The 71,886-nt window shown below is 43.5% G+C and overlaps 2 protein-coding genes and 2 pseudogenes across 13 annotated transcripts in view; 2 read left to right on the top strand and 2 right to left on the bottom strand.

Moving 5' to 3' along the window:
* Positions 1–15,287: 15,287 nt before the first annotated feature.
* Positions 15,288–18,894, bottom strand: LOC112631042 (annotated as a pseudogene).
* Positions 18,895–31,797: 12,903 nt separating this feature from the next.
* LOC112631041 lies at positions 31,798–48,546 on the bottom strand (annotated as a pseudogene). The gene is made up of 3 exons (XR_003121063.1): positions 48,403–48,546; positions 46,858–47,074; positions 31,798–33,128 (listed from the first exon to the last, which is right to left on the bottom strand). The product of XR_003121063.1 is annotated as a pulmonary surfactant-associated protein A-like (transcript).
* Positions 48,547–49,333: 787 nt separating this feature from the next.
* On the top strand, positions 49,334–53,785 carry SFTPA1 (surfactant protein A1). 10 transcript variants are annotated; one of them, XM_025397682.1, is made up of 6 exons: positions 49,334–49,377; positions 49,712–49,741; positions 50,201–50,395; positions 50,671–50,790; positions 51,544–51,621; positions 52,093–53,785. In XM_025397682.1, exons 3-6 carry the CDS (start codon positions 50,224–50,226, stop codon positions 52,467–52,469), a joined length of 747 nt encoding a protein of 248 aa, XP_025253467.1. In that variant the 5' UTR covers positions 49,334–49,377; positions 49,712–49,741; positions 50,201–50,223; the 3' UTR covers positions 52,470–53,785. The 10 variants fall into 10 exon arrangements, with proteins under 10 accessions (XP_025253467.1, XP_025253470.1, XP_025253468.1 ...); XM_025397685.1 differs by having other exon boundaries at positions 49,335–49,377; positions 50,201–50,308; positions 50,731–50,790; XM_025397683.1 differs by having other exon boundaries at positions 49,340–49,377; positions 49,712–49,781; positions 50,201–50,308; positions 50,731–50,790.
* A 16,420-nt stretch (positions 53,786–70,205) lies between these two features.
* The window catches only part of LOC112631935 (mannose-binding protein A-like), a 3,292-nt gene continuing 1,611 nt past the window's right edge, over positions 70,206–71,886 (top strand). Inside the window, exons 1-2 of one of the 2 annotated variants that reach the window (XM_025397508.1) lie at positions 70,206–70,664; positions 70,992–71,445. In XM_025397508.1, the coding sequence (XP_025253293.1) occupies positions 71,250–71,445 (196 nt within the window). In that variant the 5' untranslated portion in view covers positions 70,206–70,664; positions 70,992–71,249. The remainder of the gene's footprint in view (positions 70,665–70,991; positions 71,446–71,886) is intronic. The other variant, XM_025397507.1, reaches the window with a different exon arrangement.

The raw sequence follows: 71,886 nt of genomic DNA, 5'->3' as shown, positions 1-71,886 counted from the left end.
CGCTGTCTTTGTCGCCCATTGATTACTTTGTAGCAATGTGGATTCGCACGTAAGGGCTACCACCGGCCGCCAGGGGGTGCCGAGCACTCGCCTGCGGGCTGCAGTGGGGCCCTATGCGTGTTTGATGTAGAAACAGCTACAGTTTACCAGCACATGGCACCAGCAACCCTAAAGAATGTCGTTAAGAAGCACAAGCTTGTCACTCTTAGCCCTAAGAATTGCTCCAGTCCCTGCTGAGTTCCGAGTGCCCATGCCAGGCCACTCAGCCGCGTCCACAGCCTCCTGCTCCTGCTCAGGCCCCACAGCCCCCGCCGGTCCGCTCTCCTTCAGTGCGCTTCTCACTCTCCTCGGGCTTCATCCCCCATGCTGGGCCACCTCCCTCTGCGGGGACATCCTCTTCACACTGCCAGGCCCTGGGTGCCCACGCAAAGCCACCTTAGAGTCCACAGTCTCACTGCACTCTGAGTCCCACTCCCTGTGGCAGGACTCCCTCCTCACCCAGTGTGACTGAAACAAGGAAGATGAGGCTTTCCCAAGTGGGCAAAGTAAGACTGAGGGGCGCAGAGTGGGAGCCATGCGCCGCCCTAAGGACAGCCCACAGGCGTCTCTGCAGATTCGAGGCCTCTGCTCAAGGGACCCTTTGCTTCCCCTTTCTCCAGCTGCACTGCGTGCTAGCATTGGGAAGAAGCTGCCTGTCGCTGCTGGAGCTTTCCCGTCATTTTGAGTCATCGCAGCACTCCATAAGGCATACAGAGAGTAAATCCCCATTCCATGCCTCAGTCAACTGAGGCTGACAGGCATTGTGTGGATTGCCAAAATTACCCAGAAATCCTCTTTCCAGCTCAGTCCTCTGCTAGAACCTTCCCAGAGTCAGAGGGATGTGCTTATTCTACCTGTACCTGGAGACAAAGAGATGCATAAATTGATTTACTAATTATGGATATATTTCAAAATCACTTCTACTGTCAGAATCTAAGGGGCAGCTCAGCCACATTAAGGGAATGGAAGTTGACACTTCTCTTCCTTGATGCAGCCAGCAAACTAAGCAAATATGTGTGTATGTATTATATATATATATATATATACACACACACACATATATTGTGTGCTGTATATTTACACACATATCTATATTACATTGGCACATCTAATAAATGTCACTGCATTCTTTAAAAGAATAACACAGTAAATCTTTCTATTACCTAGAAATGACATATTTTAATTTTCATCAACACAGCTCTCTCACCTCTCTACCCTGAGCATTTTGAGTCTTCCAAACCCCAGAGAAACACATCATGCCTGGGATACAGAGAGAGACTCCATCTCAAAAAAAAAAAGACTGGTGAAACTGGGCATCCTTGTCATGCTCAAATTATTAGCGGAAAAGCTTTCTAATTTTCTCCATTCAATATGATGGTGGCTGTGGATTTTTTGTATATGACCTTTACTGTGTTGAGGTACTTGATTTGTACACCTAATTTGTTGAGCATTTTTATGATGAAGGGATGTTAAATTTTGTCAAATTTTTTTTTGCATCTATTGAGATGATCATATGTTTTCTTCTTCGTTCCACTGATGTAATGTATCACACTTATTGATTTATATATGTTGAACCATCCTTGCATCCCTGAGATGAATCCCATTTGATCATGGTGATTATATTTTGGATGTGCTGCTGGATTCTGTTTGCTAGTATTTGTTGAGGATTTTTGTTTCTCTGTTCATCAGAGATGTTAGCCTGTACTGTTCTTGTTGTTGTTGTGTTTATGTCTGGTTTTGCTGTCAGGATATCAGGATAATGCTAGCCCCATAAAATGTGATTGGAAGAATTTCCCCCTCTTCAATTTTTTGGAATAGCTTGAAAAGAATTGGTCTTTTTCGTTCTTTAAAACTTTGGCAGAATTTAGCAGTGAAGGCATCCAATCATGGACTTTTCTTTGATGGTAAACTTTTTATTTTTGATTCAATATTGTTACTAGTGATCGGTATGTTCAGGCTTTCTATTTCTTCCTGGTTCAGTCTTGGTAGGTTGCATGTGTCCAGGAATTCATCCATTTCCCCTAGATTTTCCCATTTGTTGACATAAGTTGTTAATAATAATGTTTAATGATTGTTTGTGGCATCAATTGTAAGTCTCCTTTTTTTGTTTCTAATTTTTACTTATCTCAGTCTTCTCTCTTATTTTTTTAGTTAGTCTAGCTAATGGTTTGTCAATTTTGTTTTGTTCACAATACCAATGTTTCAGCCAGGTATAATGGCTCATGCCTGTAATCCTAGCACTGAGGCCAAGGCAGGAGGATCAGTTGAGGCCAGGAGTTTGAGACCATCCTGGGCAACAAAAATATACTACATCTTTTAAAAAGGAAAGAAAAAAATACCTTAACTGGGTGTGGTGGCACATGCTTGTATTCCCAGCTGCTCAGAAGAATGAGGATCTCTGGAGCTCACGAGCTGGAGGCTGCAGTGAGCCACGACAGAGGCACTGCACTCCATCCTGGGTGACAGAGCAAGATGCTTTCCCTAGAAAAATACAAAAACAAACAAACAAACAAACCAAAACCTCACCAACTTTTTATTTTATTGGTCTCTAGTCTGTTTTTTGTTTATTTCTGCTCTGATTTTTAAAGTTTCTTTTGACTAATTTTGGGTTTGGCTCCAAAGAAATAGGCTCAGAAATTCTCTCTCTCTCTTACTTTGCACAAATAAGATCATACTGCAGATACTTTTCTACAACTAGTGTTACATACCTCAGACATCCAGACATCTATTCAAATTCTGCAATTGGTAATTTCCCTTACATCCCTCAGGCATCTTTTCAGATGAACACATATAGACCTAATTATAACTATACTCTTTTCTTGGGGGTTACTTGTTTTTAATTTTGGTAATGTATTCTTCACTATCTTTTTAACTTTTTGGAAAAACTTGTGCACCATAATAAACAAAAAGGATAAGAGAGAAGTTTACATCACAGTGAGTTGTCATAAATTAAAACCGATAAAACTACCAACCAGTCAAAAAGAAAACTTTGCCAGCACCACAGAGTGGTGTGGTCTTGTGTGGTCAGTTTCTATGCCCTCTCTCCTCCCTATAGGAACTCATTATTCTAACCACTGTTGCCATTGATTAGTTTCCCTGTTCTTGAAATTTATATAAAGGACATACTCATACACTAGGGAATTTTGGGGTCTGGCTACTTTGGATTGCCATTGTATGTGTGAGATTGATCTATGTTGTTGCACATAGCAACAGTGTGTTCATTGCTGACCAATCTTCTACTGATTGAATATATGACAACTGATTCCTTACTGTCGTGTTGACAGACAGTGATTATTTCCAGTTTCAACTTAGTATGTGTAATGCTGGTGTGAACATTCTTGTACATAAATCTGTCAGGTTATGAGGTTTTCATATGTTAAAATATTAAAGTATTAAAGTATATTCTGGATGGGGTTCCAAAATGGCTGAATAGGAACAGCTCCAGTCTGCAGCTCCCAGCGTAACTGACACAGAATATGGGTGATTTCTGCATTTCCAACTGAGTACCTGGTTCATCTCATTGGGACTGGTTGGAAAGTGAGTGCAGTCCATGGAGGGCGAGCCAAAGCAGAGCGGGGCATTGCCTCACCCGGGAAGTGCAAGGGGTTGGGGGATTTCCCTTTCTTAGCCAAGGGAAGCTGTGACAGACTGTACTGGGAAAATCGAGAAACTGCCTCCTAAACACTGTGCTTTTCCAATGGTCTTAGCAAATGACACACCAGGAGATTATATCCCACGCCTGGCTCAGCGGGTCCCACGCCCATGGAGCCTTGCTCACTGCTAGTCCCAGATTGAACTGCGAGGAGGCAGGCCTGGCTGCAGGAGGGTGTCTGCCATTGCTGAGGCTTGAGTAGGTAAAGAAAGCAGCCAGGAAGCTTGAACTGGGTGGAGCCCACCGCAGTTCAAGGAGGACCACCTGCCTCTGTCTGGGTGCAGGACACAGCTGAACAAAAGGCAGCAGAAACTTCTGCAAACTTAAACGTCCCTGTCTGACAGCTCTGAAGAGAGCAGTGGTTCTCCCAGCATGGTATTTGAGCTCTGAGAATGGACAGACCACTTCCTCAAGTGGGTCCCTGACCACCATGTAGCCTAACTTGGAGACACCTCCAAGTAGGGGCCAACCAACACCTCATACAGCCAGGTGCCCCTCTGAGATGAAGCTTCCAGAGGAAAGATCAGGCAGCAATATTTGCCATTCTGCAATATTTGCTGTTCTGCAGCCGCCACTGGTGAAACCCAGGCAAACAGGGTCTGGAGTGGACCTCCAGCAAATTCCAACAGACCTGCAGCTGAGGGACCTGACTGTTAGAAGGAAAACTAACAAACAGAAAGGAATAGCATCAACATCAACAAAAAGAACATCCACACCAAAACGCCATCTGTAGGTCACCATCATCAAAGACCAAAGGCAGATAAAACCACAAAGATGGGGAGAAACCAGAGCAGAAAAGCTGAAAATTCTAAAAATCAGAGCACCCCTTCTCCTCCAAAGGATCTCAGCTCCTCGCCAGCAATGGAACAAAGCATGACAAAGAATGACTTTAACAAGTTGACAGAAGTAGGCTTCAGAAAGTCGGTAATAGCAAACTTCTCTGAGCTAAAGGAGGATGTTCGAACCCATCACAAGGAAGCTAAAATCTTGAAAAAAGAGTAGACGAATGGCTAACTAGAATAAACAGTATAGAGAAGACCTTAAATGACCTGATGGAGCTGAAAACGATGGCATGAGAACTACATGACTCATGCACAAGCTTCAGTAGTTGATTTGATCAAGTGGAAGAACGGGTATCAGTGATTGAAGATCAAATTAATGAAATGAAGTGAGAAGACAAGATTAGAGAAAAAAGAGTGAAAAGAAACGAACAAAGCCTCCAAGAAATATGGGACTATGTGAAAAGACCAAATATACATTTGATTAGTATACCAGAAAGTGACAAGGAGAATGGAACCAAGTTAGAAAACACTCTTCAGGATATTATCCACGAGAACTTCCCTAACCTAACAAGGCAGGCCAACAGTCAAATTCAGGAAATACAGAGAACACCACAAAGATATTCCTTGAGAAGAGCAACCCCAAGACACATAATTGTCGGATTCACCAAGGTTGAAATGAAGGAAAAAATGTTAAGGGCAGCCAGAGAGAAAGGTCGGTTTACCATAAAGGGAAGCCCATCAGACTAACAGTGGATTGCTCAGCAGAAACCCTACAAGCCAGAAGAGAGTGGGGGCCAATATTCAACATTCTTAAAGAAAAGAATTTCCAACCCAGAATTTCATATCCAGCCAAACTTCATAAGTGAAGGAGAAATAAAATCCTTTACAGACAAGTAAATGCTGAGAGATTTTGTCACCACCAGGCTGCCTTACAAGAGCTCCTGAAGGAAGCACTAAAAATGGAAAAGAACAACCAGTACCAGCCACTGCAAAAACATGCCAAATTGTAAAGACCATTGATGCTAGGAAGAAACTGCATCAACTAACAGGCAAAATAGCCAGCTAACATCATAATGACAGGATCAAATTCACAAATAACAATATTAATCTTAAATGTAAATAGGTTAACTGCCCCAATTAAAAGACACAGACTGTCAATTTGGGTAAAGAGTTAAGACACATCTGTGTGCTGTATTCAGGAGACCCATCTCATGTGCAGAGATGCACAAGACTCAAAACAAAGGGATGGAGGAAGATCTACCAAACCAATGGAAAGCAAAAAAAAAAAAAAAAGCAAGGGTTGCAAACCTAGTCTCTGATAAAACAGACTTTAAACCAACAAAGATCAAAAGAGACAAAGAAGGCCATTACATAATGGTAAAGGGATCAATTCAACAAGAAGAGCTAACTATCCTAAATATATATGCACCCAATAAAGGAGCACCCAGATTCATAAAGGAAGCGCTGAAAGACCTAAAAAGAGACTTAGACTCCCAAAAATGATAATGGGAGCCTTTAACACTCCACTGTCAATGTTAAACAGATCAATGAGACAGAAGGTTAACAAGGATATCCAGGACTTGAACTCAGCTCTACACCAAGTAGACCTAATAGACATCTACAGAACTCTCCACCCCAAATCAACAGCGTATACATTGTTCTCAGCACCACATCACACTTATTCCAAAATTGATCACATAGTTGGAAGTAAAGCACTCCTCAGCAAATGTAAAAGAACAGAAATCACAACAAACTGTCTCTCAGACCACAGTGCAATCAAATTAGAACTCAGGATTAATAAACTCACTCAAAACCGCACAACTACATGGAAACTGAACAACCGTTTCCATGAGGGCAGAAATAAAGATGTTCTTGGAAACCAATGAGAACAAAGACACAATGAACCACAATCTCTGGGACACATTTAAAGCAGTGTGTGGAGGGAAATTTATAGCACTAAATGCCCATAAGAGAAAGCAGGAAAGATCTAAAATTGACACCCTAACATCACAATTAAAAGAACTGGAGAAGCAAAAGCAAACAAATTCAAAAGCTAGCAGAAGGCAAGAAATAGCTAAGATCAGAGCAGAACTGAAGGAGATAGAGACACAAAAACCCTTCAAAAAAATCAATGAATCCAGGAGCTGTTTTTTGAAAAGATCAACAAAATAGATAGACCGCTAGCAAGACTAGTAAAGAAGAAAAGAGAGAAGAATCAAATAGATGCAATAAAAAAATGATAAAGGAGATATCACCACCGATCCCACAGAAATACAAACTACCATCTGAAAATACTATAAACACCTCTACGCAAATAAGCTAGAAAATCTAGAAGAAATGGATAAATTCCTGGACACACACACCCTTTCCAAGACTAAACCAGGAAGAAGTTGAATCCCTGAATAGACCAGTAACAAGTTCTGAAATTGAGGCAATAATTAATAGCCTACCAACCAAAAAAAGTCCAAGACCAGACAGATTCACAGCCGAATTCTACCAGAAGTACAAAGAGGAGCTGGTACCGTTCCTTCTGAAACTATCCAATCAATAGAAAAAGAGGGAATCCTCCCTAACTCATTTTATGAGGCCAGCATCATCCTGATACCAAAGCCTGGCAGAGACACAACAAAAAAAGAGAATTTTAGACCAATATCCGTGATGAACATCAATGTGAAAATCCTCAATAAAATACTGGCAAACCGAATCCAGCAGCACATAAAAAAGCTTATCCATCATGATCAAATCGACTTCATCCCTGGGATGCAAGACTGGCTTAACATACACAAATCAATAAACATAATCCATCACATAAACAGAACTAATGACAAAAACCACATGATTGTCTCAATAGATGCAGAAAAGGCCTTTGACAAAATTCAACAGCCTTCAAGTTAAAAACTCTCAATAAACTAGGTATTGATGGAATGTGTCTCAAAATAATAAGCTGTTTATGACAAACCCACAGCCAATATCATACTGAATGGGCAAAAACTGGAAGCATTCCCTTTGAAAACTGGCACAAGACAGGGATGCCCTCTCTCACCACTCCTATTCAACATAGTGTTGGAAGTTCTGGCCAGGGCAATCAGGCAAGAGAAAGAAATAAAGGGTATTCAATTAGGAAAAGAGGAAGTCAAATCGTCCCTGTTTGCACATGACATGATTGTATATTTAGAAAACCCCATCGTCTCAGCCCAAAATCTCCTTAAGCTGCTAAGCACCTTCAGCGAAGTCTCGGGATACAAAATCGATGTGCAAAAATCATAACCATTCTTAGACATCAATAACAGACAAACAGAGAGCCAAATCATGAGTGAATTCCCATTCACAATTACTACAAAGAGAATAAAATACCTAGAAATCCAACTAACAAGGGATGTGAAGGACCTCTTCAAGGAGAACTACAAACCACTACTCAATGAAATAAAAGAGGACACAAACAAATGGAAGAATATTCCATGCTCATGGATAGGAAGAATTTATATTGTGAAAATGTCCATACTACCCAAGGTAATTTATAGATTCAATGCCATCCCCATCAAGTTACCAATGACTTTCTTCACGGAATTGGAGAAAACTACTTTAAGTTCATATGGAATCAAAAAAGAGCCCACATTGCCAAGACAATCCTAAGCAAAAAGAACAAAGCTGGAGGCATCAGGCTACCTGACTTCAAACTACACAAGAAGGCTACAGTAACCAAAACAGCATGGTACTGGTACCAAAACAGGGATATAGACCAATGGAGCAGAACAATGACCTCAGAAATAACACCACACATCTACAACCATCTGATCTTTGACAAACCTGACAAAAACAAGCAATGGAGAAAGGATTCCCTATTTAATACATGGTGCTGGGAAAACTGGCTAGCCATATGTAGAAAGCTGAAACTGGATCCCTTCCTTACACCATATACAAACATTAACTCAAGATGGATTAAAGACTTAATGTAAGATTTAACACTATAACAACCCTAGAAGAAATCCTAGGCAATACCATTCAGGACATAGGCATGGACAAAGACTTCATGACTAAAACACCAAAAGCAATGGCAACAAAAACCAAAATAGACAAATGGGATCTAATTAAACTAAAAAGCTTCTGCATGGCAAAAGAAACTATCATCAGAGCAAACAGGCAACCTCCAGAATGGGAGAAAATTTTTGCAATCTACCCATCTGACAAAGGGCTGGTATCCAGAATCAACAAAGAACTTAAACAAGTTTACAAGAAAAAAAAAATGAAACAACCCCATCAAAAAGTGGGCAAAGGATACGAACAGACACTTTTCAAAAGAAGACATTTATGCAGCCAACAGACACATAAAAAATGCCTATCATCAGTGGTCATCAGAGAAATGAAAATCAAAACCACAATGAGATACCATCTCACACCAGTTTGAATGGCGATCATTAAAAAGTCAGGAAACAATAGGTACTGGAGAGGATGTGGAGAAATAGGAATGCTTTTACACTGTTGGTGGGAGTGTAAACTAGTTCAACCATTGTGGAAGACAGTGTGGCGATTCCTCAGGGATCTAGAACTAGAAATACCATTTGACCCAGCAATCCCATTACTGGGTGTATACCCAAAAGATTATAAATCATGCTACTATAAAGACTTGTGCACACGTATGTTTATTGCGGCGCTATTCACAATAGCAAAGACTTGGAACCAACCCAAATGTCCACCAATGATAGACTACATTAAGAAAATGTGGCACATATACACCACGGAATACTATGCAGCCATAAATAAGGATGAGTTCATGTCCTTTGTAGTGACATGGATGAAGCTGGAAACCATCATTCTGAGCAAACTATTGCAAGGACAGAAAACTGAACACCGCCTGTTCTCACTCATAGGGGGGAACTGAACAATGAGAACACATGGACACAGGGCGGGGAACATCACACACTAGGGCCTGTCGTGGGGTGGGTTGATGGGGGAGGGATAGCGTTAGGAGAAATACCTAATGTAAATGATGAGTTAATCGGTGCAGCAAACCAACACGGCACATGTATACATATGTAACAAACCTGCATGTTGTGCACGTGTACTCTAGAACTTAAAGTATAATTTAAAAAAAAGAAAAAATAAAATAAAATAAAGTATATTCTGTCAAACCATTTTTCAAACTCCAACAATTTCTACTTCTATCAGCAGTATTTGACATTTCCAGTTGCTGTATACTCTCACCAACCCTTGTCCATATTTTAAACTGTAATCAGTCATTAATCTATACATCCAAGAAACTCAACAAATTTCAAGTAGGATAAACTCAAAGAAATCCACACCTAGATATATCATAATCAAACTTTTGTTCAAATCTTTTACTTTTGTTGAAAACAAAAGACAGTGAGTAAATCTTAAGAATTCTATATAAGGGAAAGAGCATCAGAGTGGCATACTTGTTTATCCAGTAGCACACAGCCTCCAGGGGCCAGACAGGATGAAAGCAACAAGAAAGGCTTGAGGTCAGAAGGCTCAGTGTTTCCCACCGATATAGCCACCTTCCATTAATATTGGTCTCAGGCCTGTAAGGCTGTTTCAAAATTGGAAAATCAATTAATGCAACCCATCACATCAACATGTGAAAGAAGGAAAATCACATGATCATATCAGTAGATACAGAGCAAGTATTTGACAAAACCCAAAACTCTCAGTAAACTATGAATAGGGTTTACTACTAATAAAAAAGTCTATTAAAAAACCTTCAGCTAATAGTTAATAGTGAGAAACCCAAAGTTTTACCACTAAGATTATGAAAAAGGCAAGTTTGTCCCTACTTACAAGTAGCTTTCAACATGTTACTGAAAGTCTTAGCTAATGCAATAAGACAAAAAATGGAAATAAGAGGTATATACATTGGGATGGAAGAAAAAACAATGTCTTTGTTCACACATAGCATAACGAGTTGTGTAAAAAATCTAAGACAACCAAGAAAAAACTAGAATTACTGAACAGTTATGGCAGGGTTACAGGATACAAATTTAATGCAAAAAAATCAATCACTTTTCTATATGCCAGCAATGAACAAGTAAAATTTGAAATTAAAAACACAATACCATTTACATTACTACCCCCAAAATAAAATACTAAGGCATACATCTAACAAAATATGTATAAGACCTACATAAGGAAAACCACAAAACTCTGATAAAAGGAATCAAAGAAGAACTCAATAAATGGAGAGCTATTCCGTGTTCAAAGATAGAAAGACTTAATATTGTTAAGATGCCGATTATTTCCAGATTGACTTATAGATTTAATAAAATTTCAAGTTAAATTACAGAAAATTATTTTTTAGGTGTCGATAAGCTGATTCTAAAGTGTATGTGGAGAGGCAAAAGACACAGAATAGCCAACACAATATTGAAGAAGAGTAAAGTTGGAGGACTGACACTACCTGACTTCAACACTTGCTACACAGGTACAGTAATCGAGATAGTGTATTGGTGACAAAAAGATCAATAGAATAGGATAAAAAGCCTAGAAATAGAACTGCATTGATATAGTAAACTGACCTTTGAGAAAGAAGCAAAGGCAACAGAAGAAAGAACAATAGTCTTTTCAACAAATATTGCTACAACAACTGCACATCTACATGCCAAAAAGAAAGAGTCAGTCTAGACACAGAACTTACACCTTTCACAAAAATGAACTCAAAATGAATCATAGACCTAAATGTAAAACACAAAACTGGAAAACTCCTAGAAGATAACAGAGAAGATGTAAATGACCTTGGATTTGGCAGTCACTTTTAAGAAGCAACCCTGAGGCATGATCTGTGAAAGAAAGAATAGATAAGCTGGACTTTATTACAATGAAAACATGTCTGCTTTGCAAAATATATTTCAAGAGAATGAGAAAACAAAACTGAGACTTGGAGAAAATATATTTGCAAAATACATATCTGACAAAGAAATGTTGTATACAAATAACTCTTACAACTCAACAATAAGAACATGACTTGATTAAAATATGGACCAAAGTCCTTGACAGACAACTTACCAAAGACGATATACAGATGGTATATAAGCATATGAAAAGATGCTCCATATCATATGTCATCAAGAAAATGCAAACCGAAATAATGAGATACCCCTACATACTTATTAGAATTGCCAAAATTTGGAACATTGACAATACCAAATGCTGCCAAGGATGTAGAGCAACAGAAACTCATTCATTGATCATGGGAATGTAATGTGGCACAGCCACTTTGGAAGATGATTTGGTAGTTTCTCATAAAACTAAACACATTCCTGACATATGATCCAGCAATCACACTCCTTGGTATTTATCCAAAGGAGCTGAAAGCTTATGCCCACCTAAAAACCTGCACACAAATTTTTATAGCAGCTTTATTCATACTTCCCAAAACTTGGAAGCAACCAAGATGTCCTTCAGTAGGTATATGGATAAATAAATAAACCATAGTACATCCAGACAAGAGGAGGTTATTCAGTGCTAAGGAGATATCAGCTATTCAGCCATAAAAATAAATGGAGGAAAACTTAAATGCCTATTATCAAGTGAAGGAAGCCAATCTGAACAGACTACACACTGTATGATTCCAACTGTGACAGTCAGGAAAAGGCAAAACTGTGAAGATAATAAAAAAGATCTGTGATTGCCAGGCATTACAGGAGAGTGAGCGGGGAAGAGGCAGAGCACAGAAGATTTTTAGTGCAGTGAAACTCTTCCATGTGATACTATAATGGTGGACACTGGTCATTATATGATGGTCAAACACATAGAAATGTACAACACCAAGAGTGAACACTAATGTAAACTATGGAAGCTGAGTGATAATGATGTGTTCATGCAAGTTCATCAGTTGTACCAAATGTACTAATCTGGTGGGGGATGTTGATAATGAGGGAGGTTATGCACATGTAGGGCAGAGGATATATGGGAAATCTCTGCACTTCTCACTTAATTTTGTCATGAACCTGTACTTGTTTTAAAAAGTAAAGTCTTTTAAAAATAAATAAATAAATAACAAATAAAATAATATGACTTGTATTTCTATTTAGTAGTGATGAACACATGAACAACAAAATAAAAATAAGATACCATTTACAATCACTTTAAAAATGAAGTATCTAGGCGTAACAACAAAACAGGGGCATGTATGCTGAAAACTAGAAAGTGCTGATGCAGGAAATCAAAGACTGAAATAAATGGAGAGACATAATGTATTCATGGATTGTAAACAAACACAGTAAATATGTTAATTTCCTCAAGTTGTTATACAAGTTCAATACAATTGCTATCAAAATCCAAACATGATTGTAGGTATTGACAAGATTATTCTAAAAAGTATATGGAAAGGCAAGAGAACTACAATAACTAAAGCAATCTTCAAAATGATTAATAAAGTAAGGAGAATTAATCCACCCAATTTTAAGATTTATTATAGAGCTACAGCAATCCAGAGTGTGTTGTATTGTACAACATGGTGACTACAAGAATAAGAATGTATTGTATTCCTGAAAATTGCTAAGAGACTAGATTGTAAGTATGCTCACCAGAAAAGACTGATGGGTATGTGGGTAATACCTGTAGCAGTTAACTCTGTTTAGCCATTCCACAATGTAGATATATTTCAAAACAACATGTCAAACAAGATAAATACATACAATTTTTGTCAATTAAAATAATGTTAAAAACCAAATAAAAATACATTACAGATATCATACAACCACAAAAATGTATCAAAATTATACAAAAGAATACAAAAAGACCAAAAACTGTCCCATGTTCAGTGAAAAAAACAAACTCTCCTCAACCTCCATATCCCCTGTGTGAAGGTACACTGGACAAAGATTGAGGAGTATAGATTAAACAAAGGAAGGGTGCTAAGAACTGTAACATATTTCCTTGTACTCTGAATAGAACACCAGTTTCCCTGAAATCAAGTTCTCCACCTCACTGAGAGACGGTTCCAGTAATCTTTTATTAGAGAGATGGGAAAAAAAAGACTGTGTGATATTGGCTGCAAGATGGACACTTATATCACTATGACAGAATGGAGAACCCAGAAACAGACCCACAAAAATATGTCCAACATTTTTAACAAAACAGCAAAAGCAACGCAATGGAGGGAAGACAACCTTTTCAACAAATGGTGCTAAAGTGATTGGACATCCATAGGAATAAAAAGAAAGGAAGGAAGGGAGGGAGGGAGGGAGGGAGGGAAGGAGGAAGGGAGGAAAGAAGGAAGGGGGCCCGGTGTGGTGGCTAGTGCCTGTAATGTTAGCACTTTGGGAAGCCGAGGTGGGTAAATCACTTGAGGACAGAAGTTTGAGGCTAGCCTGGCCAAGAAAACCCTGTCTCTACTACAAAATACAAAAATTAGCCGGGCATGGTGGTGCGTGCCTGTAATCCCAGCTACTTGGGAGGCTGAGGCATGAGAATGACTTCAACCCAGGAGGCAGAGGTTGCAATGAGCTAAGACTGCATCACTGCACTCCAACCTGGGTGTGGGCAACAGAGTGAGACTCTGCCAAAAAAAAGGAAGAGAAAGAAAAAGAAAGGAAGGAAGGAAGGAAGGAAGGAAGGAAGGAAGGAAGGAAGGAAGGAAGGAAGAAAGAAAGAAAGAAAGAAAGAAAGAAAGAAAGAAAGAAAGAAAGAAAGAAAGAAAGAAAGAAAGAGAGAAGGAGGGAGGGAGGGAGGGAGGGAGGAAGGAAGGAAGGAAGGAAGGAAGGAAGGAAGGAAGGAAGGAAGGAAGAAAGAAAGAAAGAAAGAAAGAAAGAAAGAAAGAAAGAAAGAAAGAGAGAAGGAGGGAGGGAGGGAGGGAGGGAGGAAGGAAGGAAGGAAGGAAGGAAGGAGGGAAGAAAGGAAAGAAAGAGAGAAAGAAAGAGGTGAAGGAGGGATAGAGGGAGAAACAGAGGGAGGAAGACAAGGAGAGAGGGGGACGTCAATCCAAGGTTCACATCTTATACAAAAATTAACTCAAAATGGATGATAGACTTGAATTAAAATGTAAAACTATAAAATTTTAGAAAAAAACAGAAGAAATGTTTGCAATCTTGGACTAGGCAAAAAGTCCATATACTTGATACAAAACACAATATATTAAAAGAAGATTGATAAACTGGACTTCACCAAAATGGAAAATTTTGCTCAGTGAAAGACCCTGTTAAGAGTATGAAGAGACAAGCTACAGACTGAAAGAAAATATTTACAGATCACATATCCAATGAAGGACTCATATCTAGTATGTATAATGAACCCTCAAAACTTAGCAGTCAAAAAACAAACAAACAATCTAATTAGAAAATGGGCAAAAAATCAGTTTTAATTTGTGGAGTATAACATAGTATAAAAATTTTGAATAGATCTTATGTGCAGCGATTGCATTGTTAGTATTTTATAATATTGTGTAGTTTTGGTTCTTGGTGCTGTCTTAATCCCCTCAGGCTGCTACAGCAAAATACTGCAAACTAAAGGGCTTATAAACAACAGATATGTATTTCTTACAGATCTGGAGGCTGGAAAGTCCAAGAGCAAAACACCAACAGATGTGATGTCTTGTGAGGGTCTGCTCTCTGGTTCATAGGTGGCACCTTCTGCCTGTCCTCATAGGGTGTAAGGGGGCTAACTAGCACTCTGAAGTCTCTTCTGGGGCACTAAGGACACTAATCCCAATCATTAACCTCTGCTCTCACGGCCTAATTACCTCCCCAAATTCCCATCTCCTAATACTGTCACCTTGAGAGTTAGGATTTCAACATATTAATTTGGAGGGACAGCAGAGATTTCAGCTGGGAGCCAAGGAGGAGGCTGAGGAACGTGCCTTTTCAGGTGGGAAACTCACAGATGGCCAGGAAGCAGGACATGCACGAGATGTCATTCCAGAGCCTGTCCTTCAGGAGAATCACACAGTCCTCCCCTGAGCCATGGTCGTGTGACTCATCCTTCTTCCAGTTGCTGTAGGTCAGTCTCCCGCCCATCACGTACACGAACTGGCCTTTGGTGGCCTCATCTGTGATCCCCAGAAACGCACTGTCTTTGGTCACGTCCTGGATGGCCTTATTCTCCTCGGCATTCTTGTGGGCAGCCACTGTGACCTGGAGCCCAGCACATAGATTCTTCACTTTGGAGAAAAGCATCCCCTCACCGTTGGTCACGAAGAGCTTCTTCCCAGACATTTTCCAGGAAGGAAGGAAGGAAGGAGAGGGAGAGGGAGAGGGAGAGGGAGAGAAAGAGAGAAAGAGAGAAAGAGAGAAAGAGAGAAAGAGAGAAAGAGAGAAAGAGAGAAAGAGAGAAAGAGAGAAAGAGGGCCGAGCGCGGCGGCTCAAGCCTGTAATCTCAGCACTTTGGGAGGCCGAGATGGGCGGATCACGAGGTCAGGAGATTGAGACCATCCTGGCTAACTCGGTGAAACCCCGTGTCTACTAAAAAATACAAAAAAACTAGCCGGGCGAGGTGGCTGGCGCCTGTAGTCCCAGCTACTCGGGAGGCTGAGGCAGGAGAATGGCGTAAACCCGGGAGGCGGAGCTCGCAGTGAACTGAGATCCAGCCACTGCACCACAGCTTGGGCGACAGAGAGGGACTCCGTCTCAAAAAAAAAAAAAAAAAAAAGAAAGAAAGAAGGAAGGAAGGAAGAAAGGAAAATCACAAAGGGTGAGTGAGGCTGGCTGGATTTGGAGCCCAGCCCAGGACAGTAGGCAAGTAGTCTGAGTTCTCTGGGAAGTCAGACCTCTGAAAAAATCACCCTATGCCCAGTAGCTCAGTCCAGAGCCTGGTCAGAAAGCAGACCTCAGCTGTAGAGCCTAGGAAGGGGCGTCCAGACCCCTGCAGACAGCCCAGACTCCCCTGGGATATCCCACCTTGAAAAAGCATCTGCTAAAACCTGCCTTGGCACAGGTGCACATAGGGAGACAGTCTTGGGCCCCACTGCAGGCTTGGGCACCAGGATAAGGAAGAGGCAGGGACAGACATCAGAGCACAGTAGATAACAAGGAAGGAGCACAGACTTTGGAGAGGACAGACCTCCATTCAAACCCTCCCCTGCCACTTCCCAGCTGTGTGACCTGAAATGAGTCACAAACACTTCCTGCACCTCGGTTTCCTCACCTGTCAATAAAGCAAGTTCAACAACCACAACTGAGGTTGCTGAGAGGATTGAATGGAACCATCTTATGGGAAAATGCCACCCAGCACAGGCCCTGGTGTAGGACAAGTGTTCATGAGTTAGTTCCCCTCCCACCTCCTCCAAACCTAGAGTGCACTGAAGAAAAGAGTGAGAGCCAAGAACACGTTATGGGCAGAGAGAAAGCTCACGCTTCCTCATGTGGTCCAGTTCTGATCTCAGGCTCTGCAGCTGTCTCTCTAAGTTGGCCAGCTTAGCCTCAGCAACTGCAAAGCAACAGGGAGAAGGTATTTATGGAGAAGACCTTAAGTTGGAGAGTGGAGCATTTTGAAAAAAACAAAGTGGCTTACTAAGAAGAACGCTTATTCCAGAAAAATAAGAAAGCAAAAGAAATAAAAGGGGGAAAATGACTACATTCCTGTTTCCCAGCTATACCTCTGCATCCCTTCACAACCCGGAACTTCAGGCCTGGACCTCTGTCTCCACATACAGCTTGCATATTGTCATATTGTAAGAATTCATAAGAAAATACTCAACTCATTACTCCTCTTTCTGAAAACTTTTCTTTTTTCTCTTTTTTTTTTTTTTTTTTTTTGAGGTGGAGTCCTGCTCTGTCACCCAGACTGGAGTGCAGTGGCTCAATCTCGGCTCAATGCAACCTCCGCCTCTCGGGTTCACGCCATTCTCCTGCCTCAGCCTCCCGAGTAGCTGGGACTACAGGCGCCCGCCACTACGCCCAGCTAATTTTTTGTATTTTTAGTAGAGACGGGGTTTCACCATGTTAGTCAGGATGGTCTCAATCTTCTGACCTCGTGATCCGCCCGCCTTGGCCTCCCAGAGTGCTGGGATTACAGGCGTGAGCCACCGCGCCCGGCCTAATTTTTTGTATTTTCAGTAGAGACGGAGTTTCACCGTGTTAGCCAGGGTGGTCTCAATCTCCTGACCTCATGATCCGCCAGCCTTGGCCTCCCAGAGTGTTGGGATTACAGGTGTGAGCCACTGCGTCTGGCCTGAAAACTTTTCTTTGTCATTCATTTTCATTTCTCATTCCAGATACACTGTTTAATATGTTTATTGTTTTGACAGACTGGTAGGCAAATATGAATAAGTAGGTTGTCATTGTTCTTTTGTTCTTACTGAGTTTGCTCCATTTTTCTCTGAACTAAGTTGCTGTGATGTTCCCCGTCACCCAGGGGTCCTAAGAGGCAGAACGTTTTCATGCCACTCTTGTGACAATGGACATAAACCCAACCCCTAAAGGGCCTATTTCCTCCCTGGCACCCCGGAGGTGCACACTGGACTGTTTCCACTGAAGAAAAGCCAGGGCCCATCTGCTAAGGGGCCTGACGAGGGAATGGCCCTACATGGCTTGAATGTCTGCATCTGGGCACCTATGGGAGTCCCCTCAGGCCCCAAGTAAAGCTGAGAGGGCTGGCGGTGCTGGGCCAGGAGGCAGAATTGAGCATCTTCCCATGAGACAGCAGGAGAAGCAAGAGAAGGGGAACTTCCAGCGGCCCTCCAGCTCCCCCGGACCTGGGACCCTCAGGCCACCCTGCTGAGGTATGCCCCTTACCTGAATTGTCCCAACGATCTCCTTTTTGGCCCCTTGGTCCTGGAATTCCAGGAGCCCCTGTGTTTCCTGGGAGCCCCAACTTCCCAGGAAGGCCCTGCAAACCTCTGAACCCTTGACAAAGTGACCCAGTGGCTGTCACTCATTTTTTTCCCAAAAATCTCAATACTGCATTCATGTTCACCCCCGGAACAGCAAGCGAGCTAATGGTGACCCAAAGAAAAAAGACCCCTGACTCCTGCATCCCAGGGGAGGGCCTGCACCAAGGCCAGCTCCCTAACCAGGCGGGACACCCCTCTGTAGGGACAACTACACATCCCTAATTCCTGTGTGGAAATATGGGATCCCGGAGAGTCAGCAAGCAGCTTTGTTTTGGAGACAATGGCATTTTAAAGGGATTGTTCTGAGTGTAGCTTGGGTCCTGATGAAACGGGAGCCTCCCCAAGTCTGTGCTCGAACCCTCATGTGGAGGAGATGCCTGCTGGAGGTGGAGATTCAGAAAGACACAGGTCGGACCTGGATCTCCCTTCTCCCCATTGGGTCCATCTCACCCATCTCTGCCTGGGATGCCATTGGGTCTCCAGCACAGTGCTAGGCAGCTCTTTACATTAGTGCCCTCACCCCATCCTGCACTTCTCCCTTCCAGGCATTTGTCTCCACAGCTAAGCACCTCTGAGCCTCCAGAGTCACAGGTTCTCAGGGTAGCTTTCTCCAAATATTTATTTCCAGAAAAAGCATGCATAGATCTTCCACCAGACAAACACATGGACACACACACACACACACGAACACACACACATGCATGCGTACAATTGACTACTTCCATTTGTATTTTGTTCATTGCAGGGCCAGGGTGGAGAGACTAAAAACCCCCAGCACTGAGTCACATCCTTCATCTCCTCTCGTTTAGAACCTTTGTCAAATGTCTTGTTTGGACATCTCACCAGGCCAGGCACAAGGAGAAGGGGTATTTGCAGATGACTTCAATCCACAGCTGAATGTGGGCATTGGCACCTGCTGCTCCCTCTGCCTGGACATTTCCCTGCATCTCTGCCTGCTTATTTGTTGTCACTCAGCTTTCAGCTTAAATATTATCTCAGGAGAAAGGTCTTTGCTAACCCTGTAATTTTAAGTAGTCACTCAGTTGTAATTCTCTGTTCTAATTTTCTGCCAATTATAGCTTCCACATGGGACTGTTTTGTTTATTTGGTTGCATATCGATTGATCACCCACCCCACTCCTGTAGAATGAGAAGCTCATAAGAACAGGGGTCTTGCTCCCCAGCTGTTGTTTCTCCACCAAGAAGAGTGCCTGGAAACAGAGTCGATGCTCAATAAACATTTATGGAACAAATGAATCCTCCAGTAGCGTGTCCTCAAATCAGCCCTCTTCTCTCTGGCTGGAGCTACCATCTGTGCCCCCTTTACCAGTGACCTCACTTTTCTATTCTCAGTTCACATCTCTGTCCCCAGGGTGCAAACCAGGGCTGGGCACACAGGAGGATTGGGTGCGAGGGAGAGGAGAGAGGTAGAGACCTCGAGCAGACACCAGATCATCAGTGCTCGTCCAGGCCTGAGTTTCCAGAAGGGTCCAGTTCTTGTCACCAGAGCCTAGTCAAGCTGCCCAGATCCCGGATGTGAGCTTTAATGCTTGCCTTCCTCCAAACTCACACCCATTCTTTGAAACACTTCATGTCACCAAACAGCTTGAGAGGTTTGTTTTTCCCAGGTGGTGAGTGGGGTGGGTCACTTCCCTGTGACTCTGCCTTGTGATGGGAGTTTTGGCTTCTCAAGGGTCCTCATCCTTGTGTACTCATGTCATCAGGCCCTGTCCAGTGGCCCTCTGGTTCCCATTCAGGGGGCCTTCCAGGCATCAAGAGGTGCTTCAATGGTAAATAAGATCCCTCTCAAGGCTGTGTCTCCTGATGCCATTGACACAATGCTGAGGGGCCCATAGGCCCAGAGGACAAAGGACTTTCCATTCGCTTAGCAAATAGGCAGACCTCCCAGGAAGGTGGGAATGTGAAACTGACAGATTTGCATTGAGTCAGGATCCTAACTGTGCTACAGACTTAGAGAAAGGGTGGTTTTGAGTGGGGAGAGGGTAAGCAGGAGGTAAATATACCTAGGAGCAAAGGAACCTCAGAAAGCCTGGATTCTGGAGGGGACGAGTTTCTCCCCCAAGGATGTGTACCCATAGATCTGTCTTCTCATAGACTCGGAAGTGAATTTATGCTGTTCTTACGACTATTACTGAATTTTGCTATTTATGCCAAGATGAAAAATTGTGTTTCCAGTGTCTCAGCGTGGCATGATCTCCCGCACTGTGGAGACTTAAATGCAGTGGAGATACCACAGCCCAGGCACCTCAGTGGTGTCTCAGATGGAGGCCAGGCAGATTTGAGTTCATGAAGGGACAATTATCAAATACAGTAGGGGATAAGCAGAGTGAGAGCTGATAGAAATGACAAGCCTCAGAAATAGTCCTCCAAGGAGTGTGGACCCTACATGACAGATAAATTAATATGCACTTCAAAAGAGGGTATAATGGAGGAATAAATGAAAATTATATAATTAAATTAATAAACTTGAATTAAAAATAACTATAGTGCTAATAAAATAAAATACTGGTTCTTTGTCAGAGATATAAACTCAGCAAATATGGCTGTAGTAGTTTTGAGTTGTTTCCTCCTTGTTGTAAAATTACATCTCAGGCCCTTTGCCATAGGACTTCACAAAGGCTCCCATTAGAGTGTGAGGAGTAAACACTCCAGCCCCTTTGCTGTTTGGTGTGGCCATGTGACCCTGAGCTGAGACGAAGGGATCAGCAGCTTAACGAGTGCTTACAGGTTTGCTATGGCCTTTGTGTTTCTTTCCCAATCATGGGAAGTATGCATCCCTGGAAAGTGATATGGAACAGTCATGAACTCACCTGAAAGTCTGTCCAGCCGACTGCTGCTGAGTCCAGGCCCACTCAGCTGAAATCAGCCAAAGCTCAACAAACTGGAAGATCCAGAGCAGGAAATAAACCGTTTACTGTTGTAAGCCCTTGAGAGGGAAATTTACTGTTGTGTTAGCTGACTGATACAATATCAATGATTGATAGAAAAGGTATAAGGAATTAACAAACCAGCCCAGGAGCAGTGGCTCACGCCTGTAATCCCAACACTTTGGGAGGCCGAGGCAGGCGGATCACCTGAGGTCAGGAGTTCAAGACCAGCCTGAGAAACATGGTAAAACCCCATCTCTACTAAAAATACAAAAATTAATTGGACGTGGTGGTGCATGCCTGTAATCTCAGCTACTTGGGAGGCTGAGGCAGGCGAATCGCTTGAATCTGGGAGGCAGAGGTTGCAGTGAGCTGAGTACGTGCCACTGCACTCCAGCCTGGACAACAAAGGGAGACTCCATCTCAAACAAACAAACAAACAACAATGAACAAATCAGGAAGAAAAGGTATTATTATACTAGGACAGATGGTCCTGACATTATAAAATCACACTATGTACAGTTAATTTTATAGCAACACATTGGAAAATTAGGTAAAATATATAATATTATAAGAAAGTTTAGAATTATTTAAGTTGGCCCAAGAATGACTGATATATCAGAGTAATTGATATATGACTAATCATAAAATACAGAAATGGAAGTCAAAAATTAACAACCATCCCTCCATCAACAAAATGGTTTTAAGGTGAGTTGTATAAAATCTTCAGAGAAGAGACTACTCTCATACAGAAATGGTTTATATCTAAAAAACTACTTAGCTGAGATGATTAGCTGAACATATAATTCAGAATGGATAAGGATTGAACAAAAGAAGGAAACTTTTAGAAAATCTAATTTATAAGCAGAGAGGCAAAAATATAATTTAAAAAATAACTATTAAAGTTCAGCCCTGTATTCATGGTTAATAGCAGTCTCTGGAATCTGACTTCCTACATTCATTAGCCCATGAACTAGCTGCATAATATTTGGAAAATCACTGTAACCTCTATATCCCTTGACATTCTTATTTGTAAATAGGGGAAAATAATAGCACCTATAAAATAGGGTTAATAGGTTTAACTAGTATAGTGCCTACCCTATAGGATGTGTGATGAGCATATATAGCATCAGACCGAGTAGGGTATATCCAAGGAATGCAAGGATGGCTCAACATCAAAAAGTAAATCAATGCAAATCACTAGTTTAATAAAGAGCAGGTTTTATTAAGAGCCTAATTCAGATCCGTGCAATCTTGAAGCTTGAAACCTGTTCCCAAAACTAATACATAGTCTGAAAATTCTTCATACACTGTTTCCCAGACTCCTGTAATGCAAACTTTCTAGAGTTGATTTCAAACACAGTCCAAACAAATGACATTGTCCTCCAGTTTTGTCGTTTCACCACTCAGGCCATAGAGTGGTAGCTCAGCTTGAAGCTGTTGCTACTTGAAGTGAAAGGTTGGGCAGTGGCCTACTGTCTTATTTCTTTGCATGTGCAGAGGGTAGAGAGAATGCTGTTGGTGCCAATGGTGGGCAATACCTGCTCACAGGAGGAACTACATGTCAGCAGGTACACTACTGCCTCTCAGCCCACACTGACTGGTTGTGTGACTAATTACAAATGACAGTTCCTTTCAGCAGCTGGTTCTTCAGGAAAGAGACTCTATGATTGCCTCTAGCTGCATGTCCCTTACCCTCACCTTTGCACCAGTACACATTTCAGTCCATAATGTCTTGTTGCCGGGGTCCCTGAGTTTCAGGAAGCAACTTGCTCATGAGTAGGGTGTGAACCCCAGGCAGCTTCTGTGATACTGGCATTCACATAGCCCCCTAGGAAACTCAATCCACGGTGTTGCAATCCACATTGCCCCAAAACACTCCTGCTCACAGCTTTGTCCTTCCTTTTCTTCTCCCCATGCTCCATAAAATCAGTCCATCTGCTGGTTCCAAATGTCAGAATTTTACAAGAGGAAATGATTACCCATCCCTGCCTTACATGACTTAATCAGAGACATTGAGGTAACCTGAGAATCCCTACTCACAAAGATTAGGAGGGGCTTAAGACAGTCGCTTCCTATACCCCAAAAGTAGAGGACAGGAAGGGATGATTTCCACTGTGAGAGCACAAATGTCACCCAAGGTGGGTCAGCAACCTTCAATTCTCTCCAGGCCTCCTTTTACTGACAAGGGAATGGGGCTTATTAAACTACTTCTGCTGAACAGCCCACTCCTTGCAGGGCCTATGGTGGAGTCCCTGGGGCATTTCTCCAAACTTAAATAATGAAGAACTTAGAGCCTCTTATGCTCAGTGGCATCCTCTGGATGCCAGTACTACTTGCTTGACACTCTTGCCTTGATGTTAACAGACTAAAGAAAATGCTGAAAATTCATCTGATAAAGTGCAGCACACTTTCATAATGAAAACAATCTTAGCTAACTAGAAAAAAAGAGGAAACTTTTTTACCTTGACACAAAGTATTTACTAGACACTTAAAATGGCAACGTTTTCAATGGTGACATATTGGAAGTGTTCCTGTTACATAATCAGGGCCAACTTCACATTATACACAAAGAGTCCATTTTCATTGTGTCTCTTCAAAAGCTATAGAGGTTTCTGTCCCCTATATAAAGATAAGAATTGAGACATTAAAATATAAATGTCATATAGGAACAGGAAAAATTTCCATCACTTGTAAATACAAACAGTATTTATGAAATATAACAGAATCGAAGATGGCTGAATAGGAACAGCTCCAGTCTGCAGCTCCCAGCAAGATCAATGCAGAAGACAGGTGACTTCTGCATTTCCAACTGAGGTAACTGGTTCATTTCACTAGGACTGGTTGGACAGTGGGTACAGCCCACAGAGCGCAAGCTGAAGCAGGACAGGGCATCGCCTCACCCATGAAGCACAAGGGGTTGGGGGATTTCCCTTTCCTAGCCAAGGGAAGCCGTGACAGACTGTATCTGGAGAAACGGTACACTCCTGACCAAACACTGCACTATTCCCACTGTCTTAGCAATCGGCAGACCAGGAGATACCCTCCCACACCTGGGTTGGCAGATCCCATGCCCACAGAGCCTTGCTCACTGCTAGTGCAGCAGTCTGAGATGGACCGGCGATGCTGCAGCTGGATTGGGGGAGGGGTGTCTGCCGTTACTGAGGCTTGAGTAGCTCACAGTGTAAAGAAAGAGGCCTGGAAGCACAGACTGGGCAGAGCCCACTGCAGCTCATCAAGGCCTACTGCCTCTATAGATTCCACCTCTTGGGGCAGGGCATAGCAGAACAAAAGGCAACAGGCAGCTTCTGCAGACCTAAATGTCCCTGTCTGACAGCTCTGAAGAGAGCAGTGGTTTTCTCAGCATGGTGTTTGAGCTCCAAGAACAGACAGACTGCCTCCTCAAGTGGGTCCCTGACCCCCATGTAGCCTGGCTGGGAAACACCTCCCAGTAGGGGCCAACAGACACCTCAAACAGGCGGGTGCCCCTCTGGGATGAAACTTCCAGAGGAAGGATCAGGTAGCAATACTTGCTGTTCTGTAGCCTCCTCTGGTGATACCCAGGCAAACAGGGTCTGGAGTGAACCTCCGGCAAACTCCAACAGACCTGCAGCTGAGGGGTCTGCCTGTTAGAAGGAAAACTAACAAACAGAAAGGAATAGCATCAACATCAACAAAAAGGACATCCACACCAAAACCCCATCTGTAGGTCACATCAAAGATCAAAGATAGATAAAACCACAAAGATGGGGAGAAACCAGAGTAGAAAAGCTGAAAATTCCAAAAAAAAGAGTGCCTCTTCTCCTTCAAAGGATCACAGCTCCTCGCCAGCAAGGGAACACAACTGGATGGAGAATGAATTTAATGAGTTGACAGAAGTAGGCTTCAGAAGGTTGGTAATAACAAATTTGTCCGAGCTAAAGGAGCATGTTCTAACCCATTGCAAGGAAGCTAAAAACCTTGAAAAAAGGTTAGATAAATGGCTAACTGGCTAACTAGAATAAACAGTGTACAGGAGACCTAAAATGACCTGATGGAGCTGAAAACCATGGCACGAGAACTTCTGACACATGCACAAGTTTCAATAGCCGATTTGATCAAGTCAAAGAAAGGATATCAGTGATTGAAGATCAAATTAATGAAATAAAATGAGAAGACAAAATTAGAGAAAAAAAGAGTGAAAAGAAATGAACAAAGCCTCCAAGAAATATGGGACTATGTGAAAAGACCAAATATACGTTTGATTAGTGTACTGGAAAGTGACAAGAAGAATGGAGCCAAGTTAGAAAACACTCTTCAGGATATTATCTGAGAGAACTTCCCTAACCTAGCAAGGCAGGCCAATATTCAAATTCAGGAAATACAGAGAACACCACAAAGATACTCCTCGAGAAGAGCAACCCCAAGACACATAATTGTCAGATTCACCAAGGTTGAAATGAAGGAAAAAATGTTAAGGGCAGCCAGAGAGAAAGGTTGGGTTACCCACAAAATGAAGCCCATCAGACTAATAGCGGATTGCTCAGCAGAAACCCTACAAGCCAGAATAGAGTAGGGGCCAACATTCTACATTCTTAAAGAAAAGAATTTTCAACCCAGAATCTCATATGCAGCCAAACTAAGCTTCATAAGTGAAGGAGAAATAAAATCCTTTACAGACAAGCAAATACTGAGAGATTTTGTCACCACCAGGCCTGCCTTATAAGAGCTTCTGAAGGAAGCACTAAACATGGAAAAGAACAACTGGTACCAGCCACTGCAAAAACATGCCAAATGGTAAAGACCATTGATGCTATGAAGAAACTGCATCAATTAATGGGCAAAATAACCAGCTAACATCATAATGACAGGATCAAATTCAAACATAACAATATTAACCTTAAATGTAAATGTGCTAAATGCCCCAATTAAAAGACACAGACTGGCAAAATGGATAAAGAGTCAAAACTCATCAGTGTGCTGTATTCAGGAGACCCATTTCATGTGCAAAGACATACATAGGCTCAAAATAAAAAGATGGAGGAAGATCTACCAAGCAAATAGAAAGGAAAACAAAAAAACAGGGGTTGTAATCCTAGTCTCTGATAAAACAGACTTTAAACCAATAACAATCAAAAGAGACAAAGAAGGCCACTACATAATGGTAAAGGAATCAATTCACCAAGAAGATATACTATACTAAATATATATGCACCAAATACAGGAGCATACAGATTTATAAAGCAATTCCTTAAAGACCTACAAAGAGACTTACACTCCCACACACTAATAATGGGAGACTTAAACACCCCACTGTCAATATCAGACAAATCAACAAGACAGAAGGTTAACAAGGATGTCCAGGATTTGAACTCAGCTCTGGACCAAGCAGACCTAATAGACATCTACACAACTCTACACCCCAAATCAATAGAATGTACATTCTTCTCAGCACCACATCATACATATTCTAAAATTGATCACATAAATGATAGTAAAACACTCCTCAGCAGATGTAAAAGAACAGAAATCACAACAAACTGTCTCTCAGACCACAGTGCAATCAAATTAGAACTCAGGATTAATAAACTCACTCAAAACCGCACAACTACATGAAAAACTGAACAACTTGCTCCTGAAGGACTACTGGGTAAATAACGAAATGAAGGCAGAAATAAAGATGTTCTTTGAAACCAATGAGAACAAAGACACAATGAACCACAATCTCTGGGACATATTTAAAGCAGTGTGTGGAGGGAAATTTATAGCACTAAATGCCCACAAGAGAAAGCAGAAAAGATCTAAAATTGACACCCTAACATCACAATTAAAAGAACCAGAGAAGCAAAAGCAAACAAATTTAAAAGCTAGCAGAAGGCAAGAAATAACTAAGATCAGAGCAGAACTGAAGGTGATAGAGACACAAAATAAACCCTTCAAAAAAATCAATGAATCCAGGAGCTGGTTTTTGAAAAGATCAACAAAATAGGTAGACCACTAGCAAGACTATTAAAGAAGAAAAGAGAGAAGAATCAAATAGATGCAATAAAAAATGATAAAAGGGATATCACCACCGGTCCCACAGAAATACAAACTACTATTAGAGAATACTGTAAACACCTCTATGCAAATAAACTAGAAAATCTAGAAGAAATGGATAAATTCCTGGACACATACACACTCCCAAGACTAAACCAGGAAGAAGTTGAATCTCTGAATAGACCAATAACAGGCTCTGAAACTGAGGCAATAATTAATAGCCTACCAACCAAAAAAAGTCCAGGGCCAGACAGAGTCACAGCCGAATTCTACCAGAGGTACAAAGAGGAGCCGGTACCACTGCTTCTGAAACTATTTCTATCAATAGAAAAAGGGAATTCTCCCTAACTCATTTTATGAGGTTAGCATCATCCTGATACCAAAGCCTGGTAGAGACACACACAAAAAAAGAGAATTTTGGGCCAATATCCTGATGAACATTGATGTGAAAATTCTCGATGAACATTGATGTGAAATCATCCGTAAAATGCTGGCAAACCGAATCCAGCAGCACATAAAAAAGCTTATCCATCATGATTAAGTGGACTTCATCCCTGGGATGCAAGGCTGGTGCAACATACGCAAATCAATCAACATAATCCATCACATAAACAAAACCAATGACAAAAATTATATGATTATCGCAATAGATTCAGAAAAAGCCTTCAAGAAAATTCAACAGCCCTTCATGCTAAAAACTCTCATTAAACTAGGTATAGATGGAATGTATCTCAAAATAATAAGAGCTATTTATAACAAACTCACAGGCAATATCATACTGAATGGGCAAAAACTGGAAGCTTTCCCTTTGAAAACTGGCACAAGACAAGCATGCCTTCTCTCACCACTCCCATTCAACATAGTGTTGGAAGTTCTGGCTAGGGCAATCAGGCAAGAGGAAGAAATAAAAGATATTCAATTAGGAAAAGAGGAAGTCAAATTGTCTCTGTTTGCAGATGACATGGTTGCATATTTAGAAAACCCCATCATCTCAGCCCAAAATCTCCCTAAGTTGATAAGCAACTTCAGCAAAATCTCAGGATACAAAATCAATGTGCAGAAATCACAAGCATTCCTATACATCAGTAATAGACAAACAGAGAGCCAAATCATGAGTGAATTCCCATTCACAATTACTACAAAGAGAATAAAATACCTAGGAATCCAATTTACAAGGGATGTGAAGGACCTCTTCAAGGAGAACTACAAACCACGGCTCAATGAAATAAAAAAGGACACAAACAAATGGAAGAACATTCCATGCTCATGGATAGGAAGAATTAATATCATGAAAATGGCCACACTGTCCCAAGTAATTTATAGATTCAATGCTATCCCCATCAAGCTACCACTGACTTTCTTCACAGAATTGGAAAAAACTACTTTAAGTTCATATGGAACCAAAAAAGAGCCTGCATTGCCAAGACAATCCTAAGCAAAAAGAACAAAGCTGGAGGCATCAGGCTACCTGACTTCAAACTATACTACAAGGCTACAGTAACCAAAAGAGCATGGTATTGGTACAAAACCGAGATATCGACCAATAGAACAGAACAATGACCTCAGAAATAACACCACACATCTACAACCATCTGATCTTTGACAAACCTGACAAAAACAAGCAATGGAGAAAGGATTCCCTATTTAATACATGGTGCTGGGAAAACTGGCTAGCCATATGTAGAAAGCTGAAACTGGATCCCTTCCTTACACCATATACAAACATTAACTCAAGATGGATTAAAGGCTTAATGTAAGACTTTACACTATAACAACCCTAGAAGAAATCCTAGGCAATACCATTCAGGACATAGGCATGGACAAAGACTTCATGACTAAAACACCAAAAGCAATGGCAACAAAAACCAAAATAGACAAATGGAATCTAATTAAACTAAAAAGCTTTTGCATGGCAAGAGAAACTATCATCAGAACAAGCAGGCAACCTACAGAATGGGATACAATTTTTGCAATCTACCCATCTGACAAAGGGCTGGTATCCAGAATCAACAAAGAACTTAAACAAGTTTACAAGAAAAAAAAAATCAAACAACCCCATCAAAAAGTGGGCAAAGGATATGAACAGACACTTTTCAAAAGAAGACATTTATGCAGCCAACAGACATATGAAAAAATGCTCATCATCACTGGTCATCAGAGAAATGCAAGTCAAACCACAATGAGATACCATCTCACACCAGTTAGAATGGCGATCATTAAAAAGTCAGGAAACAACAGATGCTGGAGAGGATGTGGAGAAACAGGAACGCTTTTACACTGTTGGTGGAAGTGTAAATTAGTTCAAACATTGTGGAAGACAGTGTGGCGATTCCTCAAGGATCTAGAACTAGAAATACCATTTGACCTAGCAATCCCATTACTGGGTGTATACCCAAAGGATTATAAATCATGCTACTACAAAGACATGTACACACATATGTTTATTGCGGCACTATTCACAATAGCAAAGACTTGGAACCAACCCAAATGTCAATCAATGATAGAATGGATTAAGAAAATGTGGCACATATGCACCATGGAATACTATGCGGCCATAAAAAAGAATGAGTTCATTTCCTTTGCAGGGACATGGATAAAGCTGGAAACCATCATTCTAAGCAAGCTATCACAAGGACAGAAAACCAAACACCGCATATTCTCACTCATAGGTGGGGGTTGAACAATGAGAACACATGGACACAGGGTAGGGAACATCACACGCTGGGTCCGGTTTGGGGGTGGGGGCCAGGTGGAGGGATAGCATTAGGAGAAATATCTAATGTAAATGAAAAGTTGAGGGATGCAGCAAACCAACATGGCACATGTATAACCATGTAACAAACCTGCATGTTGTGCACATGTACCCTAGAACTTAAAGTATAATAAAAATATATATATATAACAGAATCAGTTATATTAGAAGTATTAGTGGGAAAATGAGAATCCAAAAGATGGTTGGGTATAAGATCAACAGAAATTAAGAGTTTTTTTTTAAACAAATCAGCAATAATTAATTTTAAAATCTTATAAAAATAGTAACAATAGCAAATAAAAGCATAAAGAAAGTAAAAATAATCCCAATAAGAAACAAAAAGATATCAATTTTCAGAGGCTTGAAGTATTTATCTATAAAATTGGGAATACACATGGTCCTGGATTTTTGATGGTTTAACTTACAATTTATCCACTTTACAATGGTTCAAAAGTGATGTGAATTCAGTAGAAGCCATACTTTGAGTACACATAAAATCCTTCATTCACTTCCAGTACAGTATTCAAAAAAGTCCACGAGATAGTCAATACCTTATTATAAAATAGGCCATGTATTAGATGATTTTGCCCAACTACAGGCTAATGTAGTGTTCTGGGCATGTTTAAGGTAGTTTAAGTCAAGCTATGATTTTTGGTAGGTTACGTGTATTAAATGCATTCCCAACTTATGACATTTTCATCTTTCAATGTATTTATCATGATATAACCCCATCATAAGTCAAGGAATATCTGTATATCCTTCTCCTTCTTTTTAAAATAATTTGGAGGAGGACTCAATAATTTGTGTGCTGCATCCTAAGTGCATGCGGAATGGTGATCAGATTAAAATGCTTCATTCATAAAAGACTGAGAAATTGTTCCCCTCATACTCATTGGTTTTCTGAGTGTAGATTCAGAACTTCCTTGCACCCAAGAAAAGCAATAAATGCCGAAGAGTGTTCACAGGTATTGGGGTGGAGAAGTGGGAGCCTTTCTGGGAGCGTGTTACGGGGGAGAAGTGGGAGGTGGGACACACATGTGGCTGCCTCCTCAAGCAAGTATGGACATGGTCTCATTCCTGCGCAGCCCTGGGGTATGGGAGTGTGGTCCCATTCCATGCAGACCTGAGATTAGGATGAATCACTGAGGCCTGGGACTGAGCCCTGAGTGCCACCATCACTGCTGGGCTGCAGAAATCATTCAGGTGGCTGCATGGAGGACAGAAGGCATGGTATCCCCACCCACAAATGGGCCATGTGGATTCATGATGCCCATGTGTTCTTCCAAATGGTGTCTGTAACTCCCCATCCCCCTGCACCATCTCAGGGAGGAGAGCAGGTCGCCCCTCCCATCAAACAAAGAAAGCACATCTTGAGATTGAATTTTCCAATATTCAGGCAAGTGGGGGCTCAGAGCCAGAGTTCATTTGATTTACAAAAATACAGAAATGTGATATTTCTTGGAACCAGAGCAGAGGAAATACATATAAACACATTCACGATTTATTACATACACTTAAATCATCTTTGTTCAGCTCAGGGGTGGGGTGGCTGGGAGCATGAACTTCAGATCCAGGAAGATGGGTTTGGATCCAGCCTCTGCCACTTGCTCTCTAGAATAATACTCAAAACATTTCACTCCTCCAAGCTTCAGTGTCCTTATAAAAAAATGGAGAAAACAATACTGGTCCCATGTCATTGTGTGAAGATTGAATAGGACATAATAAGCCATATTAGAATTGCTTGTCAAGGTGTGTGGCGCATGATATGTGCTCGGTCAATAGCCTCTGTGTGTAGTAACAGCTCTGGTAGTAATTTTGCTAGCTGGAGGGATGGTAATAATTGTGACGGCAACAAGTATTTCATCCCCATTTTATAGATGAAGACATAAGCTCAAGGAAAAAAATCCCCAAGAGTCACCAGTTACCTTGCCTACCCCATGACACATCCTAAGACCTGACTCACGTTAATTTTTATGATTATCTGGGTGAATGGATTAATGAAAGGGGAAAGTGGAGCCGGTGGTATGGGGGGACGGGGTGGTGAAAATGCCTACTTAAGTCTGAAGTGGGGTGCAGAGTCGTTCATCAGCAGAAAGTTACTTGGATCACGTCTGCAGTGGGGGGCTCTTCCCTAGAGGCCTAGGCCAGCTGTCTTCAGGTCAGGGGCCTGAGTTGGCATCCAAAGACTCAAAGGAATGAATTGTACATGTCAGTCACAGGGTTGGCTTGGACACCACCGTGCTAGGGCACCACTGGGCCCTCTGACCACCTGGAGAACCTGACCAGGCCTGCCACAGAGATCTCAGAGTGCCAGAGAATCTCCACTGCAGCCTTACCTCTGCACAGTCAGGGCTTCTTTGAAGTCTGCCTCTCTCTGTCATTATGCTTGGCCAGGACTGCTCATCCTGATGGCACTGGGCACGCAGTGGGCTGCAGAGGGAGAGCTAGGGCACCTGGAGGCAGGCACTCTGTGTGACGTCGGAGGGTCCTTCTACCCCACGACCTCACTGCTGCCATCTGTAAGCGAAGGAACTGGACCAGATAGGGAATAAGGAGGGCTCCATCTCATGCCGAAGGCCAGGGCTAGGAGTGGCTGCCTGGGGTGCAGTGCTGGGAGGGTTTGCAAGGGGAGTGTCAAGGCTGGCCAGTGATTTGGGGGAAGAGTCAGGGCCCATCAGGGGAATGAAGTGGTTAAGGATGCCGTCAGCCCTAATAGCCACAAGTGAATTCTGTTGAAAGGGAGTTCCAGCATCTCACAGACCAAGCGGATACTGGGGATGGAAACCGAAGGCCAGACAGGATCCTCCCTGTCCCGTGGCATAAATGCCTCTCAGAACTCACAGATGGTCAGTCGGTTGTACAGGCAGTTCCTGTCATTCCACCGCCCGTCTGTGTACATCTCCACACACTGCTCGGTTCCCTGGGTACCAGTTGGTACTGCGGGCTCCCCTGGGTACCAGTTGGTGTAGTTTACAGGGGTCCCATCTGAGTAGCGGAAGTCTCCAGGGCTTGGACCTTCAATCAGGCCCACATAGGCATACGTGTTGTACTTCTTCACGAAGCTTGCAACGGCCTCGTTTTCCTCTGGACTCCTCACGACAACAATGTGGCCGCCTGCTTTGGGGCATGCCTCCCGAAAGGCATCAAAAGTGGCAGACTGCCATTGGTGGAGAAGACCTTCTCTCCTACTGCCAATATGGACCCCTGTAGACTAAGGGCTGGGAGCAGAGGAGTCCGGGTCAGGCCATTGACTGCTTTGTCTCTAAGCCACCTCTCTCACCTGCGCTCTCTGCCACCGGACTTTCCCCAGCCTCTCCATCTCTGCCTCTCTGTGTCTTCTCTTCCTCTTCCAATTGCAATTTTCTAAATTCTCTTCTAGGCTCTCATCCATGTACTCATTCATCTATTTAACAATTACTTATTGCCAGAAATGGTGCAATTTTCTGGGATTCAATAGAAAGCAAGAATAGGCAAAGACCTTGCTTTCCTAAGCCATTAGGAGTGGATTGTGTACACTTCTGTCGCCTCTGGGCCATTCCGAAATATCAGGAATCATCATTCCTTTCTGAAGACCTGAATGTCCACACACTTCTCTGCATCAAAAGGATATGAAAATTGTAAATATATATGTACACAATGCCAGAACACCAAGATAAAAGCAAATATTCTTAGATGTAAAAGAAGAGACAGACTCCAATACAATAATAATTGGGGACTTCAACAGTTTACTGTCTGCATTGTTAGATCATTTAGACAGAACATCAACAAAAACAAGTTGGCTTAAACTGTGTTGCAGACCAAATGGACCTAATAGACATTTGCGGAACATTTCATCTGACAGCTACAGAATACCCATTCTTCTTATTAGCACATGGAACATTCTCCAGGGCACACCATTTTAGGCTACAAAGTAAGTATCAATGAATAAAAATATTAAAATGATATCAAGAACCTTTTCTGACCACAATGGCGTAGGAAGGAAATTTTAAAATTTCTCGAAACAAATGAAAATAGAAACACAACATACCAAAACCTATGGTAGACAAAAAAAGCAGTAGTAAGAGGGAAATTTGTAACATTACATGCCTACATCAGAAAAGTAGAAAGATTTCAGATAAAAACCTAAAATTCATCTTAAGAAACTAGAAAAGCAAGAAAAAAGCCAAACCCCAAATTAGTAGAAAGAGAGAAATTTTTAAATTTGGAGCAGAGGCTGGGTGCAGTTGCTCACACCTGTAATCCCAGCACTTTGGGAGGCAGAGGTGAGTGGATCACCTGATGTCAGGAGTTTGAGACCAGTCTGACCATTTTGAAACCCCATAGCTACTAAAAATACAAAAAAATTAGCTGGACGTGGTGGTGGACGCCTGTAATCCCAGCTACTCGGGAGGCTGAAGCAGGAGAATTGCTTGAATCCGGTAAGCAGAGGTTACTGTGAGCCAAGATCGCACCATTGTACTCTAGTCTGGGCAACAGAGTGAGACCGTCTCAAAAAAAAAAAAAAAAAAAAAAAAGCAGAAATAAGCAAAAAGTAGACTAAAAAAGCAGCACAAAATACCAACAAAATGAAAAGTTGGGGAATCTTTTGTTTGTTTGTTTGAGACAAGATATTGCTCTGTCACCCAGGATGGAGTGCAGTGGCATTGTGTCCGGAATTGGTGGGTTCTTGATCTCTCTGACTTCAAGAATGAAGCCATGAACCCTCAGGGTGAGTGTTACAGCTTTTAAAGATGGTGTGTCCGGAGTTTGTTCCTTCAGATGTTCAGATGTGCCCAGAGTTTCTTCCTTCTGGTGGGTTCGTGGTCTCACTGACTTCAGGAGTGAAGCTGCAGACCTCCGAGGTGAGTGGTACAGCTCTTAAAGGCAGTGTCTGGAGTTGTTGGTTCCTTCAGGTGGGTTCGCAGTCTCGCTGGCCTCAGGAGTGAGGCTGCAGACCTTTGCAGTGAGTGTTACAGCTCATAAAGGCCGCACGGACCCAAAGAGTGAGCAGCAGCAAGATTTATTGTGAAGAGCTAAAGAACAAAGCTTCCAGAGTGTGGAAGGGGACCTGAATTGCCCTTACTGGCTCAGGCAGCCTGCTTGTATTGCCTTATCTGGCCCCACCCACATCCTGCTGATTGGTCCATTTTACAGAGAGCTGATCCGTCCCTTTTACAGAGCTGCTGATTGGTCCGTTTTGGCAGAGTGCTGACTGGTGAGTTTATAATCCTTTAGTTAGACACAAAAGTTCTCCAAGTCCCCAGATTAGCTAGACACAGAGCGCTGATTGGTGCATTTACAAACCTTTAGCTAGACACAGAGTGCTGACTGGTGCATTTACAAACCTTTAGCTAGACACAGAGTGCTGATTGGTGCATTTACAAACTTTTAGCTAGACACAGAGTGCTGACTAGTGCGTTTACAAACCTTTAGCTAGACAGAGAAGTTCTGGGAGCCCCTACCCATCCCAGAAGCCCAGCCAGCTTCACCTCTCACTGGCACTCTTCCCAGGACTTTGTGGCACCTAGCCCGGGCACATTGGCAGCCCAGAGGGAGCTCGTCCCTCCATCAAGCCCAGCCCATGCCCACCCGGAACCCGCGCCTGCCCGCACGTGCGGCGCGCAGCCCCGGCTCCCGCCTGTGCCTCTCCCTCCGCACCTCCACACGAACAGAGGGAGCCAGCTCTGCCCTTGGCCAGCCCCAGAGAGGGGCCCCCACAGCGCAGCGGTGGGTTGAAAGGCTACTGGAGCGCGGTTAGAGCAGACGCCGAGGCTGAGGAGGTGGCGAGAGCCAGCGAGGGCTGCTAACACATTGTCACCTCTCAGCATGATCATGGCTAACTGCAGCCTTCAACTCCTGTGCTCAAGTGATCCTCTTGCCTCAGTCTTCTGAGTAGCTGGAACTACAGGCATGTGTCATCACACCAGGCTAAGATTTTTTTTTTTAGCTTTTCAAAGACAAGTTTTTGCTGTATTTCCCAGGCTCGTTTCAAACTCCTGGCCTCAAGTGATCCTTCTGCTTCAGCCTCAGTGCTGAAATTACATGTATGAGCCACCATGCCCTGCTGAAAAGTTGGGTTTTTGAACAAATAAACATAATTGACAAACCATTAGCTAGAAAAGTAAGAAAAAAAGAGAAGACCTATATAAAAATCAGAAACAAGAAAGGAGACATTATATAACTGATATCACAGAAAGACAAAGGATCATTAAAGACCTTTATAAACAACTGTTTATAAACAAAAATAAATTATCTCACCCCAGGGAGACTGGCTTTTATCAATAAGACAAAAAAGAATAAATACCGGTGCGGGTGCAGAGAAAAGGGAACTCTTATACACTTTTGGTGGAAATGGAAAGTACTACAGCCATTGTGGAGAACAAAATGAAGCCTTCTCGAAAACCTAAAACTAGAACTATCATATGACCTAGTAACCCCACTACTGGGTATTCAAAGAAAAGGAATCCAGTATGTTAAAGAGGTATCTGTTCTCCTGTGTTTATTGCAGAGCTATTCATAATAGCCAAGATATAGAATCAACCTAAGTGTCCATCAGTGAATGAATGGATTTTTTAAAAATGTAGTAACTAAACACAATGGAATACAGTTCATCCACAGGAAAGAATAAAATTCTGCCATTCATGGCAACATAGATGAACCATTATGTTAAGTGAAACACAGCCAGGAAAAGAAAATTAAACACAACATGTTCTCACTCATTTGTGGATGCTAAGAAAACTTTGCTAATATCATAGAAGTAAACATAGAACAGTAAGCAAACAGTAGAACAGAATATATTAGAGGCTGGGAAGATTAAGGGGAATGAGAAATGGGAAAGGTGGGGCAATGGGTACAACATTACAGCTAGATAGGAGAAATGAGTTGTAGCCTTCTTTAGCACTGTAGGGTGACCATAGCCAACCAAAAAATTATTGTATACTTGAGAGGATTTTGAATGTTATCAACACAAAACAATGATAAGTTTTTGAGGTGATGGATATGCTGCTTACCTTGATTTCATCATTGCGCATTACATACATGTGTCAAAAGAGTCCACTGTGCCCATACATATGTAAAATAATTGTGTCAAAAATAACATTTTTTAAATTAAAAAGAGAGTAAAGAATACATTACCAGAAGTAAAAACAAACAAACTCCAAGAAAAGACTATAATTACAATTATATCCCTAAGTGTCAATCTGAAAAGATGGCTTGGATATATAAAAGAAAACACTAATTGTAGAAGAGTATATGCAGTATGATCTTATTGGTGCAAAGTAAGAGAATGTGTTTGTGTGTCTGCACGTGTGTGTTCCTTAGCCTATTTCTTTGAAGACAGTTGCTGCTACCTGCCAGTTTCAGTTCCTCCAAGGTACAGAATGGGAAAACCTCTCTTCCTCTCCTCAAAACCTCAGTAAAGCGTGATGTGTTTCTCTGGAGTTTGGAAAGTTCAAAATGTTCAGGGGAGAAAGAAGGGTGACAGGGCTGCATTGGCAAAAATGGAAATAAAAACAAGTAATGTGATTTTTAAGGCAAATTGGATGCTATTTCTAGGCAACAGAAAGATATTTATTGTGTTATTCTTTTTAAGAATAAAATGGCATTATTAGAGAGGCATCAATGTAATATACATGTGTGTAAATATACAGCACACAACATATGTGTGTGTACATATGTATATAATGCATACACACATATTTGCTTAGTTTACTGGCAGCCTCAGGAAAGAAAAGCCTCAACTTTCATCCCCTTCATGTGACTGAGCTGTCCCTTAGATTCTGACATTATAAGTGATCTTGAAATATATCCATGATTAGTAAATTAATTTGTGCATTCCCTTGTCTTCAGGTACAGGTAGAACAAGCATGTTCCTCTGACTCTGGGAAGGTTCTAGCAGAGGACTGAGCTGGAAAAAGGATTTCTAGACAATTTTGGCAATCCATCTAATCCCTGTCAGCCTCAGTTGACTGAAGTATGGAATGGGGATTTACTCTCTGTACAGCTCATAGAGTGCTGTGATGATCCAAAGTGACAGAAAGAACCAGCAGTCACAAACAGACTCCTCCTACTGCTAGCACCCAGGGCAGCTGGAAAAGGGGTCAGGGGAAGGGTCCCGTGAGCACTAAGAGAGAGGCCTCAAATATGCAGAGAAGCCCATGCACTGTCCTTAGGGCATGTGCATGGCCTCCACTCTGCACCCCTTTGAAACAGGAGAGTCCCCTGATCCCCCTCACAGGATGCATGGCAGGGGTGTGGATCACCTGTTTGGTTGCCCCACTGCTCAAACCCCTAGTGGGAGCATGCAGATGGTCAGGTGCAGAGGCTGGGGTGAGTGCTCTGTGGTCCGGCCCCACGGTAGTGTCTAGGGATGGGTGCCTGTAACTTGTGTTACAAAGCTCTTTCAGCTTTGCATACACAGGTGGCTTAAGTGTTAATCAGCCCTATGGACCCTCTGCCTTATCATAAGGGCAGAGAGCCAGTGTGACAGCTTTCTGCATCCCAAGCTTTCACCCAGCATCCTGGAAGAATCAGATCACATATGGGCTTGAAGGATGAGTGCAAGATTTTATTGAGTGGTGGAGGTGGCTCTCAGTGAGATGGATTGGGGGCCAGAAAGGGGAATGGAGTGGGAAGGTGATCTTCCCTTGGAGGCGGGCCACCCAGTAGCTGGTATCTTCTCTGATCACCTCTGTGCAAACTCCCCTCAGTGTTCAGATGTTCCTTCTCTCCTCTCTGTCTCTCTCTGCCACATCGTTCCACTGTCCATTTGCTTGTCTGCTGGTCTGCTTCTGGAGCCTGGGGTTCAGGGTTTATATGGTTGCAGGATAGGGGTTGTGGCAGGCCAAAAGGCAACTTTTTGGTCATGAAAACAGAAATGTCTTTTCCCATTTAGGGCCACGGGTCTTCAGGCTTGAGGGTGGGGCCTTTGTTGGGGAACCACCCTTTTTCTACCCAGTGTTTCACTGTCTCCCATCACTATCATTTCCCCCTCTGAAGAGGCATATCTGACTGCCATTAGAATATGGACGATGACCAGTCTTAGCCACTTCCTGCTGACAGGGGGAGTTCTTTTGGGGAAAATGTCAGTCAGATTCCTCCCAGAGGTCTATCTAAGGGTCTCTGGCTAAGGGGAGCCATCATCTGAGGCTCTGATTGCCTAAACATCTTGAGTTTGATGACCTCTAAGTAAGAGAGAAAAAAAAAGTTTTATAAGGTTAAATAGGCATGGGTTAAAAGTGTGTATTATACAAGGAAAGAATCTAGTGCCAAAGACACAGAAATAAGAAGCAAAATGTACTAATTACCCTGAAAACACTATTGTACCCCATGGTATAGAACAGAACAAAGGTAGGAACAGCAAGCATAGGCAAGACTATAAAGAGAATATACATGGAATGTTAATTAACACTTATCTTTTGTGATTTTTAGCTTGAATTTCCTGATCTCTTCACAATGGTATTTTGGGTGCTGTTCTAGGTTGAAAGAGGTGACTCTGTTGGCTTCCCAGGCCTTAGCTTGTATACTGAATCCAAGAGTCTATCCTGGTGACCTTGACCTTCACCGCTGTAGGAGTGGAAAGAAGTGCAGTGCAAGGTCCCTCCCAACCAGGGCATATTGAGGGAGAAAGGTAAAGAAGTACCTCTACCAGTACTAGGTCCCCTGGGTTGAATAGAGGCGGGCCTGGTTCATGGGACTGGGCCTTCAACAGTTGTTTCAGTTTCTGTTGGAAATGGACCAAACAGGTTTGTGCTTAATTAAATCAGAGGTTTCTTGGTCTAGCAAGAAATCATTCGTGAGAAAAGACCATCCATACATAGTCTCAAAGGGACTCAAACCCAGCCTTGAAGAAGTGTTTCTGATACACAGCAGGACTATGGAAAGAAGAGCAGTCCAGGGGAGATGAGTCTCCTGAGACAGTTTCTTCAGTTGCCTTTTGATAATATCATTTGTCTTTTCCACCTTTCCTGAGGATTGTGGTCTCCAAACACAATGAAGACGGTACTGTATGCCTAGTGCCTTTGAGACCCCCTGGGTGACAGCTGCCTTGAATGAGGGGCCATTATTGCTCTGGAGGTACTTAGGGAGTCCAAAGTGAGGAATTATCTCATTGATTAGTACTAGCCTCAGAGGCTTTCTCTGTCTGACGTGGAAATGCTTCTACTCAGTTAGTGAAGGTATCTATCCATACTAGGAGGTACTGGATGCCCCTTGCTTTTGGCATATGGGTGAAATCCATTTGCCAGTCTTCCCCCAGGTAGCCTTGGAGAAGATGCTGTTAATTAAGGGGATTGTTTTTAAGGCAGGCCTTGCAAACATTAACAACCTGTTTAACTGTTTATATCAGGTTTTTATCTGAGAACAATCTAAGCCAGTTGATAGGTTTTATCTTTACCTAGGTGGAAGGCCTGGAGAAGGCTTTTAAGAACTTTTCATTGGTTGCCAGCTGGTAGATAAAGCATACCATCCCAAGAGGTGGCCCATTCTATTTCCACAGGAGAGTATTGAGGTTTTATTTCTCTGATGGGGCCCTCCCAGATCAGTGGGGCTTCAAGTGGGTCAGAGACCTGGGGCTCGCTTGCTGCTGATTTAGCTGCTCAGTCTGCCAGCCTGTTTCTCTCAGCTATTTCATCTATCCCTCTTTGGTGGCCTTTACAATGTATTACTGCCACTTCCCGTGGGAGGAAAACTGAGCAAAATAGTCTATTAATTTCCTCATGGCATTTAATGATACCCATTAGCTGTGAGGAAGTTCCTCTCTTTCCAGATAGTGGCATGGGTAAGGAGAACTAGGAAAGGATACTTAGAATCAGTATAAATGTTAACTGTTTTTCCTTTGCTTAATTCAAGTCCTCTCATGAGGGTGATTAGTTTGACCAGTTGAGCACTTGTGCTAGAGGAGAGAGGTGTGCTCTCAACAATATAGTTCAGAGTAACAATTGCATACCCTGCTTTATGATTTCCTTTTTCAACAAAAGAACATCTGTCCATAAAAATAATCCAGTCTGGATTTTTAAAGGGGTTTTCTTGAGGTCTCCTCTGGCCGCATAAGTTTGTACTACTATTTATTCACAGTCATGTTAAGTTCCCCAGCTTCCTCTGGGAGGAAGGTAGCTGGATTTAGGGAGGGACAGGTTCTTAATTGGACTGAAGATCCTTCTAATAACAGAGCTTGATACCTGAGGAGGTGGTTGCCTGTTAGCTAGGGACTCCCCTTGAAAGTATTTCTGCCACATTATGTGGGGTATAAATGGTTAAGTTATTACCCATTACTAAGTTATTAACTTAGTAGCCTCTGGTACCAGCAAGGCTACTGCTGCAATTGACCAGAGACAGGCCAGTCATCCTTTGGCTACCAAATCTAGCTCTTTACTCAGTTAGCCCACAGGCTACTGGGCTGGACCCTGGGCCTGTGTTAGGACTCCCAGTGCCATTCCCTTTCTTTCTGATATATAAAGATTAAACGTTTTTCCCATGGGGGGGGACTAAGGGCTGGTGCCTTAAGCAAGGCTTGTTTTAGTTGGTCAAAGGCCTTTTAACCTCCAGTTCCCAAATTAGGCAGTGAGTATCAGCTGCTTGAGTCTCCTTTATTAGGTGATAGAAGGGATGTGCTATTTCACTGTACCCAGATATCCATAGTCTGCAGAATCCTGTAATGTGTAAGAATCCCCTCAGTTGATTGAGTGTTTGGGGAGGAGAAAGGAGGAGATAGATTTAATACTTTCTTTGCCCAATGCCCTGGTCCCCTCTGACAAGACCAGGCTTAGGTACTTCACTGAAGTCTGACAGAGCTGAACTTCACATTTTGAAACATTATATCCTCTGTTAGCCAGAAAATTAAGAGGAGCCTTACTTCCCTCCTGAGAGATTTCCTCACTTGGAGTGCAGAAAAGAAGGTCATCCATGTATTGCAAAACTTTGACTTGAGGATAAAGGAACTTGGAGAGATCTCTCCATAATGCCTGCCCAAACAAGTGGGGGCAGGAATCCCTGAGGTAACACTGTCCAGGTTAACAGGGTGGTTTGGTTAGAGGGATCCTCAAACAAATTTGTTTGCATTGGATCCTCAATGCAAACAAAAACTGGGAGTTGGGGTATAATTGTATGCAGAAGAAGGCATTATTTAGGTCCAGGAACCATTTAGTTCCCTCAGGTATTTGAGCTAGCAGGGTATACAGATTGGGAACCATTGGGTGTATTGGAACCACAGCCTCATTAACAAGGAGGTGGTCCTGAACTAGTCTCTATTTCTAGTTGGGTTTTAGTACCCCCAATATTGGGGTATTACAAGAGCTATTGCAGGGTTTGAGTGGGCCCTCCATCTTCAAGTTATCAATGATGACTTCTAGTCCTTTCCTAATCTCTAGTTTCAGGGGATATTGTTTCTGGTTAGGAAAGGAGGTGGGATCGTTAAGATGGAACCAGACTGGTATGGTAGTTGTGGCTCTGCCAGTCTTCTCTTGAGTTGCCCAAACTTCTGGGTTAATATTGGCCTCTAGTAGGATTAGACAAAGAGTTTCCCTAGGGGCCATCAGAATGATTGTCCCCATATGGGCCAGAATATCCCTACCCAACAGAGGAGTTGGGCTTTCAGGCATAATTAGAAAAGCTTTGGTGAACAACCCCGCTACAGCTAAGGGGTTGGAAAAAATATTGGGTTAAAGACCTTCCTGAGATGTCCCTCAAAGTCATTCTAAGAGAGGAGTGGGGGCCTGGATTCAAGAGAACTGAGAGACCAGCCCCAGTGTCCAAAAGGAGGTCCACTTTCCTCCCTTCAATTTCCATGATTACCCAGGGCACCTGGATGGTAATGGTGGTCTGGACCACGGGAGTCAGGAGAGGAGCCCTGGGACCTGTCAGTCCTGCTGCTGGACCATTTGGAAGACTAGCTCTGGACCTGGTGACCAGCATGCCAGGAACAGTCCACCCTCCAACGGTCCCCATTGCAGATTGGACAGGGTTGAGGTGGCTTCCTCATGCTGCCTGAGCAATTCTTCTTAAAATGCCCTGGTTTGCCACGTCTGTAGCAATCAACAAGTGCACCCTGAGAGTTCTGGGGTTTGTGGGCTTGTCTGTTGGCCATTAAAGTCTCTGTTTCTTTCCTGTATTTCCTCTCTCTCTTGTGCCTACCTATCTCTATTATAAAAGACCAAGTGGGTACTTTCAGAAGGTTCTCTAAAGTACTGACTGGTCCCAGGGCCTGTCTTTGTAGCTTCCTTCTGATATCAGGGGCTGCCTGAGTAATAAATTTATCCTTTAGGATTAGTTGTCCCTCAACTGAATCAGGGGATAGAGAGGTCTGCTTTACTATAAGGCCTCCCTTGGCCTTTTCAGAAAGGCAGTGGGATTTTCATCGAATCCCTTGTCAATCATGGATTATTTAATATAATTGAGAGACTTGGTCCTGGTCTTATGTAAGCCCACCATTATGCACCTCTGAAAGTGTCTCCTCTTCCAGTCTTCCATTTTTGTCATTGGGATCCCATTTAGGGTAATCTATTGACACTGCTTCTCTTCCAGTTGGATAATGTTTGCCCCCTTCCCTGACACTATATGGGATACTAAGCTCATCCCCAAATCTCTCTGCTGCTTGCAGAGCAGGCTGCTTCTCAATGTCTGTCAAGGTCTGGTTCAAAAGCACCATAACATCTCTCCAGGAGAGATCAAATATTTGGGTGAAATTCTGGAAAGCCTCTATATATCTGTTGGGGTCATCTTAAAACTTCCCAAAATCCCCCTTAATTCACTTTAAGTCCTGTAGAGAGGAGGGGACCTGGACCTTACTGGGCCCAAATTCACCAGACATTGGTTTAATGGGCAAGAGTGAGGTTGGGGCTTGTGTAGGGTAAGGAATTTTAGGAGGGGGCAAGTGAGAGGCTGAAGCTGAATAGGAAGGTCGGGGTGAACCCAGAGGGGAAGAGCTGGGGGGGCTGGCTTCTCTGCTTGGGGTGCCTCTGGGATTCATATCTTTAGTTTCCTAGGCTTGCCCCTTGCAGTCTTCCCTGAGATGGCAAACAGGAGGACTGGATCAATCCTACACTGTCAGCAAAGGTCTAGATTGCCTTGCAAGGTATAGAAATCCTACACATGTGGGACCTCAGACCATCTATCCTCATGTGTACAGAAAAAGTCCAACTGCTGGATAGTATTGAAATGTATGGTTCCTTCCTGAGGCCCACCCAGTCCTTCATAATTTGGCCAAACTTTTGTGTAGAGGGCTATGAGGCATTTTTCTTCCAGATTAAGAGGGTCAAAGCAGTCCCATTGGTTCTGGATACACTCCAGAGGGGTATAAGCTGGGGATGGTGAAGAGAGATGGATACCTATTCTGAAAGACAGAGAATAGAGGCATCCCTCATTCCCTTCTTTCTTTCAGTGAAAGCTCAGGGTGTGATGGATAAAGTGAGTGTCCTTCCTTTCTCTTCCATCTTTTTGTTCCTGAGCCCTGGTGACCTTGGCAGGTGCCACTCATGATTACCAATGTGGCATGCACCCATGAAGCAGAAAAGGCCTAGATAACAGGAATTATTTGCCTTCACCTATGCCTCCATCTTCCCCTGCTGTCAACAACCTTTGAGTTCCCTGGGCCTCATTTATGCCATGAAGCATGGCCTCCTTCCATGGGTGGGGATTTAGTGTGCAGGAATTGGTCCTGCCCATTTACATTGTGCCTGATGCCTGGCTTTGGATCCCTCAGATCTGGTTTTCCTTTCTAGGGCCTCAGTCTGAAGTTTGGAATCAAGTGTGGGACTAGAAAGTATTTCAAGAGGCTGCACATATCTGTTTCAAATGAGCTCTGCCAAGTGTGCTGGTATCATCCGGCGGGGCCTGCTCCTCTGTTATTTTCCCTTTCAGCAGCAGAGTGCTGGGAGGGGGAACCCTCTTGCTTAGAAAAGGAAAAGAAAAAAACCAAAAACCCAAAACAGTGTAAGGGGAGAGAGGGGAAGGTACTGGGGGAATGTTAGAAACAAATTTTCAATGCCGCTAAAGAAATAGCACTCGAACACAAATTTTCTCAGCAAGGCAAATTTGCTTCTGCAGGAGGGTGTGTCTCGCATGTGGAGCAATGGTGAGAGCACCCAGAACAAAGGAAAGAAGGGGTTTTTATTGTCTCTTAACGCAGCTTGTCCCTGTAACTGTACCGTGCCTCCATTGGCTGGAGTTGGACTGCACAATCTAAGCTGAACCCGGTTGGCTAACTTGAAAAGTGCAGGAATGTGGTTACCCTGGTGGGTAGGCAGGAAGATCAGTTTCAGCAGGAGAAGCCTTTGTGATGGGAGGAGTAATTCACAGAGTGGGTAGCAGATGTTAAATGTGTACTCTATAGATAAGGACTGGTGGGAAGGTTGTTTACCAGGGCCAGGGGAACACAGAGAGTAAGGAAGTCTGGCCTTGAAAGCAGGGAGCAAAGGACAAGAAAATTTAAGCAAGCTAAACCTTTGAAGAAGAATTTCCTACTGTATTTAACAGGGAAGAACCCCTTGCTCAGTGCAAATTTTTTGCTTTAATCATTGTATCTTTCCCCAGGATCGAACCGGGCTGAACTCCTTGGCCAGAGGAGGGAAAGTTCCATCAGCGTGGCAGCCAAGAAGTGCTGGCTGGCCTTTCCAGCAGGGCCCCTGGCAGGAGCCACTGTTTCTCCCACCCCTTGTGGCCACTGGGCATGGCTTTTGCATGCTGTGGACATTCCTATGTGTCCGAGCCAGGAGGGGAGCTGGTATGAGAAGGGGGGCAGTGTACCATGAGCAACTGTGGCTGTCAGAGGGGATGTGGGCATTGGCGCATTCGAGAAAAAACAAAAACCACATTGTTCTGATTTGCACCTTTGATGGCTAAGCCAAACACTCATTCTGTTTAATAGTATAGCCACAGCCTGTAGCAAAACTCTTAACTTTATAAAGGAAGAAATAAGAGCCATTTCAAACTGTGAAAGAAATAAAGACACCAAGTGAAGTCTGTGGGTCTTGGCCAATGGAGTTCAGTCTTGGGGCCTTCCAGCAAAAATGCCTTTGGTTGTCTGAGGGTTTTACTCCAGTCCAATGTGGCAACCAGACCCCTGTGAAGGGAAACAGAGCAGGAAAGAGAGAGGTGGCAGGGCCCTGGAAAAGATACAGATCTGACAGTTTCACATCTGTACTCCCCCTCGCGATGAATATCCCAGACAGGGCTCCAGCTGAAATGGAAGAGCTCCCTTATCCCTCTTGCAGGACACACAATAGGGGTATGGCTTGCCTGTTCAGTCACCCCACTGCTCAAACCCCCAGGGGAGCATGCAGATGGGCAGGTTACAGAGGCCAGGGTGAGTGCTTTGGGCTTTGGCCCTGTGGTAGTGTCTAGGGGTGGGTGCCTGCAACCCCCCTGTTACAAGCTCTTTCAGCTTTCCCGTCCACAGACATCTTGAGTGTTAATCAGCTCAGTGGACCCTCTGCTGTATCACAAAGGCAGGGGGCCAGTGTGACAGCTTTCTGTAACCTGAGTTCTCACCCCCAGCATCCCAGAAGAATCAGATCACACATGGGCTCAGAAGATGAGTGCAAGGTTTTATTGAGTGGTGAAGGCGGCTCTCAGGGAGATGGATAGGGAACTGGAAGGAGGAATGGAGTGGAAGGTGATCTTCCCCTGGAGTTGGGCCTCCCAGTAGCTGGACTCTTCTCCAATCGCCCCAGTCGAACTCTCCTCAGTGTTCAGCTGTCCCTCCTTTTTTCTCTCTCTCTCTGCCACATCATTTCGCTGTACGTCTGCTTGTCTGCTGGTCTGCTGGTCTGCTTCTGGTGCCTGGGGTTCAGGGTTTATATGAGTGCAGGACAGGGAGTGTGGGGGGCCAAAAGGCAACTTTTTGCTCACAAAAACAGAAATGTCTGTTCCCATTTAGGACCATGGGTCTTCAGGCTTGTGGGTGGGGCCTTTGCTGGGAACCACACTTCTACCCAGTGTTTCCCTGTCTCCTGTCCATATCACCTTCAGTCTTACCTTGCCCACATGGGGAAAGCATCATCTTCCTGGTTTCAGTCATACTGGATGAGGCGGGAGTCCTGCCACAGGGAGCGGGATTCCAAGTGCAATGAGTCTGTGGACTCTGAGGTGGCTTGGCATGGGCGCCCAAGGACTGGCTATGTGAAGAGGATGTCCCTGCAGAGGGAGGAAGCCCAACGTGGAGGGTGAGGCCCCGAGGAGAGTGAGAAAGATACTGAAGGAGAGCGGACTAGCGGGGGCAGTGAAGCCTAAGCAGGGGGAGGAGGCTATGGACACAGCTGAGTGGCCTGGCATGGGCACTCGGAACTCAGCAGGAACTACGGCAATTCTTAGAGCTAAGAGTGACAAATTTGTGTTGGGAGGAGAACCATCTTCTTAACGACATTCTTTAGATTCACTGGTGCCATGTGCTGGTAAACTGTAGCTGTTTCAACATCAAACACGCATAGTGCCCCCTGCAGCCTGCAGGTGAGTGCTTGGCACTCCCTGACGGCGGGTGGTAGGCCTCATGCACGAGTCCACATTGCTACAAAGCAATTGATGGGCAACAGAGACAGTGTGATGAGGAATGGGATCTTTACAATAGTCCCAAAGTGTGTCCTCACAACATAGTCACTGATTGAAACCAGAAAAAGAACGTATTTATGGTGGCGAAGCGTGACACCCACCACCTTAATTCAATGATCAACACGAACATCATCAGTCTTGGGGCAAACTAAAGTCCCATGCTGCCCGGTAGAATGGGAGGAGCACAGCGGGTGTCTATGGTATTTCTGCCAAAGTTACAGAACCTGAATCTAATTGTGAGCCAATACATCAAAAAAAAAAGAACAACAGCAACAAACCAAAAAATAAACAAAGTGAGGGGCATTCTACACAGTCAGTCTCCTGTGATCTTCACACTGTGTTCAGGTCATGAAGATGAAGGGAAGACAGAGGGACTTTGTGGGTTTCAGGACACTGGAGAAGCGTGACAAAGGAATACGGCACATGGCTCACAAATGGATCCTTTGCTATAAAGGACACTATTGGGGCATTGGGTACATTTTGCATAGGGCCTGAAGACTATGTGGAGTTATTGTATCAGTGTTAATTTCTTGATTATGGTTATAATGCGAAAATGTCTTTGCGTGAGAAACACATTAAAGTATTGGGGTGTTGGGGTTTCATGTTGACAATCTCCTCTCATAGGTTCAGGAAAAAATATTTGTACCATGCCTGCAATTCTGTAAATTTGATGTTTCAAGATAATAAAAACAAAAAGGAAACTGAGCCTCAAAATGTTACATAACCTGACCGAGTCCACATGGGTAAAAAGTGACAGCTCTGGGTCAAAACTCAGGTGTGCCTTTTCCCTAAAGCCACGCCCTGCCCTGCCAACCACAAGGCCCTGCACATCCGAGTTGGCCTCTGTTCCTGCTCATCACCTGCAAAACAGCCCTGCCCCCCCCACAGCCGAGTTGCTAGAGCTGCTCCCCATCTGCCCCTGCCCTGCTCTGTCCTGGCTCCCCCATCCCACACCTGGCCCAGCACTCATCTCACCTTGTAGCAGGCAGCACTGGGGCAGCAGAAAGAGTCCATGCTGCAAATTGCACTGGCCAGCTTCCCGCTCCCAGGAGTGGGATCCATTGGCTGATCTCCTGCTGCCCGGAAGAGCTCCAGACTCCTCAAGGGTTTGAGATTCATCAAACCAATTCCAAATAAACCAGGGGAGGTTTTCCAGTCTTGGTTCCCATTGTCACCACTTCCACCGTTGGAGATTCCCTCCTAATCCAGATGCTTGAACCAGGACTAGGACTTCATATATCACTGGGACACTTAGCATAATCACCATTGCAGGTTGCCAGACATCACCCAAAGATAGTTCTGCCAAAGACGGAAAGACAGAAACTGCAGATCTCCCATGACTTTCCAGGTGCTGCCCTGATTCCTCTAGCTGAACCCGCCAGAGCAGAGGGAAGCAGAACTTGAAGCATGTTTGCCTGTCATTCTGCCCATGTGCCCACCAATTCAGCTACAAGCTCCAGGGACATGGGCTAGGGGAGCTTGGGGCTCAGGGCTGAGCCAAGTCACAGGGCAGACAGGTTGGCCTGGATCAACCTGACCACGCTCAGCTGGAACAGTGACTTCTTCATTGTCTGAATCTAAACCAGGAACCCAATGGGGCTTCCTTAGTGCCTGTGTAAGGGCTTTCGGCTTTCACTGCTAAGGAGCTTGCTAGGGACAGGGTGGGTGACCTCAGCCATGGGAGGATTTCTCTTCTTACAGACCTGGAGTTCCTCTTTGGCAGGTTCTGTGCTCCCCTCAAGGGTCCTTGGAGATCCTCTAGCCTGAGTGCTCTTGGGGAAATGTGCTGTGTAAACACCATGCCCATTTCCTGCCTGGAGCACAGGTTTTGTGGTAGGGCTCTCAGGGGTGGGAGGAAGCCTGGCAGCCCCCACACCTATAAACGCTGCTATCTACCTTGCCTTCTGACTTGGAGGCAGAGACCCAGGCAACTGGAGGCTCTGTGTGTGGGTGAGTTTAGCCCCATCCCCTGGGTGTTCTCCAGCTTGAGGATCACAGGCAGACAGGACCAGCCAGCAGCCACAGGCCTGACCAAGGCCCAGGCTGGGAAGAAGGGTGACTCCCCATCCCCTACTGGGAGGTGTTTCACAGCACAGTCAGCATAGATGACCTGCAAAGATCCTCATGTTTGTTATCTTCTTTGGCCAGATCCATCCCTACAGGGTTCAGCAGGGTCTACAGGAGGGGCAGTGAGAGAACAGACCCCAAAAAGAAAGGGGACTCCATCATGACCACCTTGAAGGGGGCCAGGCTGCAGGCCCCATTCATCTCTTTTCATTCTCAGGTTGCTGATTTCTTAGAGCCTGAAAAGAAGGTAACTGAGCGTATGAGGGACAGATGGAGTGAGTCAGTGAGTGAGTGACCTCATCCTTGCTCCTAATAGACTGGGAGGGACAGGGCAGCTTTTCTGCAGAGCATGGAAGATTCGGCTGAAGTCAGAGAAGTGAAGCCAGTTTCCCAGGGTAACAGTGAGGCACTGACAGAAAGGAGACTACAGTGGAGTCCAGGTCCCCGGGCTCCCCAGAGTTCCTTACTCTTCCTCCTCCTCAGCAGCCTGGAGACCCCACACCTCCAGCCGGAGGCCTGAAGCGGGAGACCATGCCAGGTGCCAGATGATGCTGGGAATTTTCCTGGGTGCTTCGGGTCTTCCCAGCACTCTGGTCTCGCCTGCCCTGCCTCTCGGGCTCTGCCCAGCTTCCTGAGTCCTGACAGAGCACAGTGGGGGAGATGTTGGCAGAGGCGGCAGATGGGCTCATGGCCAACCCTCCTGCAGGAGCAGCAGCTGGAGCCGGAGCCATGTGGCTGTGCCCTCTGGCCCTCACTCTCACCTTGATGGCAGCCTCTGGCGCTGCGTGCGAAGTGAAGGACGTTTGTGTTGGAAGCCCTGGTATCCCCGGCACTCCTGGATCCCATGGCCTGCCAGGCAGGGATGGGAGAGATGGTGTCAAAGGAGACCCTGGCCCTCCAGGTACTGTGCTGGAGACCCCACCCTCTGCTGAGGGACACAGACCCCTTTTCAGAAGGCCCGTCTGTCTAGGTCCCTAGGCTGTGGGCCATAGTGAGCTGGGTGGGACCTGGTGGGCTCCTGGGGCCCTTAGGATGGCGCATCCGGGAGAGTCTGTCCTCATAGTGCCCATGGAGTGACAACTGGGACAGCCCCAGTGATAATGAGGGTCGAGTCTCACTAGCTCCAATCAGTTGTGGGTGACGGATCCCACACATCCATGTCTCTTTTCTCTGCAGGCCCCATGGGTCCGCCTGGAGATATGCCATGTCTTCCTGGGAATGATGGGCTGCCTGGAGCCCCTGGTATCCCTGGAGAGTGTGGAGAGAAGGGGGAGCCTGGCGAGAGGGGCCCTCCAGGTGAGCAGGGTGGGGCAGGTGGGCAGTGGGAACACGGGCACAGCAACCCTGAAGTCCGTTACACAGGGCTGATGGGGATCAGACAAACCCTGCAGCTTCCCCAAAGGCATTTGGCTCAACCTAAGTAAGAGAATGTGAACTTGAGGGAGAAAGCCAAAGTGTCTGGGGAGTGTGGTCACAATTCAGGTAAGGGCAGGTGTGGGAGGTCCTCCATGCCTCGTGACCGCCGATGGGGAAACACGGAGTCAGGTGTGGAACGAGGAACAGCACTGGGAGGTGGGGGAGGCGCGTCCTGGGATGCAGTGCTGGGGGCAGTCTGAAGGGTGAATGCGGACCAGACATCCAGGCAGATGGTGTGATCAGGAGCCCACAGGCAGACGGGAATTTGAAGCTCAGAGCGGTAAGCAAGGCCATCAGGGCAGCGCAGAGAGCATCATGCTTGCCCTTGGTGGAGGGTGCGGGAGAGGGACTTGCCCCACAGAGGCGGGCAGACAGAGCCACTCGAGGGACAGAGCAGGAAAGAGGACAAGGGGTAGGGGTCTCAGCAGGGGCAAGGCTTCGCTAAAGAATAGGGGACCGGGGGTGTGGAGACACACTGGAGTCTTGTGGACCCTCTGAGCCTGGGGCCCGGGTGATGCCTAGCAGCAATGAAAGGGCAGAGTTCCAGGATTGCAGATGGCAAAATGCCTCCGTGGCAGCAAGTGGGGGTCTTCACTGGCCTGCCCCTCCTTCTGTGTGGGGCGCTCTCCGCAGGGCTTCCAGCTCATCTAGATGAGGAGCTCCAAGCCACACTCCACAACTTCAGACATCAAATCCTGCAGACAAGGGGAGGTAAGAGGACCCTCTGGGCCTCACAGGGTAGGAGTTTCCCACAAATTCCCCTCATTCTCAGCAGCAGCTTCTAGAACATAGAGATCACAAACAGGCTCGCACATGTCAGGTCTTGGGGAAAGGAATGATGCTCGCTTTTCTGATGTCTTTGAATGGCCCAGAGGAGGCAGAACCCGACACACTTCATTCCCCATTTCATAGGAAAGCAAGTTCTCCGCCCGTCTTGCTTTCCACTGAATCCCAGGAAATGGCACCGTTTCTGGCAATAAGTAATTGTTAAATAGATGAATGAATAAATGGATGAAAGCCTAGAAGAGAATTTAGAAAACTGCAATTGGAAGAGGAAGAGAAGACACAGAGAGAGGCAGAGATGGAGAGACTGGGGAGAGTCCAGTAGCAGAAAGCCCAGGTGAGGGAGGTGGCTTAGAGGCAAAGCAGTCAATGGCCTGACCCAGTCTCCTCTGCTCCCAGCCCTCAGTCTACAGGAGTCCATACTGGCAGTAGGAGAGAAGGTCTTCTCCACCAATGGGCAGTCTGCCACTTTTGATGCCATTCAGGAGGCATGTGCCAGAGCAGGCGGCCACATTGCTGTCCCAAGGAGTCCAGAGGAAAATGAAGCCATTGCAAGCTTCGTGAAGAAGTACAACACGTATGCCTATGTGGGCCTGATTGAAGGTCCAAGCCCTGGAGACTTCCGCTACTCAGATGGGACCCCTGTAAACTACACCAACTGGTACCCAGGGGAGCCCGCGGGTCGGGGAACCGAGCAGTGTGTGGAGATGTACACAGACGGGCGGTGGAATGACAGGAATTGCCTGTACAACCGACTGACCATCTGTGAGTTCTGAGAGGCATTTATGCCACGCGACAGGGAGGATCCTGTCTGGCCTTCAGCCTCCATCCCGAGGCTCCACTTGGTCTGTGAGATGCTGGAACTCGCTTTCAATAGAATTCACTTGTGGCTATTAGAGCTGAAGGCATCCTTAGCCACTTCATTCCCCTAATGGGCCCTGACTCTTCCCTGGCCAGCCTTGACACTTCCCTTGCAAACCCTCCCAGCACTGCACCCCAGGCAGCCACTCCTAGCCCTGGCCTTCGGCATGAGATGGAGCCCTCCTTATTCCCCATCTGGTCCAGTTCCTTCACTTACAGATGGCAGCAGTGAGGTCTTGGGCTAGAAGGACCCTCCGACGTCACACAGAGTGCCTGCCTCCTGGTCCCCTCTGCTCTCCCTCTGCAGCCCACTTCCTGCCCAGTGCCATCAGGATGAGCAGTCCTGGCCAAGCATAATGACAGAGAGAGCAGACTTCAGGGAAGCCCTGACTGTGCAGAGCCAAGGCCGCAGTGGAGATTCTCTGGCACTCTGAGGTCTCCAGGGCAGGCCTGGTCAGGCTCTCCATGAGGTCAGAAGGCCAGGTGGTGTTCCAGAAGGGTGGTGGCCAGGCCAACCCCATGACTGATGTGTACGATTCACTCCTTTGAGTCTTTGGATGGCAACTCAGCCCCCTGACCTGAAGACAGCCTGTCTAGACCTCTAGGGTGACCTAGAGCCACCTCCAGATGTGACCAGATTAGCTTTCAACTGATGAACAAATCTGCACCCAACTTCAGCCTTCAGTGGGCATTCACACCACCCCCCACACCCCAGGCTCTGCTTTCTCCTTTCGTTAATCCATTCACCCAGATATTTCATTAAAATTATCGTGTGCCAGGTCTTAGGATGTGTCGTGGGGTGGGCTAGGTACCCAGTGACAGTTGAAGATTTTTTTTTTCCCTGAGCCTATGTCTTCATCTATGAAATGGGAATAAGAATCTTGTTGCCATCACAGTTATTACCATCCCCCCGGCTACCAAAATTACTACCAGAACTGTTACTACACACAGAGGCTATTGACTGAGCAGCTATCATTTTCCAATCGCCTTGACAAGCACTTCTAATACAGCTTATTATGTCCTATTCAATCTTCACACAATGTCACGGGACCAGTATTGTTTACTCCATTTTCTATAAGGACACTGAAGCTTGGAGGAGTTAAATGTTTTGAGTATTATTCCAGAGAGCAAGTTGCAGAGGCTGGATCCAAACCCCTCTTCCTGTACCTGAAGCTTATGCTTCCAGCCACCCCACTCCTGAGCTGAATAAAGATGATTTAAGCATAATAAATCATGAATGTGTTCACATGAGTTTCCATAGCTTTGGTTCCAAGAAACATCACATTTCTGTATTTTTGTAAGTCAAATGAACTCTGGCTCTGAGCTCCCACTTTCCTCAAGATTGGAAAATTCAATCTCAAGATGTGCTTTGTTTGGTGGGAGGGGCGACCTGCTCTCCTCCCTGAGATGGTGCAGGGGGATGGGGAGCTACAGACACCATTCAGAATACATGGGCATCATGAATCCACATGGTCAATTTGTGGGTGGGGATACCATTTCTTCTGTCCCCTTCTCAGCCACCTGAATGATTTCTGCAGCCCAGCAGTGATGGTGGCACTCAGGGCTCAGTCCCAGGCCTCACTGAGCCACCCTAGTCTCAGGTCTGCATGGAATGGGACCACTGTCCCATGACCCAGGGCTACACAGGAATGTGACAATGTCTCCAATTGCTTGAGGAGGCAGCTACATATGTGTGCCACCTCCCTCTTCTCCCCCCGTAACACCTGTGAACACTCTTCCTCAGTGCATGTATTACTGTTCTTTGGTGGAAGGAAGCTCTGGATCAACACTCAGAAAACCAATGAAAATGAGGGGAACAATTTTTCAGTCTTTCATGAGTGATAATTTTTATTCTGGTCACCATTCCACATGTGCCTAAGACCCAGCACACAAATTGTTGAGGCTTCTTCAAAATTAAGAAAAAAAACAAGTAGAAGCATGTACAGATGTATCTCGACTTACGACGGGTGACATCCCAATAAACACTTTGCAGGATGAAAATATATTAAGTGGAAAATGCATTTAATACACCTTACCTACCAAACATCATAGCTGAGCCTGGAGTAACTAAAACATGCCCAGAAAACTTATGTTAGCATGCTGTTGGGCAAAATCATCTAACACAAGGCCTATTTTATAATGAGGTGTTGACTGTCTCATGAAATTTATGGAATGCTGGGCTGAAACTGAATGAATAATTCAGTTATATGTGTACTTGATGTATGGCTTCTACTGGATTTGCATTGCTTTGAAGTCATTGTAAAGTGGAAAAATTTTAAGTCGAGCAATTGCAAATCCAGGACAGTCTGTATTCCCAATTTTATAGATAAATACTTTAGGCCTCTGAAAATTGGTATCTTCTCATTTCTTTTTTTTTAATTTCCAACTTTTATTTTAAGTTCAGGGGTACATATGCAGGATGTGCAGGTTTGTTACACAGTTAAACGTGTGCCATCGTGATTACCTGCACAGATCATCTCATCACCTAGCTCAGCATCCGCTAGCTGTTCTTCCTGAGACTCTCCCTCCTCCCACTCCCCACCTCCAACAGGCCCCAGTGTGTGTTGTTCTCCCCCATGTGTTCATGTGTTCTCATCATTCAGCTCCCACTTTTAAGTGAGAACATGAAGTATTTAGTTTTCTGTTCCTGTGTTAGTTTGCTGAGGATAATGGCTTCCAACTCCATCTATGTCCCTGCAAAAGGACATCATCTTGTTCCTTTTTATGGCTGCATGGTATTCCAGAATGCATATGTACCACATCTGTCATTGATGGGCATTTAGGTTGATTCCATGGCTTTGCTATTGTGAGCAGTGCTGCAATGAACATTTGCATGCATGTGTCTTTATGGTAGAATGATTTATATTCCTTTGGGTATATACCCAGTTATGAGATTGCAGGGTCAGATGGTAGTTCTATTTTTAGCTCTTTAAGGAATTGCCACACTATTTTTCACAATGGTTCAACTAATTTACACTTTACCCAACAGTGTATAAGCATTCCCTTTTCTCTTCAATCTCACCAACACCTGTTATTTTTTTACTTTTTAATAATAGCTATTCTGACTGTTGTGAGATGGTAGCTTATTGTGGTTTTGATTTGCATTTCTCCAATGATCAGTGATATTGAGCTTTTTTTATATGATTGTTGGACACATGTATGTCTTCTTTTGAGGAGTGTCTGTTCATGTCATTTGCCCACTTTCTAATGTGTTTCTTTCCTTGTAAATTTGTTTTAGTTCCTTGTAGATGCTGGATACTAGACCTTTGCCAGATGTATAGCTTGCAAAAATTTTCTCTCATTCTGTAGTTGCCTGTTTACTCTGTCGATAGTTTCTTTTGCTGTGCTCTTTAGCTGAATTAGATCCTATTTGTCAGTTTTTGCTTTTATCACAATTGCTTTTGGTGTGTTCATCATGAAATATTTCCCCGTGCCTATGTCTTGAATGGTTTTACCTAGGTTTTCTTCTAGAGTTTTTATAGTTTTGGGTTTTACATTTAAGTCTTTAACCCACCTTGAGTTGATTTTTGTATGTGGCATAAGGAAGGGGTCCAGTTTCAATTTTCTGCATATGGCTGGCCAGTTATCCCAGCACCATTTATTAATAGGAAATCCTTTCCCCATTGCTTGTTTTTATCAGGTTTGTCAAAGATCTGATAGTTGTAGGTGTGTGGTCTTACTTCTGGGTTCTCTATTTTGTTCCATTGGTCTATGTGTCTGGTCTTGTACTGATACCATGCTGTTTTGGTTACTATAGCCTTGTAGTATAGTTTGAAGTCAGGTAGCATGATGCCTCCAGCTTTGTTCTTTTTGTTTAGGATTGTCTTAGCTATTCATGCTCTTTCTTGGTTCCATATGAATTTTAAAATAGTTTTCTCTAATTTTGTGAAGCTTGTCAATGGTAGTTTAATGGGAATAGCATTGAACCTATAAATTGCTTTGGGCAGTATGACCATTTTCATGATATTGATTCTTTCTATCCATCAGCATGGAATGTTTTTCCATTTGTTTGTGTCATCTCTTACTTCTTTGAGCAGTGGTTTGTTGTTCTCCTTGAAGAGATTCTTCACTTCCCTTGTCAGCTGTATTCTAAGTATTTTATTCTTTTTGTGGCAATTGTGAATGGCAGTTCATTCATGATTTGGCTCTTAGCTTGCCTGTCATTGGTGTATAGGAATGCTAGTGATTTTTGCACATTGATTTTGTATCCTGAGTCTTTGCTGAAGTTGCTTATCAGCTCAAGAAGTTTTTGGGCTGAGACCATGGGGTTTTCTAGATACAGGATCATGTCATCTGCAAACAAAGATAGTTTGACTTCCTTTCTTCCTATTTGAATATTCTTTATTTATTTATCTTTCCTGATTGCCCTGCCAGAACTTCCAATACACAAATAGGGGTGGTGAGAAAGGGCATCTTCGTCTTTGCTGGTTTTCAAGGGGAATGCTTCCAGCTTTTGCCCATTCAGTATAATATTGGCTGTGGGCTTATCATATATGGCTCTTATTATATTGAGGTATGTTCCTTCAATACCTAGTTTCCTGAGAGTTTTTAACATGAAGGGATGTTGAATTTTATCAAAGGCTTTTTTTTGCATCTATTGAGATAATCATGTGGTTTTTGTCTTCAGTTTTGTTTATGTGATGAATCACTTTTATTGATTTGCATATGTGGAACCAACCTTGCATCCTAGGGATGAAGTTTACTTGATTGTGGTGGATAAGCTTTTTGATGTGTTGCTTGATTCAGTTTGCCAGCATTTTGTTAAGGACTTTTGCATCAGTGTTCATCAAGAATATTGATCTGAAGTTTTCTTTTTTGTTGTATCTCTGCCAGGTTTTGGTATCAAAATGATGCTGGCCTCACAGAATGAGTTAGAGAAGAGTTCCTTCTTTCAATATTTTGGAATAGTTTCAGTAGGAATGGTACCAGCTCTTCTTTGTACTTCTGGTAGAATTAAGCTGTGACTCCTTCTGGTCCTGGGATTTGTTTTGGTTGGCAGGCTATTTATTACTGCCTCAACTTCAGAACTCATTATTGGTCTATTCAGGGACTCCCTTTCTTCCTAGTTCACTCTTGGGAGGGCATATATGTTCAGGACGTATTTATCCATTTCTTCTAGATTTTCTAGTTTGTATGCATAGAGGTGCATAGATCTCTGATGGTTGTTTGTATTTCTGTGGGGTCAGTGGTGATATCCCCCTTATCATTTCTGATTTTGTCTATTTGAATCTTCTCTTTTCTTCTTTATCAGTCTAGCTAGTGATCTATTTTATAAATTTTTTCAAAAATCCACCTCCTGGATTTGTTTATATTTTTAAGGTTTTTCGTGTCTCTATGTCCTTCGGTTCTGCTCTGATCTTGGTCATTTCTTGTCTTCTGCTAGCTTTGGGGTTTATTTGCTCTTAGTTCTCTAGTTCTTTTAGTTGTGATGTTAAGTTGTTAACTTTCTAGTTTTTTAATGTGGGCATTTAATGCTATAAATTTCCCTCTTAACACTGCTTTAGCTGTGTCCCAGGGATTCTGGTACATTGTATCTTTGTTTTCATTAGTTTCAAAGAAGTTCTTGATGTCTGCCTTAATTTCATTATTTATCCAAGAGTCATACAAGAGCAAGTTTTTCGATTTCTATGTAGTTGTGTGGTTTTGAGTGAATTTCTTCATCTCGAGTTCTAATTTGATTGTATTATTGTCTGAGAGATTGTTTGTTATTATGTCAGTTCTTTTTCATTTGTTGAGGAGTGTTTTACTTCCAATTATGTGATCAATTTTAGAGTGAGTATGATGTGTCAATGAGAAGAATGTATATTCTGTTGGTTGGGGGTGGAGAGTTCTGTAGACATCTTACAGGTCCACTTCATCCAGAGCTGAGTTCAGATCCTGAATATCTTTGTTAATTTTCTGTCTCAATGATCTATCTAATATTGTCAATGGGGTGTTAAAGTCTCCCACTATTATGTGTGGGAGTCTAAGTTTCTTTGAATGTCTCTAAGAGCTTGCTTTATGAATCTGAGTGCTCCTGTATTGGGCACATATATATTTAGAATAGTTATCTCTTCTTGTTGAATTGAACTCTTTACCACTATGTAAGGCCCTTCTTTGTCTTTTTTTATCTTTGCAGGTTTAAAGTCTGTTTTGTCAGAAACTATGATTGCAGCCCCTGCTTTTTTCTGTTTTTCATTTGCTTGGTTAATTTTCCTCCATCCCTTTATCTTGAGCCTATGTGTGTCTTTGCATGTGAGATGGGTCTCTTGAAGACAACATACTGATTGCTCTTAATTCTTTATCCAGCTTGCCATTCTGTGTCTTTTAATTGGGGTCATTTATTCCATTTACATTTAAGAATAGTATTGATATGTGTGGATATGATTCTGTCATGATGATGCTAGCTGCTTATTTTGCAGACTTGTTTATGTGGTTGCTTCATAGTGTCTCTGCTCTGTGTACTTCAGTGTGTTTTTGCAGCGGCTGATAACAGTTTTCCTTTCCATATTTGGTGCTTCCTTCAGGAGCTCTTGCAAAGCAGGTCTGGTCATGATGAATTTTTCTTGTCTGAAAAGGATTTTTCTTGTCTGAAAATCCTCAGCATTTTTTTTTCTGAAAAGGATTTTATTTCTCCTTTGCTTATGAAGCTTAGTTTGGCCAGATATGAAATTCTGGGTTGGAAATTCTTTTTTTTAAGAAAGTTGACTGTTGGCCCCCAATCTTTTCTGACCTGTAGTGTTTCCACTAAGAGGTTCACAGTTAGTCTGATGGACTTCCCTTTGCAGGTGACCTGGCCTTTCTCTCAGGCTGCTCTTAACATTTTTTCTTTCATTATGACCTTGGAGAATCTGATTATTATATCTTGGAAATGATCTTCTCATGGAGTATCTTACTGGGGTTCTCTGTATTTCCTTAATTTGAATATTAGCCTGTCTTGCTAGGTTGGGGAATTTCTCCTGGATGATATCCTGAAGTACGTTTTCCAACTTGGTTCCATTTTCCCTATCACTTTCAGGTACCCCAATCAGTGATAGATTCAGTATCTTTACATAATTCCATATTTCTTGTAGGCTTTGTTCATTTCTTTTCATTCTTTTGTCTCTATTTTTATCTGCCTGTCTTAATTCAGAAAGCAAGTTTTCCAGTTCTGAGATTCTTTCCTCTGTTTGGTCTATTCTGCTATTAATACTTGTAATTGCACTGTGAAGTTCTTGCAGTGTATTTTTCAACTCTAACAGGTTGGTTATGTTCCTCTCAAAATTGACTGTTTTGGCTGTCAGTTCCCATATGGTTTTATCAAGATTCTTAGCTTCTTTGCATTGGATCGCAACATGCCCCTTTAGCTCTGCAAAGTTTGTTATTACCCACCTTTTGAGGCCTACTTCTGTCATTTCAGACATCTCAGCCTCAGCCCAGTTCTGAGCCCTTGCTGGGAGGTGTTGCAGTCATTTGGAGAAAAAGGGGCACTCTGGCTTTTTGAGTTTTCAGCTTTTTGAGTTTTCAGCGTTTCTGCATTGATTCTTTCTAAACTTTGTTGGCTTACCTACCTTTGATCTTTGAGGTTGCTGACCTTTGGATGGGGTTTTTGTTGTTTTTCTTTGTTGTGGTTGTTGTTTTCTGTCTGTTTGTATTTCTTTTAACAGTCTGCCCACCCTTCCATAGGGTTGCTGTGGTTTGCTAGGAGGCTGCTCCAGATCCTAGTTGCCTCAGTTCTTCCCATACCTGGAAGTATCACCAGTGAAGATAGTCCCAGGGAGAGATCAGAGCTCTGTCCATAATATGTGCTAACGGGAGTGGCTGGAGGGCCTGGTTGGGAGGTCCCGCCAAGTGAGGAGAAATGGATCGGGTCCCCCACTAAAATAAGCAGTATGGCCACCATCTGTCAAAGCTACTACGTTGTGCTACTGGGGGGATTCTTTCTTGTCTGGACTGTTTGGACTCTCCAAAGCCCATAGACTGAAAGGGCTGAGTCAACCCTCCTCCCCGGGGCTCCATTCTGTCTCAGGCAGACTCCACCCTGTTACTGGTGGTTGTCTGGAATTCCAAGCCAGTGGGTATTGTCTTGCAGGTACCATGGAAGTGGAGCCCATGGAATGAGGCTGCTCAGGCTCCCTGGATTTTGCCCCCTTCCTAGGGGTATGTGTGGACTTCCCACCTTTGTACCTCTGAGTTGCAGACACATTTGTTGGAGATCCTGGAGCTATGGCATATAAAACTCCTGGGTCTCTGTATGTGCAAGAGTAGCTGCTCTACCAAGACTGCACACAGCTCCGTGTGTCAGACCTGGCATGGGCTCACGAAGAGATCTCCTGATCAGTGGGTTACAAAGATCTGTGGGAGATCAGTGGTTTCCTGGGGTCATACAATCACATACCACTTCCCTTGGCTGGGGGTGGGGGTTCCCTTGGCTCTGTGTCACTCCTGGGTGGGCCATTGTCCCACACTGCTTTCCTTCCTTGTCTGTGGGTCAACTTATTTCCCTGAACAGTCCCAATGTGACTATCTGGATATTTCAATTTCAGGTGCCGTATTCACTCGCCCTTTTCATTCCTCTCTGTGAGTGCTGAGAACCATAGCTCCTTCTAATTAGCCATCTTTTCGTTTCTTTTTAGATTTATTTTTACTTACTTTATGGTTTAATTTTCTATTGTTACTATACTATTTTATTATATTCTAAATTAATTATTGCTGGTTTGTAAGAAAAACTCTTGATATGTTATTTGTTGATCTTACACCCTACCATCTTTTTGGAACCTCATTTCCCCACAGTACTTCTAGTATAACTGATTCTGTTACATTTTATAAGTATATGTTTCTATTTACAAACAGTAGAAATTTTGTATATCTCTTTATGCCATTTATATGTTTATATTCCCTTTTTATAGGGGCCGGGAGAACCTATAAATTTTTGAAAAGACTCATTGAAATTTTTCATTGAGTTTTTGTAATATAATTTTATGTCTAGAAAACCCTATAATCCTGGCCCAAAAGCTTCTTCAGCTGAAAACAACTTCAGCAAAATTTCAAGATACAAAATCAACATAAAAAATCCCTAGCATTCCTATATACACCAACAAAAGACAAGCCAAAAGTCAAATAAGGAATGTGATCCCGTTCACAATTGCCACAAAAAGAATAAAATACCTAGCAATACAGCTAACCGAGGAAGTGAAAGATCTCTACAATGAGAATTACAAAACACTGCTCAAATAAATCACAAATGACACCAACAAATGAAAAAACATCCCTGCTCTGGGTAGAAAGAATCAGTACCATTAAAATAGCCATACTGCCCAAAGCATTTTACAGATCTAATGCTATTCACATCAAACTACCAATGACATTCTTCACACAACTGTAAAACACTATTTTAAAATTCATTGGAACCAAACAAAGCTGGAAGCATCACGTTACCCAAACCTCAGCCTATACCACAGGGCTTCAGTAACCAAAACAGCATGGTACTAGTACAAAAACAGACCCATAGACCAAGGCAATGGAATAGAGAGCCCAGAAATAAGGCTGCACTACTACAACCATCTGATTCTCAACAAAACTAAGACAAAAACAAACCAGCAATGAGGAAAAGACTTCCTATTCAGTAAATGGTGCTGACATATGCAGAAGATTGAAACTGGACCCCTTTTTTATACCACATACAAAAATCAGCTCAAGATGGATTAAAGACTCAAATGTAAAACCCAAAACTATGAAAACCCTGGAAGACAACTTAGGCAATATCATTCTGGACATAGGAACAGGCAAAGATTTCATGGCAAACACAGCAAAAGCAACGCAATGAAAGCAAAAATTGACAAACGGGATCAAATTAAACTTAACAGCTTCTGCACAGCAAAAGAAACTATCAACAGAGTAAACAAACAACATACAGAATGGGAGAAAATATTTGCAAGCTATGCATGTGACAAAGGTCTAATATTCAGCATCTATAAAAACTTAAGCAAGAAAAAAGCATTAAAAACTGAACAAAGAACATGAACAGACACTTTTCAAAATAAGACATACACGCAACCAATAAGCATACAAAAAAATCTTGATATCACTTATTATTAAAAATATAAATCAAAACCACAATGAGATAACATCTCACACCAGTCAGAACAGCTATTATTAAAAGGTCAAAAAATAACAATTGCTGGTGAGGTTGCAGAGGAAAGAAAATGTTTATACACTGTTGGTTAGAGTGTAAATTAGTTCAACTATTGTGAAAAACAGTGTGGCAGTTCCTGCAGCCAAAAAACATACGAAAAAAAGCTCATCATCACTGGTCATTAGAGAAATGCATATCAAAACCACGATGATATACCATCTTACACCAGTTAGAATGGTGATCATTAAAAGTCAGAAAACAAGAGATGCTGGAGAGGATGTGGAGAAATAGGAAAACTTTTACACTGTTGGTGGGAGTGTAAATCAGTTCAACCATTGTGGAAGACAGTGTGGTGATTCCTCAAGGATCTAGAACCAGAAATACCATTTGACCCAGCAATCCCGTTACTGGGTACATACTGAAATGTACATAAATCATTCTACTATAAAGACACATGTATACGTATGTTTATTGCAGCACTGTTCACAATAGCAAAGACTTGGAACCAACCCAAATGACCATCAATAATAGACTGGATTTAGAAATGTGGCACATATGCACCATGGAATACTATGCAGCCATAAAAAAGGATAAGTTCCTGTCCCTTGCAGGGACATGGATGAAGCTGGAAACCATCATTCTCAGCAAGCTAACACAAGAACAGAAAACCAAACAATGCATGTTCTCACTCATAAGTTGGAGCTGAACAATGAGAACACATGGACAAAGGGAGGGGAACATCACACACTGGGACCTGTCAGGGGTTGGGGGCTATGGGAGGGATAGCATCAGGAAAAATACCTAATGTAGATGATGAGTTGATGGGTGCAGCAAACCACAATGGCCCGTGTATACCTATGTAACAAATCTGCATGATCTGCACATGTACCCCAGAACTTAAAGTATAATTGAGAAATATATGCAAAAAAAACAAATAATTTGCTCAGGAAATTTTTATCTATGTGCATCATAGGATTTTTGCATTATGAGTGAGACTGACCTGTGATATTCCTTCTTTGTATTTTCCTTGTCACATTTTTGTATTGAGATCATTTTGGTTTCAAAAAATAAAAATTTTTTAATTTTTTTCTATTTTCTGGAGGATTTTTTGTGAGATTAAAACAATTTCTTAAATTATTTGTAAAATTCACTGATGAAGACATAATTATAGATTGAATTTATAAATCTATATAGAAAACTATTTAGATTTTTGTACATCTTCTTGTGTAAGTTTTGGAATTGACATTTTTCTAGTTTATCCAGTTCCTATACATTTTCAAATTTACTGGCATAAAGTTATCTGTATTATCATTTTATGATCTTTAAGTCTATAGGATATGTAGTGTTAGACTCCTCATCATTCCTGATATTGGTTATTTGTGACTTCTCTTTTTTCCTTTTTATCAATCTCATCAAAACGTATCCATTCTTTTGGTCTTTTCTAAGAACAAACTTGTGGGTTTGTCCCTTCTGTTGCATTTTATTTTATTTCATTAATTTCTGCTTATTATTATTAATTCAGATTCAGGAAGTACATGTGCAGGTTTGTTACACAGGTATATTGCATGATGCTGAGGTTGGGGCTCCTAGTGATCCCATCACCCAGGAAATAAACATAATACTCAATAGGTGGTTCTTCAGCCCTTGCATTCCTCCCTCCTTCCCCGCTTTTGGAATCCACAGTGTTTATTGCTCCTATCTTCTTGTCCATGTGAGTCCAGTGTTTAGTTCCCATTTCTGGGTGAGAACATGCAGTATTTGGTTTTCTATCTCTGCCTTAATTTGCTTAGGATAATGGCCTCCAGCTACATCCATGTTGCTGCTAAGGACATGATTTGGTTATTTTTTATGGCTGCATGCTCTTCATTATTTTCTTCTGTTTTCTTTGGGCTTAACTTGCCTTATTTTTCTAACATTTTAAAATGGGTATTAGATTAATGATTTTCAGCATTCTTCTTTTCTAAAATGTAGAAAGGCTGTAAATTTTCCTCCAAGTGCAGCTCTAGTTGATCTTATGTGTTTTGATACTTAATTATTCATGATTATTCAGTTACATTATTTTCTAATTTCTATTAGAATGGCTTTTTTTGGCCTACAGGTTATTTGGAAGCATACTTCTTAATTTTCCTCTTAAATATATAGAGATTTTCAAAGTATTCTTTTACCATTGATATACAGAATGATTGTTCTGTGGTAAGGGAACGTTTTTTGAAATTTGTTGAAACTTGCTTTAATATCCCAGCATATGCTCAATTTTTATTAATGTTTCATAAAAATAGTATCTACCCTTGAATTTTGGGGTGCAGTGTTCCATGTATGTCAAGTAATTCAGGTTTTTTAGTGTATCATTCAATATTTTATCATCTACTGATTTTTGTGTCAGCTTGGTGTATCAGTTAATAAGAAAGTTGTATGAAAATCTTCCACATGATTGTGGATTTGTCTGCTTTTTCTTATAATTCTGTCAATTGTTTCTTTATATGTTTTGAGACCATATTTGTAAGTACATACATATTTAGAATTATTGTATCTTTCTGGGGGATCAAACCAGAAATTATGAAGTATTTATTTATGAATTATACTTACAAAATGTAAAAAAAAAAAAAGAATGAAAAATACTATTTGACTCAGCAATCTCATTACTGGGTATATACCCAGAGGAATACAAATCATTCTACCTTAAAGACACATGCATGTGAATGTTCATTGCAGCACTACTCACAATAGCAAGGACATGGAATCAACCTAAATGCCTGTCAATGACAAAAGAGTTTTGAGACTACATATTAGTTTTGAGAACAAAAGAACTCCAAGTTCCAAGATCTGAGAGATATAAATTTAGGTTCTTAATGAAACCTGTTCTTTATTAAATTAGTGATTTACATTATTTTTTGATGTTGAACCATCCTTGCATTCCTCTGATACACCCTGCTTGGTCTGATGCTTGATACACTCATTACACAGACTATGGACCGGGCACTAGTATTAACTCATGTAATCCTCATTAACCCTATTTTATAGATGCTATCATTCTTTCAAATTTACAAATAAGAATATTGAGGCATATAGAGGTCAAAGTGATTTACCAAATATTATGCAGTTAATTCATGGGCTAATGAATGTAGGAAATCAGATTCCAGAGACTTCTATTAACCATAAATACATTGCTGGTCTTAATAGCTATTTTTTACATTGTATTTTTGCATCTGTACTTACAGATTAGGTTGGCTGAGAGTTCCTTTCTCTTTTTCTGTCCTTATGCATTCTGTGTTACATATTCGGCTAATTGTGTTAGTTAAGTAGCTGTAGACGCAAACCATTTCTATAACAGAGAAATTATCTCTTCTCTGAAGATTTGCTACAACTCACCTTAAAACCATTTTGTTGATGGAGAAATGGTTGATAATTTTTGACTTCCATTTTAATATTTTATGTGATACAATAATATACTCATTATTCTAACACTTCTAGGGCCAAAGTAAGCAATTATAAACTTTCTTATAATATTATGTATTTTAACTAGTTTTCTAATATATTGCTATAAAATCTACTGTAGATGGTATAATTTTATAATGTTAGTACTATCTATATTAGTATAATAATCCCTTTTCCTTCCTGATTTGTTAATTTCTTATACCTTTTCTATTAATCATTGATATTGTATCAGTCAGCTAACACAATAGTAAATCTCCCTCTGAGGCCTTGCAACAATAAACGTTTTTATTTCCTGCTCTGTATCTTCCAGTTTGTTGAGCTTTGGCTGGTTTCAGCTGAGCGAGCCTGGACTCAGCAGCAGTCAGCTGGACTCCAGACTTTCAGATGAGTTCATGTCTGTTCCATGTAACTTTCCAGGATATACACTACCCATGATTGGGAAAGAAACACAAAAGCCATGTCAAACCTGTAAGCACACGTAAAGCTTCGTTGTAGCTCATGGTCACATGGCCACACCAAACAGCAAAGGGACTAGAGTATTTACTTCTCACACTCTAGTGGGAGCCTTTACGAAGTCCTATGGCAAAGAGCCTGAGATGCAATTTTACAACAAGGCGGAAACAACCCAAATGACCACAACCATATTTGCTAAGTTTATGTCTCTGACAAAGAACCAGTATTCAATTTTATTAGCTCTATAGTATTTTTAATTCTAGTCTGTTAATTTAATTACATAATTCTCATTTATTCCTTCATTATACCCTCTTTTGAAGTGCATATTAATTTATCTGTCATGTAGGGTCCACACTCCTTGGAGGGCTATTTCTGAGGCTTGTCATTTCTATCAGCTCTCACTCTGCTTATCCCCTACTGTATTTGATAATTGTCCCATCATGAACTCAAATCTGCCTGGCCTCCATCTGAGACACCACTGAGGTGCCTGGGCTGTGGGTGTGGTTCTCCACTGAGTTTATGTCTCCACAATGCAGGAGATCATGCTGCGCTGAGACACTGGAAACACAATTTTTCATCTTGACATAAATAACAAAATTCAGTAATAGTCATAAGAGCAGCATAAATTCACCTCTGAGTCTATGAGAGGACAGACCTATGGGTATACATCCTTGGGGGAGAAACTCATCCCCTCCAGAATCCAGGTTTTCTCAGGTTTCTTTGCTCCTAGGTGTATTTACCTCCTGCCTACCCTCTGTCTACTCAGAACCACCCTTTCTCTAAGTCTGCAGCACAGTTAGGATCCCGGCTCAATGCAAATCTGTCAGTTCCACTTTCCCACCTTCCTGGGAGATCTGCCTATTTTCTGTGTGAATTGAAAGTCCTTTGTCTTCTGGGCCTATGGGCCCTTCAACATTGTGTCAATGGCATCAGGAAATCCAGCTCTGAGAGTGATCTTCTTTACCTTGGGGGCCCCCCTTGGTGCGTGGCAGGCCCCCTGAATGGGAACCAGAGGGCCACTGGATGGGGCCTGATGACATGACTACACAGGGTGAGGACCCTTGAGAAACCAAAATCCCCATCACCAGGCAGAGTTACAGGGAAGTGACCCACCTCACTCCCCATCTGGGAAAAACAAACCTCTGAAGTTATTTGGTGACATGAAGCGTTTCAAAGACTGGGTGTGAGTTTGGAGGAAGGCAAACATTAAAGCTCACATCTGGGACCTGAACGCTTGACCAGCCTCTGGTGACAAGAACTGGACACTTCTGGAAATTCAGGCCTGGATGAGCACAGATGGTCTAAGTCTCTGCCTCTCTCTTCATCCTTGTACCAAATCCTCCTCTGTGCCCAGCCCTGGATTGCACCCTGGGGACAGAGATGTGAACTGAGTACAGCTCCTGCCCTAGAAAAGTGAGGTCACTGGTAAAGGGGGCACAGATGGTAGCTCCAGTCAGAGAGAAGAGGGCTGATTTGAGGACACACTGCTGGAGGATTCATTTGTTCCACAAGTGTTTATTGAGCATTGATTCTGTTTCCAGGCACTCTTCTCGGTGGAGAAACAACAGCTAGGGAACAAGACCCCTGTTCTCATGAGCTTCTCATTCTACAGGGATGGGGGGTGGTTGGTGGTCAATCAATATGCCACCAGTAAGCAAAGATATAAGAAGATATCTGGACAGAGGGAGCAGCGAGCGCCAACACCCACATTCGGCTTTGGATTGAAGTCAGCTGCAAATACCCCTTCCCTTTGTGCCTGGCCCTGTGTACCTAGATGCCCAAAGAAGACATTTGACAAACATTCTAAATGAGAAGAGAGGAAGGAGGTGACTCAGTGCTAGGGGTGTTTAGTCTTTCCACTCTAGCCCTACAATAAACAAAATACAAATGGAAGTAGTTCAATCAACTGATACAAAGGTGTGTACACATGTGGGTGTTTGTGTGCATGTGTGTGTATGTGTGTGTGCATGCATTTGTCTGGTGGAAAATCTATGCATTCTTCTTCTGAAAATAAATATCTGAAGAAAACTACCCTGGGAACCTGTGACTCTGGAAGCTCAGAGGCACTGAGTCATAGAGATGGATGCCTGCGAGGAGGTAGTGGGGAGGGGGGGCGGTGGTTAGGGCACTAATGTAGAGAGCTGCCCAGTGCTGTGCTAGAGACCCTGCCAGCAGCCCTGGAGAGCTGCCCAGGACACAGTAGTTCTAGGGATGGTTGATTATTAATCTGGGGTTGAAGGCCAATCCAGCGCTGTCCCTGGTCACCACACTGATTGGATTGGACGTCGCTGAGGCACCTGTCAGAGGCCTGGGCTGGAGGACCAGCTTCCCTGCCACTAACTCCAGGCTCCGAGGAAGCCCTAGTAAGTCATTTCTGGAGGAAAGAAGTAGGGGCCTGGGCCAAGAGACTGGCTTCTTGACTGAATCCTGGTGAGGTAGGGGTTTGGGGTGGTCATCAGATCCACCTGGGGCCTCTCTTTCTCTCTGGCCCAAGCAACTGGGAGTTTCCTGTATCCACTTGGCCATCAGCAAACTAAAGGGTGGTCTTTGCCAAAGTGAAGAATAGAAGTGGTATGTGCACGCCAGTGACAGGTACAAGCCTTGACTGTGGCATCCAGTGCCAATTCAGCACCAACAGGAGAGATTTTTAAAAAAAGACAAGAATGATAGAAAGAGGAAAGTTGAAGAAGGACATGACCACAAAAGTTCCCTTCCAACTGGGCATCTCTCACTGTGTCCTGGAGGAAGGGAAGGGTTAAGGGACTGTGGCTGGGATAGCAAAGGCAGATGCAGTGTTGGGCAGCAAGAGTCAGAACATTGGGATTTGAGGCTGGAGCAGAGCAGAGGGAGAGTCCCATGGGGTCCCACGGCTGCCAAGCGTCCTGGAGGACAGGCCAACCTGGACAAAGGCTCGAAGAGACTCTGATGGCTGGGTAGGGGCACAGAGCTTGGGGGGCATCTGGGCAACCTCCATGATGGGGAGCAGGAGCTGAATCCCTCCAGACTCAGGCTGAGCAGAAATTTCAGAGCCTGGTGGTGAAATGGCCTCTCAGTGGAAGATCTCAAACCAAGAGAAGTCTCATCTGCACAGGATCAATCACCAAAAAAGTTCCCATTTTGAAGGTCAGAATCCTGCCTCAGGGCACTCTAGGTCCCAATCCCACAGCAAGTGCCTGTCACAAAATAGACATTATGCAAGATGGTCAAGAAGCAGCTGGGGAAACAGGGGCTGCTCTGAGGACAGCTGGAGCCCCACCATGTCAATCAGAAGTTTTATAGGAAGTGAGAGAGTGGATATCATCAACCAAGTCCAGCCAAGAGATGGACCTTGTGGGACCTCAGGTCTCCTGCCCCAGTCTGAGTACAGCTCTTTCCTTCCATAGGAAAGGAAGAAGGAAACCATGGCTCCTTTAGCACTTTAGAAAGAAATCCGAGCAATCCAGGGGCCAAAGCTTACACAGGCAATGAGCTCTCTTCACCTTTGTCTGGACACTGGACACAGGGCTCATGGATAATCCTCGAGCCCTGTGGGCTGTCAAGTAGGAGGTGCCTACCTGTTAAGATTTGTGCTGGCAGGAGCTCTGGGACCCCAGGGAGAATGGGCTCGTGTTCATCTTGCATCTGCCTTTGTTTTGGCACTGATCTAACTCTCACATTTTTTACCCACCCATCTCCCTAGTAGCCTGAAAGTCATTCAGAGCCAGGGGTTGTGATGGTCCCCTCTGTGTCCACTGTGCCCAGCACGGGGTCCAGCACACCACAGTGGGTAGCAAATGCTATTTAAATCAGATGGGATGAAATTCCCTTCCTTCACTTTCTTCACTTCAAGGTAAGGACCATGTTCCTGTTTCCATCATTCCCTGTCCTTCTCCTGTCTGTGGTGACAGCTTCCTGCTCCGAAACAAAAGCCTGTGAGGATGCCCAGAAGACCTGCTCCGTGATTACCTGTGGCATCCCCGTCACCAATGGCACCCCAGGCAGAGATGGGCGAGATGGACCCAAGGGGGAAAAGGGAGAGCCAGGTCTGGGACAGGTTTCTGTGGCTTCCTAAATCTCCACCTCCAGCAGGTGTTCAAGCAAATCTGTGCTTGAGCCTGCCACACAAGGGTTAAAGCACAGACTTGGGGAGGCTCCCCTTTTGTTGTTGTTGTTGTTCTTGTTGTTGTTTTGAGATGGAGTCTCGCTCTGTCGTCCAGGCTGGAGTGCAGTGGCGCAATCTCCGCTCACTGCAACCTCCACCTCCCGGGTTCACGCCATTCTCCTGCCTCAGCCTCCCGAGTAGCTGGGACTACAGGCACCCGCCACCACGCTGGGCTAATTTTTTATATATGTTTAGTAGAGACGGGGTTTCACCGTGTTAGCCAGGATGGTCTTGATCTCCTGACCTCGTGATCCACCCACCTCAGCCTCCCAAAGTGCTGGGATTATAGGCGTGAGCCACTGCACCCAGCTTAAGGTTCCCCTTTCATCAGGACCCAAGCTACACCAGAACAATCCCTGTAAAATACCATTGTCTCCAAAACAAAGCTGCTTGCTGACTGTCCGGGATCCCATATTTCCACACAAGAACTGGGGGTGTGTGGTTGTCCCTACAGAAAGGGGTGTCCCACCTGCTTGGGGAGCTGGGCTTGGTGCAGGCCTTCCACTGGGATGCAGGAGGGTCTTTCTTTTTTTGGGTTACATCGCTAGCTCACTGGCTGTTCCGGGGGTAAATATGAATGGAGTATTGAGCTTTCTGGAAAAAAAAAAAAGAATGACAGTCACTGGGTCATCTTCCCTTTGTCTTGCAACAGGTCAAGGGCTCAGAGGTTTGCAGGGCCCTCCTGGGAAGTCGGGGCCCCCAGGAAACACCGGGACTCCTGGAATTCCAGGACCAAGGGGACAAAAAGGAGATCATGGGGACAATTCAGGTAAGGGGCATACCTTAGCATTGTGGCCTGGGGGTCCCGGGCCTGAGGAGCTGGAGGGCCAGCTGGGAGGTCCCCTTCTCCTGCTGCCTCATGGGAAGATGCACAACTTTGCATCCTGGCCCAGTGCCCCCAGTCCTCTCAGCTTTACTTGGGGCCTGAGGGGACTCCCATAGGTGCCCAGATGCAGACATTCAAGCCATGTAGGGCCATTCCCTCGTCAGGCCCCTTAGCAGATGGGCCCTGGCTTTTCTTCAGTGGAAACAGTCCAGTGTGCACCTCCAGGGTGCCAGGGAGGAAACAGGCCCTTTAGGGGATTGGGTTTATGTCCATTGTCACAAGAGTGGCATGAAAACATTCTGCCTTTTTCGAACCCTGGGTGAAGGGGAACATCACAGCAACTTAGTTCAGAGAAAAATGGAGCAAATTCAATAAGAACAAAAG

Source organism: Theropithecus gelada, chromosome 9, assembly GCF_003255815.1.
Source record: "Theropithecus gelada isolate Dixy chromosome 9, Tgel_1.0, whole genome shotgun sequence".
Lineage (NCBI taxonomy): Eukaryota > Metazoa > Chordata > Mammalia > Primates > Cercopithecidae > Theropithecus > Theropithecus gelada.
This window is presented reverse-complemented; position numbering and strand designations above follow the sequence as displayed.

What these genes read in the sequence shown, in the direction of transcription:
- SFTPA1 (XM_025397679.1), top strand. Translation starts at nt 50,155, where the DNA reads ATGTTGGCAGAGGCGGCAGATGGGCTCATGGCCAACCCTCCTGCAGGA. An exon ending in AGGAGACCCTGGCCCTCCAG is followed by an intron (nt 50,396 to 50,670) that starts GTACTGTGCTGG and finishes TTTTCTCTGCAG; the next exon opens with GCCCCATGGGTCCGCCTGGA. An exon ending in AATCCTGCAGACAAGGGGAG is followed by an intron (nt 51,622 to 52,092) that starts GTAAGAGGACCC and finishes CTCTGCTCCCAG; the next exon opens with CCCTCAGTCTACAGGAGTCC.